Genomic DNA, 71,517 nt, shown 5'->3' with positions numbered 1-71,517 from the left:
TGAAGTAGCTTTGGTGAAGAACTCTGAAAATAATTAATGGTTTGGCATATATGTGTTCTAGTGAAAAATCTAAATGTAAAGAAAAAAGTCTAAATGTAAAGGAGAAGATTAAGAAGTTATAGCTTTTACAAGCAGAATTCATTTTCTCTTATGCTGACCATCTACACTGGCCAACAAACACTTTATCTGGGAAGTGGAAGAGATAGGTAGGTCTAGAGACTACTAAAATAGCTAATTGAGAGAGATGGAACAGTCTTCCTTTCAAAACACCTCTCCCCATTGACCATGAAGAACATCTAATTAGTTGGCTAGGTGAAGTTTTAGATAATTAAAACTAGTAAAATAAGTCCCACTCCAAATATGCAATTCAGAAGTAAAGAGTCTTCAGGGAAGGCGATAGAAGTGTTAATTAATACTTCTAACCTAGGGAAAAAAAAGAGAAATCAATGCAAATCTTCCCTAGAAGCTTACCACTTGGGTTGTTTTGTACAGACCATAAGATCTTGTCCTTGCTCCTGAATAAGAGGTTCTGAGTTCAGGACTTCTCTTCTCTAGAGGCCAAGGCTACTTCTGCAAAGGGTCTGTGTCCTGGTCACCCTCCCTGCCTTTTATTGGTGTCCCTCCATGTCCTGAGGCAAAGCTGATACATCTCCTTGAACAGGAACAGAGAGCCCTTTTGTACAGAAAGGCCTTGCTAATTAGTAAAATCATAGCAAGGATGTTACGCACCCATAGAACAGTCAGTCAGCTGTCTGATGTACCGGAATCAAGTTTTTATCCTATAATTGCCCTTTGCACTATGTATTTTCTAAACAATGAAAATGGAAGTCCAGTAAAGTGTGGACTTTAATCCAGATATTTCTCTGCTAAATCCTGTGGGATCAGGACTTGGTCTTGTTCCTTGAGGTTTTGCGTAGAGCTTCCATGCTCATGTTATTTTTCTTTCTGTTATACACACAAGTTTTTTTCATCTCAAGCCTAGGCTTTCTCCAAAATTTTCAACTGCCTTATAAATCCCCAAGTACAGTTCCTCATCAGTTTTTCCATATATAATTCTTTTCACACATTTTAACACATAAATGACAGACTTCTTCCAGAGAATAAAAAATACATATGTATGCCCTTGTTGACTCTACAATAGTCTAAAATTAGTAGAATCTAGATCTAATACTGTTGGGCTTTTTGAGTTGTCTTCCTGTTGGTTTTGTTTGTTTGTTTGTTTGTTCTTGTTTTTTGTTTAAAACAATAATTATCAGATGCAAATATTTCTTTTGTCTCATCTCACATTTGCCATGATCTGTATTTTGGTTTCATGGAATAGCCAGCATGTACTTATGATAGATTTTGGAAGAGATCAGAACTAGACAAGATATTTTAAAATGCTGCTGCTTTACAGAGAGGAGAAACCAGCTGGACAACATCAGGGGACCTTGTGTCATTCCCACTCCTCAGAGTAAGATGATTCATTTTCTTGTTGTTGGTGACTACATTGAATAGAGTTGTCAGGGATGGAGTGCAACTTTAACTACTTTACCTAAAGACCTCACCTGATACTAGCTCTATATTCATGAACTGCAATCTTGACTTACAGTATCATCTAGAATATATATCACTAAGGATGTGGTGTGAAAACAGGGTGTTTCGATTCTAGGAAGTGTGTCATGTTCAAATATCTGACCCTACTGTCTGCGTACTTGGGAGAAAATCTGTGGTGATGTTTAATCTTCTGGCAATTATCATTTAACAGCAGATGGATGGAATTAAAAATCGAGTCATACCTTCTGCATTTTCTATGTTGCAATTAAAATCTTGGTCCTTAGCCACCAGACACATCTCTCTGCTTCCTTCCAGTATGTGGTGACCATTGCTTTCTCTCATGAGAAACAGTTGATGTCTGATGGTAATGTGGCAGGCGTCTCCTTCATAATTCATCATATGCAGGTACTTGCAGCCTCTTCCTGTGATACGGTAGGATGCTCAGCGTGGCTATTTTCATCTGCTTTGACTATTCAGTCATTCCTTTATTTTAAACGTTCTATTGGAACTCCATACCCTAGGATCAGTCTATGCACTGATTTCAGTTTCTACACTTCTTGAAGTCTTCTTCCCTAATACCCCTTCCATGTGTCTTATTTTGCATCATTTTCTTCATTGTTGGTACTCTCTACTGTCCTGAATGAAACTGAACTTTCTCAGTTTTACTCCTGTTACTCTCATGTCTCTGCAGCATAAGCACAGTGGTCAGGGAAACTGCTACGTGAGTTCTGAATACAGTAACACTGATTAATTGTATTGTTTATGTTGTGCATAGAGATAGTCCAGCTGTGGGTTGGCTTGCCTACTGTGCCTCTGCCAGTTTGGAGAGAGGTCACAAAATAAGTTTGTTTAGATTTTTCTAATAATACCGCAGTATGAGAGGCTAGTTTCTAGCCATCTGCAACTTCTGACACGTCTTTTGCTTGTATTTGCTGATGACCAACTTATTTTATGATCTTTTTTCACTGATCACTGGAGTCAGTGGAAAGATTCATACTGGCATCTGTTTTCAGAGAGCCCGTTTCGGAATCTCTATTGCTATTCTAAAACTTCTGGCTTAAGAAAAAAACAAAAAGATTTGTTATCCCTGTATGATTTTAGATGATAAGAATGTTAATGCATTTAAGAAGTTTGCTGAGGTTAGACATACTTTTATCTAAGCCAAGTTTCTGGAACTGATACCTGCCCAGAGATACATGGACAGATGTGCAAAAAATATCACATCTGGTAATTTTTATTGCAAACAAACACAACTTTTATGTTGTGTCAGCCTGGTGAAGCCACTGAAGCTGTTTTAGCAGTCAGGTAGTAGGAATTCAGTCGTAAAATGCTAATGTAAGATTCTAATAAATCAAGTATGTTTGCATACTTTCATACTTGGAGAATATGTATAGTCAATGCCAGAGAGAAATGGCCTTTTGAATATTGGCTAGTGATTTCAAATACCCTGAGCTCATTAGAATTTTGTCTGGGATTGACTGACCAAAAAACACAGCAGAGAATGAGCAAAATAAACACATCAGGATTAATTAACTGACATTTTCATAGGAGACTTTGGAATGGTAAATATTATAAACCATGAGCCTTGCTTAATGAAGGAATCCGTTCTGAAGTGAGATTCCCTGATACTGGCACACAGGACTGGCATCCCTTATACTCTTTACCCACTGGTTTTCAGTGCATTACAAGAAATCACTGCCTTGACAAACAGCTGCAGGTTTTCCTCCAAAGAGAATGCTGCACAATGTGGAGTAGTGCTCCTTTCCACAGCTGTTAGACTTTGTGCTCTGCAGATCTGGTCCCATGGTGAGAGGTGAGAGATCTTGTAGAAACTAGCTTGTAACCACTGACTACACACCCTGGAGTCAAATTCTTAAGACCCTCTGCTTCTGCCCTTGAGCTATCTCCCAGGAAAAGCCAGCACCATAGTCATGCCCCTAGGAGATCACTACGTGTAAGAGTGCTTTCTAAGTTCAGTGCTAGTTGCAGAGCTGGGCTGGCCAGCAGTGTCTGCATTTACCCAGGCTGATCAAAGGTCAGAGATAAAATTGCAGGTTTTGGATTTCCAGTGTGCTGATAGAGAACCAGACGTCCTGAAACCAGGATGGTGGCCACGTTTGTACTATTGCAAGTGGTGCCCATGCTGAACACATTGCTACTCCATGTGAGGAAATAGTAAGACAGAAGTTGTAGAGAAATGCAGCACAATATTCTTGGTTATTACTTCCCTTAACAGTCTTATTACTTCCCTTAACAGCCTTTCCTGCCACTCTGAATGTGAAGGAAGATGGTAGTCAAGTCTTGAACAATACAGAGTTCTCCAAGGCAGTTCATCTGTATCTTAAAAGTTTGTTTTATTTCTCCCAAGATCATGTCTAGATTTTTCCGTGTCATGTTTTCCTTGGCAATAAACTTCTGTAAAGTAAATGGTACTCATGGCTTATAAACTGGGCTCAGAATTTTTATTTGAAGTTCTTGTGATATGATAATGCCGCAATATCTAAATTCACAATGGTTTGCTGAGCTTGAAAGAAGTCACAGATGCATACAAAACTTTGGCTATGAACGGTACACAGTGAAGTGCACGTAAAAATTAAATGAAGGACTTCATGGTGATAGGAGGTTAAGACAGCACAACTATTGGCAGAGGTACTACAGATGTGTGAATGCTGTGACTTTTCAATGATCCAGACATGGAATATGGTCATGACAGCTGTTTGATGTTGATTTCTTCATTACATGAAGCTGCTGTTTGCTTTCGCTTAGTTCTAAAAAGTGTTTGTGACAACAGCTTATGCGAAGTATCCAGAGCTCCAGATGAGCACTGACCCCAGAAGCAGGTACAGCACCTGTGGAGAGGGCATGCTTTAATAGAGGCAAGTGCAGGTCCAGAATATAATTCAGCTATGGGAACTCTTGCTGGCATACCATAGATCTTCTGTGACCAAAGTGCACTCAACTGATGAATTTGGGGAGTTTTTCAAACTTGGAGATGTTGGAGCCAAGTATTTTAAAATGGCACTGAGCATTCAGGCACTTCTTCAGAATAATATTTCCTCAAATGGCAAAGGTTAGGTAATGCAATGCCGTGGGCATTAAGTGCAATTTAAAAAAAAAAAAAAAAATGGTTTCCAAAATTCATAGCTTGCTGCTCTTTATCATTTCACCAACAGGGAAATGCATCATGAACAGGGACCTATTCCAGAGATAATACGGATGCTAACAAGTCACCAAATAATGTCATTCCAAATTTTAAAAGAAATGACTCTTTGTATCCTGTAAATGAATTCCGAGGATCTGTTTGTCTTCAAAGCATGGTGTTCTGTGAGACTGTGGCAAGAGATCTGCAGATGATTGTGGAGCTAATGTCTTTGCAGAATTTCCAATTAGAATTCTGTGCTAAAGAGACATGATTGCCTACAGAAAATCTGAAGGGTGACATGGATCTGAAGGATCAAAGCTCTGGAAATCACTAAGTGAAGAATGCGAGTTCTTTACCTCTGATGTTAAGGAGGAGTGAAGGCAAAATATAAATGAATATCATTGTCTGTGGGCAGCTTAATGATACAGCATAAAATGGAAATGATGTCATTAATTTCTAAGTATGGAACAACATTCATTCTGAGAATAATTGTGTTGATTATTATTAGACATTTAAAAAAGAATGCTTCTCTGTCCATATATGCCTGTCTTTGGCTGATAAGAAGTGCCTGTTAAAGTTGTACCCACCAGAAGCAGTGTTAGACTTCAGTATCTTACTGTGGAGTAATACTTCCAGCACTTTCAGAAGGTCCGGAGAAGGGCCACAAAGATGATCAGAGGGCTGGAGCACCTCCCCTACAAGGACAGACTGAGAGAGCTGGGGGTCTTCAGCCTGAAGAAAAGAAGGCTGCAAGGAGATCTTACAGCGGCCTCCCAGTACCTGAAGGGGGCCTACAGGAAAGCTGGGGAGGGACTTCTTGTAAGGACAGATAGTGACAGGATGAGGGGAAATGGCTTTAAACTGGAAGAGAGTAGATTTAGACTAGATATTGGGAAGAAATTCTTTATTTGAGGGTGGTGAGAGACTTGGTTGCCCAGTGAAGTTGCGGATGCCCCCTCCCTGGAAGCATTCGAGACCAGGTTGAATGGGGTTTTGAGCAACCTAGTCTAGAGGGAGGTGTCCCTGCCTACAGCAGGGGGTTGGAACTGGATGATCCTAAATGTCCCTCCCAACACAAACCAGCCTATGATTCTATGACTTACAGATGCAAGCTATAGCTTGAATTCCATGCATGCCACATACAACACAACATAAGATTAGTTTATTTCAAAGGAAAGCTATCACCACATATATTCTGCAGCTAGCATTATTGCCATCTTGTTCTGCACTGGAATTAATCATCAGCTGTAGTTATTTTAGTTACATTTCAACATTATTCGTGTTCTGCAATAGGAATTCCCTTTAAATATCTGTAACAGCATTAAATATCAGAGATAAACATTGGAAGAGCAGCAGTTCTTATTACAGGCTTCATGATTGCTAGTTATTTCTTCTTGCTAGCATTTTGATCTGTGTTCCATGTAAGACAAACTGTATTGGCACTATTTGTTTCTGGACAAGCCAGAAAAAGGTTGATATGTCTTAGCTATATTATGAAAAACGCATTTGTTTTCTTTCATGTGAACAGTATGATTACATTCTCCTGACATTCTTCTTCTTTTTTTTTTTTTTTTTTTTTGTCATAACGAACAATAATGGACATAATGATAGAACAACCCAGTTTAAAAGTGATAGAACAACCCAGTCCAAATGTATGAAGCACCAAAATGGAAAATCAGGGTGAGATTATTTTTTCTATGCGAGATATTATTTTTTTCTATATATGTCTAGCTTCAGTAGTTTTGTCTGGTACTCAATAATGATTCATAATGCAGTGATCTGAAATAAACCTCAGAATACAATTAGAAGTGATGTTCTGGTTATTATTGTAGTCCTATGAAGCCTCAGAGCCTGAGCATATCCAATACTTAGTTCTCAGTATAGAAAAAATCTCAATGTTGGCATTTGAAAAGGCCATGGCAATTAAATGAGATACAAAGTATTGTACTGGCTGGTGTATACTTCTCCAGAAAGTTCATAAGCTTAGTGTTTCAAGACAGTTTACTGATGAAGCAATTTTCAATGAAAAGGATAATAATGTTACCCTATCTCCTTGTTTATTTATATTGGTAATATTCCAGATCCCAGTCCTTGTCCAGAATGTCTTCTAGGAGGCATTTGTGCTTCCCTGCAGACTATGTAACTTCAATCTCTTTGTGACTGAAGGATTTGTACTTGTTACAGAAAAGATAAAAGATCCCCTCAATTACCCAGTTTCCATCCTGCCTCTCACTTTCCAACCAGCCTGTAAAATTCATCAGGATGATACTAAGCATCAGGCAACATCGAGCTGCTCATTGCTTTGCAGGCTGAAAGGTAACAGAAGCATAGAATCACCAAGATTGGAAAAGTCCTCCAGATCATCCAGTACAACCGTCTACCTACCACCAATATTCCCCCACTAAACTATGTGCCTCAATACAACATCTAAATGTTTCTCGAGCACCTTCAGGAATGGTGATCCACCACCTTCCTGGGCAGCCCATTCTAGTGCCTGACCACTCTCTCAGAGAAGTGTTTCCTAACATCCAACCTGAATCTCCCCTCCTGCAACTTCAGGCCATTCCCTCTAGTCTTATTGCTAGTTACATGGGAGAAGAAGCTGACTCCCACCTCACCACAACCTACCTTCAGGTTGTTGTGGAGGGTGATAAGGTCTCTCCCAAGCCTCTTCTTCTCCAGACTAAACAATCCCAGTTCCCTCAGCTGCTTCCTGTAAGACTTGTGCTACAGACTCCTCATCAGTTTTGTTGCCCTTCTCTGGACATGCTCCAGAGCCTCAATGTCTTTCTTGTAGTGAGGGAGCCAAAACTGAATACGGTACTTGAGGTGAGGCCTCACCAGGGCTGAATACAAACTGAGAAAGTACGGCATGGCACATCATTATCTAGTATGGTGGAATATTCTGCTGAGTGCAGGTGACTAAAAACTACACCTCTCTCTTTCCTCAAGCTACTGATGGTCTGACCCTTTTTTACCCCTCCAAATTTGTCTTTGAATTAAGAAGAGGGTATTTTATTGTTGTTTAGGTTGAAAGCAAGCTGTTCAGAGACCACCAGTAGGTAAATAGATAGGAAATCAAGGAATACAGAAGTATAATTCCCTCTTCAAGCTGAGGTTAGAATGGTGAGATGCGTAGAGTAGGAAAAGTATATAACAGCTCTTTGTGAATGCTGAAGTCCTTGTTCCGGTTAGGTCTAAGTGTAAAACTTAGTGATACTGTGTTATAAGTCAGTGATGCTACCTAGGAGTCCTACCTGAAATGGGAGGTGTACTGCTGTACCAGAGGTGTACAAATAGCAAAACTCATGCAGGGAAAGGTGGAGATTCCTCACACATCTTATCCTTGGCTCCTTGCCATTACTGGAGATTCCAAGGAGACTATTGCCTTGATACTGAGTGTATTTGCCTATTCTCAATGGATACATTGTAGTTAGAGGTCATATACCCATTCCTCATCACTACCTTCTTCCCTCAAAATATTTTCTCTAGGTTTGTTTTTTGAGATTTTAGGACACAGTTTTCTCCAACTTTTTGCCATCTATTTCCCTATATACCATCATGGCTATAAAGACAGAACCTCTCTGTACCTGTCTTCAAAGCTAAGATATCTTATTTCTTTTTGCCTTGACAATGTATTTGAGACCAATAGAATATCTCTTTATTGCTGGACCATCACAGTTAGAGAAGATTAATATTGGTAATGGCTGTGTCAAGGACCGATAGAGTCATGGAGTCATAGAATATCCCAAAATGGAAGGGACCCACAAGAATCATCAAGTCCAACTCTGAGCTCCACACTCAAAATTCGAACTCTATGTCTGAGAGCACTGCCCAGATGCTCTCTGAATTCCGACACTGGGGGCCGTGCCTAAAGCCCTGGGCAGCCCGTTCCATGTCCACTGCCCTCTGGTGCAGACTCTTTCCCTAACCTCCAGCTGCCCCTACCCTGACACAGCTCTATGCCATTCCCTTGGGCCCCATCACTGTCACCAGAAATCAGAGCTCAGCACTGCTTCTCTGCTCCCCTCATGAGCAGCTGCATCTGCCATGAGGCCTCCCCTCAGCTCCTCTGCTTTGGGCTGAATAAACAAAGGCACCTCACCTGCTCCTCATATGTCTTGCCCTTCAGACCTTTCACCGTTTTTGCAGCCCTTCTTTGGACACTCTGTAATAGTTTTATGTTCTTCTAATATTATGGCATCAAAAACTGCACAAAATTTTTGAGGTGAGGCTACACCAAGGTAGAATAGACTGGTTGGAATTCCACGACTTCAAGTCTCTGGAAATTTCTAAGCCTCCTGTATATGTGACAGATGTTTTAAAGCCTCTGGAAAAATAGAGTACAAATAAGAACAGAAGCAGAAAATGTAAGCCAGGGGAAACAGAATCAAGTCACTCTTGGAAGGAAAAACTAGGGAAAAAAAGGTAAAAGCACATGGAGATAGGTATGTTCAAGTTTTTAGGTTTAACCTCCCTCAGCTCTGCAGGCATCTGCAGTAGGCTTTGAGAGTTCATGCTCACAGCTACAAGCAAACATTTTAATTCCTCTTGCCAAAGAGCAGTCAAATCAAATAGTTTGCCTTAGCCTGCACTTCAAGAAGTCAAATGTTGCTGGGTCTCTGCAGGCTGCCCTATTATGTAAAAAAATAAAAATAATAAAAAAATTGCAGTACATTTGCTTTATCAAAATGTTTCAGCTCTGCTGTCTTTTTATCCCACTTTTGATGGCAGTTCACGAAAGATTTTGCTTTCCTGCTTGCCAGTCAGAGAATCACTTTGACATGACTGTTCTGTGGCAGCTCCTACAAAGAGGCACACCTCCCCTGCTTTGTTCAGTGACACCTTATTTTAGCCCTCTCTCCTCAGGAGTCATGCATCATAAACTTTCCAAGAGATGATACTGTGACAAAATCGTCACGCTGCCCTGTTACACATAAGGGCATGGACTCAGAAGCCTGCAGGAAGCCTGAGGAGATAATCTAATTCACTGTATCATACCTAAACCATCTGTAGGAGGACATTTATCTTCAAGGCACACAGTGATATCTTTTCACAACCACCTACTGAAATTCTTTCCAGTCCATTGTCTTTTGTATTAGAATTTTTATTTCATTATAACTTAGTAGTCTAATTTCTGCAGCTGCTTTTTGCATATGTTAATATTTTCCGCAGATTTTCTATCAACATTCTTTTCTCTACTCACTTCTTTCACTTCTCTCTTATAGACTGTGTTCTCATTCCCTCTGTCTTTTGGAGTTTCTCTCTTCTATATCAGCTGAAGTTAATGTTGAGTAAACTGGAAGGATTGCTTCAGATACCTCATGGTGCCTTCCAGTATCCCATTTAAATTTCTCATAAATAATCAATAATGCTCTACTGTGACCCATCGTAACTGCTACATCTCTTGGAGGAGTGTTAAGAAAGCTTATATTAGTACAGCTGATTATTCTTTCCTGTCTGCTACGTCTTGCAGTTTTGCCTTCTGTTGACTAGATGTTAGGAAACATTTACTTACCATGAGGTTGGTCAACCACCAGAAAGAGCTTCCTAGAGAGGTGGTTGATGATCCACTTCTGTCACTATTCAAGAGCTGTTTGGACAAAGCCCTCAGTAATGTGTCCACCTTTGGTTAGCCCTGAAGTGGTCAGACAGGTGGACTTGATGATCTCTGAATGTTTCTATTCTAGTCTAATCTATTCTGCATACTTTAGGAAGCACCTTCAATTTATCAGGATTTCTTGGAATACTAATAATTTCTTCCACTGTATTTTCTGTCTCTCCTGCTTCATGCCATGCACAAATAAAGTATCATCTCTACTCCATTATCTTTGTCATCAGCAAAAATATGAATGGCTCTAGTTGATATTAACTCCCACTTAGCATTTACTAGTAGCTACTTCCTGACAGTAGTTGCTTACTGACCTTTCAGAAGTTCCATCTAGACCACTCTTTCTCACTTTGTTCGCAAGAATATCATTGTTATAATCCATGAATCCAGTCAAGACATTTAGTCTTGTCTAGAAGACTGTTCATCTCTGCTCAGCAAAGACAGAGGACAATGTCAAGTTGGATGAGTTGACTTCAAACTCATTTATCTTGACTGGATCTATACTGACTTCATGGGAAGCCAGACATGTGATTTAATCACAGATCAGAACTGTTTCTGTCTGTGAGACAAATCCCAGCTGTTAAGTTCTGTATAACACTCAGGATGATATGCTGTACTTGATATATTCTAGCCATGCTTTGGTACACAGAGTGCAGCAAAAAAGCAGTGAGAGCAATAGTTCCAGTGCAAATGTAATGGTGCAACACTGGAGTTTGTTACTGTTGATTTCAGAAGCCCTTAACAGTAATGAGCGGTTGTCATGTGGAAAGGATAGTGAATCTTTCTAACCTTGACCTATGAGATCATCCTAAATTACTAATGCTGTTTACATTTATAATGATTGTGCTTTATCCTCAGGGGAAAAAGAAGAAGATCAGGGAGCAAAATTAAGTAATAAGAACAGAATGAAAAGCATGCGTTAGGAAAAGGATAAAATTTGTTTCCCTTACAACATGATTTCCTTTTAAAACTTCTTATCACATACATGAAAAGTAGGTTTGAATTCTGGTAGGAGAAATTACAAAACTGCAATTATTTGTGATGCAGATATAGTTTCAACTGATAGTTTTGTCTGGAAAACATCTCATGGCAAGGTTCGCCATTTTACAGCTGCTCACAACCATCAAGTTTTATTTATTTATCTGTTTGTTACTATTTTTGTTCTTGCACAAGTAGAGCAAAAGCCCAGGAATTCATGAGAAAGCAGCTGAAATAAGTAAGCATTAAAATAAGAAAGAAGAGCATCTCTGTATGTTGCAGAGTAGTTAAGCCTATTTGGTTTGGATTTAGACTTGGCCTTGTTAATTGTGTGTGTGCCATGTGCTTTGGGTTTTTATTGTATGGTTTTGTTATGCCCTCATATATGACTTAATTGCAGTCATTGATTCAAGGTTTTTTTTTGTTACCTTTCTTAGTTCTTTCCATTTTCCAGCCTGCCAGATCTCACAGAAGAGATGGGGAGAAGTGGGAACCAGCAAAGTTCGCAGTAGAGACAAACTTGCCATATTTTCCTTGCTGAGCACAAAGCTTGTACAGAAGACTTCTTCTTCATGCTTTCCAGTGCATTCTACACATACAATGGCCTTCTTCCCAATCACACAGCCCCAGTGCCACCATCCCAGTCCTGCAAACCGAATCAGCCTCCAGCAGCCATGCAGGACGTGAGCTCCACCTAAAGGCTCAGGCTCTTCAGGACGTGTGAGCCTTTGCTGTGCTCCATCTCCAGGGGAAAATGCACGTTATTCAGCAAAACACAGAAGCAGAATCAGTCATGGCCTTTACTTCCATTGCAGCTGAGCGTGCTGCTGATCTAGCATCATTTTGTATTTATCACTTTTTATTTTATTGCATTCTCGATAGCTATGCAGCACAAGGTCATGCAGCAGTTTTGCCTGGCAGCTACGGTACAACTAATGCGTAAAAATATATTTATGAATATATAAATGTAGATTTGTTTTTGTCTCTGTCCATTTCTCTTTTATATCCAGTTGAAAGATTATAAATCATTTCCTACAAAGCTGTGATTATCAGAGTCATGGTTACAGACTATAGCTTTTACCTCCTTGAGTCAACACTCTTAACCTTCCTGTCTCTCTGTGCACATATATACGCATATATCTCTGCATCTATCAATGCAGCTTAAGAGGAAAAGAAAACAAAGCAAAAACACTAGGCAGCAACAAACAAGCAAACACCGTGGGATAAATTCAGAAGCATGGAATGGATTCTCCCAGTGTAGGAACTCTCCTGCACTTTAAAAGGAGCTAAATATGGGAGGCAGTGATAGCCTTAGTCCCTGGAGGAGTAAAATTTGAACATACAGAGTTCATATAACATTAGAATCAATTTTAAGTCTGTGCAGTCTTGCTGGAGCAGGTCATAAGTTTCACCTGCCAGCTTCCTGTTCCCAGTTACTAACCGAGTGTATGGACAAGCTCCATACATGACACCATAGAGATGTGACTGATATGAGCTAGATCCCAGACTCACATTTGCTTCCACGGGTTAGAGGTGCATGAAAGGTGAGGAGAAGAAAGGCAGGGGAAAGGAATGAAAAAATTAAATGAGCAAAACTCTGAATTTTCCTAGGTTCAGGGCTGCTGATCTGTGGGACATTTGATGTTAAGGGCTGCCAATATCCTGAGCAGGTGCACAATGGAAATGAATCCTTCTCCCTTTCCTTCTCTTGGCCTTACTGTCATTTCAGCAAGGTGTAAAATTTGATGTCTTTTTTCCCTCAAGCACCTGCTGCTGTATTTTATCCTGTTGCAGTTACGGTCTGTAGAAAAGTACTACTTTAAAATACTATTCCAGAGATGAGGAACAACACAATATCTAAACAGCTTAAGAAAAATTTGTGAAAATGCCTATAGTTCTATTTGTCCATATCCTAAAGAGATCAAAGCAGAATCTGAGAAGATCTGCAGTTTCAAAAAGAAGAGACTCATGAAAAGTATAGATGAAAAAAGGGAATGCCAACAAGCAACTCCATATGGGGTGACCCCAATCCCTTCAATACAAGCAGCAACAGAATTTTCTGCCTGGAATACTTATTTGGCTGCAGTAAGTGACCACACAGAGCTGCATTTGACAGTCAGCTGTGGAACTTACATGGACTTCAGTGCCTGCTGTGATGTCTCACAAGAGGAGAACAATGAATGACTCAGGCCACCTGCTTGCTGAACTGGCTCACCTGTGCAATCTGAGGTGAAAAATAGCTGCTTTCCAAGAGCAGTGGTAGGGTCTAGGAAAGGTCTTTGCTCCTGTCAGCTTCTCAAGGAGTGGTAGAAGGCTGTGAGGTTGAAGAGACATGCCTGTGAAATATGAAATACATCTGCATATATATGTGAATGTAATAAAAAAATCAAAAGTTCTTAATTTTAATAGAACCAGATTCCTCCTTTGTAAAGGTATGGGGCTGACCACCCTTAAGATTTTCACTTCTGCAGAAACTTTTTTTTTTTTTTTCATTTTCAAGGACAAAAGCAGGCCATCAGCCATTTCAATACTCACATAAATTAGTGGAGACTTTGATTTCAGACATCCCTCAGTGTTCCTCCGCTGTTACAGAGGTGGGAAGTGATGCTTTCAAAGAAGAGGACTTTCCACTTCTCCTGAATCTGAGTCATTCTAGAGGCAGAACAGGGGTCAGCAAGAAAGAGTCCCTAGTGTTTACAGTACAGAGCTGGGGGAGATGAATCCTAGCACACCAGATGTTGCTGCTCTCCAGGTCAATCCTGGTTTTTATACAGAGATTGTCTACAGTGCACAGCATTAGTACAAACCTCCATTAGTGTTTGAATCTGGAAAGCCTTAAAAGAATAGAAAATTATGAGGTTTTGAGATCCACATAAAGCTTGGAATAGCAATTATGAAGTTGTGAAAGCCGCTCTATCTCAGGATTAGCTCTTTAGTTCTTCCTGGAAAAACAGATCTAGATTAACATACGTAGATTACTTAGCTGGTTTCAATATTTTGTTTTCACAATATGTGCTGTCAACACCTGAAGGAAGGATTAAATCTCTCTCACAAAAATGACAGATGTCCTTTTGCATTTCCACACACTTTTTTGATTTCTAGACTGTTCCCAAATGGTCTACTACATATATTATTATTATTTAAAAAAAAAAAAGGCAAAGTGAAATACTTTGAAATATGCATTATTGGTACAGTCCAAAGAAGATTGCTTTTTCTTATTAGTGAACTCGGAACTTTTGTATCTTGTTGTACAAAAATAATCTTCATATCATTGAACTACAAAGGACCATTTTCAGTAGGTTAGTATGTTTACTAACATAGTTTGCAGACTCTATCCTATTTCTTTTGAACCATAAATAATGATTTTGACCCTGACTTGATAGACTCATCATTTGGATTTTCAACCAGCTTATTTGTAGATACATAAGACAGCGAGTTGGCTGGGCGCCTACTTTCCCGTACCTGTTAGATATAATGCACTCTATCTTAGAAGGCTGTCAGTGACTTATACCCTGGATTACTTCCTTCTCTTTTCCTTTCCCTTTTCCTTTTCTTTTCCTTGCCTTGCCTTCCCGTGCTTTGCCTCCCCTTCCCTTTCCTTTTTCACTTCTCTCTCTCTTATTTTTTTTTCCTACAGCCTAATGGCATTTGGATTTTTCAGAAATATTTATGGGTCAAGTTAGAGGAAAAATTCCTTCCTAAGCAGACCTCAGTTTCCTGAAGGATTTAATCCCATTTCAGATAAGTTTAGTTTAAAATCTTTCACTTTCTTTAAGCATGTAGGACTAGACACTGAAAAACAGCTCACTCACAGGAGGAAGACCAAGGGAATTGCTTTTCTTGCATCAGATCCTAAGTCCCGGAGCATTGCTGTGTTTGTACGAGTCCCGATCACAGTCTACACATTTTTACCTGATAAGGGCCACAAGAAGGTGGTCAGGCTTGAGATCTCTTCTCTAGCAGAAGTGCTCCAAGCTCAGAGGGCAAAGTGAAGTGTAAATAGAATTATTGGGTACATCACAAGAAAACAGTTATTAAGTTTTATGATTTATATAAAGTCTTATATATATGTAGATAATGTTTTTGAATCTATGCAGCTTTAAGTACTAAAGCAGACCTACTGAAACTGGGGGCAGAATACTTACAATATGCAAGGTTGTGGGCTCGTTTACTCTGTCAAATCACAAATTATTTCTGATAGATACAACACACAGAATCACAGAATCACAGAATCACAGAATGGCCAGGGTCGGAAGGGATCTCAACACAGTTGCTTTATAAGACTTTTCCTGCAAGGAAAGGACACTAGCAAAGGTCCAGCATTTCTCTTGTGGTCTCCATGAGTACCATCAATCCAGTTGAAATGTAACACCACCACTGCTGGGTTGGGTGGCTTTCAAGAGCCATCCAAGTTGGGCTCAAAAACTTCATCAAGAGAACAGAGGGCATAGGAATCAGAAGTCTACATCATATCTCGAGTAAACTGCAGGAACCACACAACTGAACCAGCATTTGTGTGAGGCAAAATAGTACCTGAGGGTGAGGCACAGCTGAGGGAGAAGATTACCATTTGAGTCTCAGGGAGGGAATGCTTTAGCAAAGCATGCTGCCCCATAGAATTATCTGGACAACTTCCTGCTCAAAATCAACACAATTTAAGATGCACAGACACTGTAGTCAGACTTGTAAAACAGAGCTTAAGTATCTAGTGTGGGGCTGATACGTTTCCAAGCACCGTTTAGACTCTTTCTCACCATGAGGCAAATCCTGTAGTTTGTACCTGAAGACTCCTTTTCTTTTTTTTCAAATATCCCTTTTGATTTTTGCCATGAGCAACCATGTGTGCCTTGTTCAACACTTCTTTGCCTTTTTTAAGTATAAAAAGTATCAAAATATGGTTTTATAGTGGACTTCTGGTATTTAGTTTTGAAGATTATCCCCACCTTTTCTTAAGCGTTAATATGAAGATTGCCCGACAAAGCCAAGAGAAGAACTTGAAGTTTGATTCATTGTTTAATAACCATTTCTAGCTATTTATGGACATATTTGCCTTATGACTTCTGGTTTCTGTTATATTCCTTCTGTGAATCTATTTGATTCAATAGTTAAATTAGGTTATGTGAAATCCACTTCACCTTTGTGTCTGGCAACAGGCTGTGATCACAAGGCAATGATTTCATTAGAGGAATCAAGCAAAAGTGGAAGGAATGTAGGGTGTGAGAGGGGGGAAAAAAAACATTTGTTGAAACACAAATAATTTCTGGGAAACCTATTTGAGCAATTATAACTTTTGCACTGTGACAGTGAAGGGATGTGAAAATAAATACCAGCTGGGTTCTTCTTTCACTATAAATATTTCCTTTTTTTCCCTAAATTCTCATTCCTTAGATAGTTGTGTAGCACTGCTTGTGTGCTTAGATCACGCAAGATTTTGGTGCAGTTATTTGTGAGCAAAGGCATTGCTGAAGTTTCAGATAATTACTGAAAATTCCTCCACATAATTAATAGTAGAGATTGGTGCTTTTTTGGATGCTGGAAATTGAAAGAGAGTAGAAAATGCACATAATTTTTCATATAAAGTAATCTGGTAATAATGCTTGGCTCATTCTCCCACCTCTCACCCTTTGATGTTCAAACTATGTATCACATGTGAGAATGACAGACAGCGTTGAAACAATCATTGGTGTCTGATGAGCTCACTAGGGCTCATCATGCATGTATTTGAAATTTTAATCTGAGCCCCTTGGCTTCTAACTTCTTGATACACCTGTTTGTTTGCCTGCAGCTCTATGATGTTGAAAACTGCCCACCTCCAAGCCATCTCTAGAAGACAGAGTTCTTTCCATGCACTACAAAGCTCTCTGCAACAAGTGTCTGCAGAAGTACTTGACCCTACTTCTGACTGACCACCACCCTCCTCCAGGATCTGGCTCACAAGGCTGGTATCTGTTCCCCATGTTCCCTCGTATGCCATGTATACCCACCATAAGAAGGGAGTGGAAGAGGAATTTGGTTTTGCCCTACCAGCCCCAGTAATCCCTGAGCAGAACACAGGGCAGCTGCTCTCCCTGGTAGCCTTTGGGAATCTCTTTCTTCATCATTTACTGCAAACAGACAGGATGGTGCTGGACAGATGGAGCAAATCCTGGGCTTGGACAAGACTTCCTGTCCTTGCCAGAGGGCCTCCAACAGACATTGCTGTGCAGGGAAACAACTCCAAGAAGGAACTGAGCATGCCAGTGCTGCCGAGGAGTAGAAACTGCTCCGAAATTGAATCCTTACACAGCAAGGATGCTCCTGACATCTCCATGATTTCTATCCAAAGAATGGCTCATCCAGATGTAGGTGGACATATGGCCCAGCCATGAGCTGTGGCATTCCCCAGTGGTTGCCATCTGGGTGATGAGTCCACCAGGACCCCAGCTGGCAGATCTTTAAATAAATTGAAACTTGAAACACAACCTCTGTGGTCCACTGGGGTTCAAACTCTGCCTTAAATCTTATATGGGCACATCCATGTGACTTTCCCAACTATCTTTAAAAGGAATAAATGATACTCGGTGGTCTGTAGATGAAAATAAGTCCTAGATTTGGTCATTATTTCAGTAGCTCTGGGTCTGTACATCAACAGATTAAGAAAAGACTCCATTTAGTACGCATCATTTTATTTCTTGTTTAGTTTTTAGTGTTTGAATAATGTTTTTTGTGACAGATGTAATGTGTCACATTTACATGCTTTTAGAGGGGAATAATGCCTTATGACCTTACACTTCTCAAGAGTCCCTCAACCACTCAACTGTGAAGCTGTATACTGCAAATAATCACTTCAGCTGGCGCTGGGTAATCCCAGAGGTACATTTTGTATTAGATTCACTTTTCAGTGATTTATTTGTAATTTCTGCTAAACCACAGTTAAAGCTATCTAGCACTTGGCTGATAGATCAGCAATGGGTAGCCCTTAACAATGACACAGTTTGTATGAAGGCTGATGTAGCCTGAAGTCTGAGAATACAGACAAGTGAAGATGTTGTATGTGAGAACCAATGCCCATCATCTGTCTGGAAGCTGGCTTCCAGTGCACAGTGCTGCTGCCCCTCCAGCCTTCTATGTTGAGCTGTTACTGCTCGGGGCCCAAGGTAAATCACAAGCTGAGCCTGAAAAAGGAGAAACTGGCAAAAATATCCTTTCAGCAAAAAAGAAAGGCTGCTTAAAAACAAGTCCACGTGCTTTTGCCGTTGCCACAGATTGGTACCAGAACCATTCAGGCCCCAGGAGATATTCCTCATTATCTCTCAGCTCCATCCGTCCCAGTTAGCTGTGTCCTGGGATTGTCGGCCTCATCTTCAGTCACTTCTTGGGAGCCCTCTCCAGCAGCAGCATCCCAGTCCTGCAGCACTGCAGCAGGCGCGTCCCTAGGAGTTGCACTCCTCGCAGTGGCAGGAGAGGATGTAGCGGTATGTGGCAGTGAGCCTCATGCCACCTGAGCAGCGCAGCCGCATGGCCTTCAGCTTAGAGGTCTGGGGCCGGCAGCAGTGGCAAGTGGAGCGGAAAGGCTGCTTTAGGACAGTGCTGAAGGACACCATTGGCTCTGAGCGCGATGTCTGGCTGCAACGTCCTTCACAGCGAGCCAGCAGCACCATCTGTGAAGGAAGAGAGATGGGTAAGGAATGTCCTTCCAGTCTGGCTGACCTGTCATCACCGACCACATCTCTCCATCCATGGCACCCCCACCCATCCCTCTGCAGTACACTTTGTCCAAGAGAACTGAGCAGGTAATGAGGGCAGAGAAAAATGGAGTCCTTCCTATTGTCCCAGATACCATTACTAGCAGCAAACAAAGGGCCTGGTTCTTTGACAGCTGACCTTGGGCTCAAAAGATTTGCAGCCAGCCCTGTTTTCCAGGCACAGTGACTGCAAGTATGGCTTGCTGGCCTTGGGTTTATGGCAGCCAAGCCCTTAAATCCTCAGCCAGCCTAGCGCTTTGGTTGGGTATTTTCCAGTGTTTTGAGTTTATGTGCTAGTGATCAGCAGAACTGGTCATCAGGATCAGTAAACTTCTCAATTGCTTAGAAATATAAACATATAAATTAGAAATATAAAGAAGCTCAGTTTATTGCTTCTAGAGAATTATGCTTCTGGCACTGTCTTCTGCACAGATCGCTTTGAGCATGTATTTGCAATTGTATGCATAAATGTATTATTGCATCAGTTGTATGTGTGTAAAATGCATTGCATAACACAAGGCAGTGAAAACATAGACAAGCATGAACTGCTTGCAAAGCATGGGGGTTCCTTAGTAAGATCTTCTGAAAGCCAACTAGGCTCCATGATTCTTCTCCTGGATGCACCAGCTGAGCTATTACCAGAGTAGGTCAACTTGCACAATTAGAGGTGCTAAAGAATGAAATCCCATGGGAAGTCCACTGCTTCTGTTCCCAAAAATCCCTTGTTGATAAGTGGAGATGGCTGCAGTCTCCAAAGCGCCACATAAAACATGGAAAGGACCTTCTAAAAATGAGATGATCATCTGGTTAGAAGCAGCTATTACCACCTTGTAGAGCTAAGTTTAGTACAATTTTAAGCAAATTGTTATTAACCAGTACAGATTTTAAACTAACTTTTTGTATCAGACAAGCAAGGGCAAATGTGATGGAGATGATAATGTATGCACCAAAAAAGTTGTAAGTTTATCCTATAACCAAAGAAGAAAATTATCATATTTTGACCATACTGTACACATCTCACGACTTTTCCAATCAATCCAGAAGGACAACTATAGATGTGATGGCAAATATTTTGCAACATTAAACACTTCTAGTATTCTTTCACTTCACACTCTCAACTGGACACAAATCATACAAGTAGGTATATCAAATGTTTAATTATCAGAAGCACTCTTCTTTAGATAGAGTCATGTGGAAAGGCGAAAGGAAGAGAGAATATTCATGGTATCGAGTACTGCCAGCATTAATGGTGTCCTTGGAAAGAGCACCGGTTGTCAGTAATGAATGTACTTTGCACAGTACTTAAAAATGTCTCTTCCAAGAGTACTTGCATGATAAAGTATTACTTCAAAATGCGTTAACATGTTAACAACTACACTTCCAGTCAACAGAAGGAAGGTGCCTTCATGAGCTGATGATCTGGGCTTGCAATGAAGCATCTTCCACCTTGGTTTTCTTGTTGGCTCTTTGATACATTTGCCATCTTTCATAATTCCAAGCATGAATTTACTGTTTGCTTTCCTTTGACCATAGAATCATTGAATCAGTTGAGTTAGAAGAGACCTTTAAAGGTCATCTAGTCCAACTCCCCAGTGTTGCCTATTCAAAACCAATTCACTCATTTGCTAGCAATAATACGACGGGAAGGAAGTTTCTGTTGAGCCACACACCAGCTTTAGATGTATTGGCAACTTTAAGCTCCTTACTATCAGCATGTTTAGTGTAAATAAGAGGGAAAAGGAAAGTTATCTGGGCTAGTGCCCAGAAGAAAATCCACTTTTGCCCCCTGGAAGACAAAACTCCCTTCCCACAGCAACAGGCAAGCAGCTGGAGAAGGGCAACATGCCTTTCCCACAAAGGAAATACAGAAGACAGGACATGTAAAACAATTAGTTCCCTTCCATTTTTCTTGACAGCTCTCAGTAGCTGTCCACTTTGACCAGTTCATCAGATTGTGAGCTCTGTCACAGACTTCCCAAGCATTTGGCTGATATGGAGGCTGAGGAGGAATCCGACTGCAGCCTGCAGTCACATAGAAGAGAGTTATAAAGACAATGCAGAATAACTGCATTATTCCTCAGGAGTGGCAATAAGGGATATAAAATGGCCACCAGCTGCTTTCTGGGAGCTTCAGAGGACTTCCAGAGTCCCCTCCATCCAACACTTCTATAATTCTGTGATTTTAGCCCATATGTGATGTTGCTACATGATGGAGGTTACTTCAAATGGTTGATGCTTCTGGAGCTGGAATGATTAGTCACTTCTGGCACATTTCTCCTCAGGATTTTTCATGCCACACAGCTGTGCTCCTGTATCAGCAGGTACTTCCAGAAACACCAGAAAAAAAAATAACAGCCCTCAAGGACTATAGAAGAGTTGCAGAAGTTTAATTATAGGGTAGAATCTCTGTCTCAAGCTTCCTAGTGCAAAGACAATCAATATTTCTTCATTATGCAACTGCATTTCTATTTGCTTAGCAACCTTTGTCTTTAAAAACATGTTTCATTCTGTGGAGATGATAATTTTAATCTAAAACTTTGCTGGCTACCTAGCTCTTCAGAAGAGTATGGTTAGTATTAAGACTGCGTAAAATAGAATTATATACCTCTAAGATAATCTGAGATCATCTAGTCCAACTATCCACCTACCACGAATATTGCCCAGTATACCATATCCCTCAGTGGCACACCCACATGTTTCTTGAACACTTTAAGGCACAGTGATTCCATCACCTTTATGGGCAGCCTGTGGCAGCAAAGTTTCACAGAGTTGGTCTTATATTTTATTTTTGGATTATAGTGTACATTTTTTGAAATGGCACTACACCAAGCATATCAAGTCAAGCTTGCAGGAGAAATCAATTCAGATTTTCCATTTTGATGGCTTTCTAAACTTCTAAACTAACCTGAAACCCTCAGCATAATATAACCCCCTCCTCATAAATCCCAAAGAGCACCAGCAGATTTTGGCAGGTGTGCAAATGAGTTAGAAATAGCATCTACTTTAAAAGCTTTGCTTTGCCATTTAATCAATAGCACCAGCTGTTTATTACATCGCATACTATAGTGCAATAGAGATTATCGCCTAAATTATTAGTAATGATATGATGGCATGGCACAGTAATACAGTAAGTGTATATATAGTAAAAATGTGTGGGTATTTTATAACCTGATATCCATGCCTCCTGGCTCCCCTGCTCCCCCGCGCATAGTAGCCTGTTCATGTCACCTTGTGATGCTATTCACGGAAGTATAGAGCAATGCTAGGCAAGAGCAGTGGGGGTCCTGCGTGCTTGTTTGAGCAGCTAGTAGAGTATGGTTTTTTTCCACTTCAAGTCAGTAATCTCATATCCATCTGACAGCTACAGAACAACCACATTCTGGAAATTTAGAAGTTTTTAACTGGTTTGTTACTTTTGGTATTAGTAGCCCCATTTTCTACACTCTTCAACAATGTGTTGAGGCCTAAGCGGATGTGCTGAATGCATGAGCAAAGACTTGCATACAGCTTTCATGGCCTGGCTGCAAGCAGAAATGGCAATCTTCAAGAGCTACCTCCTGAGCAAATGCATTCCAATGTTTGCTAAACTTTTGTACACCTGATACTTGTCTCTCTGGCCCAGATTCTTTACCGCTAAGCTATCAGCATGCCTCTGGTACATCTGGAGGAAGCACTTGTGACAGCTGATACCATAATTTATGAGGATCTGATTGAGATTGCAAGGCATTGGGGAAATGGCCTCAAGTTGCACCAGGGGAGGTTTAGGTTGGATATCAGGAAGAACTTCTTTACAGAAGGGGTTGTTAAGCACTGCAAGAGGCTCCCCAAGGAGGTAATTGAGTCACCACTCCTGGATGTGTTTAAAAAACATTTGGATGTGGTGCTCAGGGGCATGATTTAGTGGTGGGCTGTTAGGGTAGTATGGTTAGGTTGTGGTTGGACTTGATGATCTTGAAGGTCTTTTCCAATCTGAGCAATTCTATGATTCAGTCCAACACATCAAAGGCTAGTGACAGAGGTCAGACAAACTCCAATACAGTCAGAAAAGTCAGTACCTCATGAGCTGGCACACTTATTTCTTTCAATTCAAAGGAAAACAAGCTTTACAGGAGCACATCACCTTCTTTCATCCCTCCTTTGTTTTGTCTATACACTCTGTTACTATAATGTTACTTTTCCAAAAGCTTTGGAAACCTATTTTCTACATCTGCTTGACATCACAAGCAAGAGGAATTTTAATGGTTAAATTAGACCTGGGTAACTTTTCCAAATGTAACAAAACTACTTTTTATGTGGGTATAACTGGCAGCCTCTCCACAGAAAAATATGGTAAATGTAATCCTTGTTTAACCAAGATGGACAGCAAAAGTAATACATCTTGCAATTTCTGAAGTCATTTTTAACTTCTGTAATTCTGTGCTTTTCTTCTTTTGAATTACCACTAAGAGGGAAAATGCACAGAGTGAAAAAAGATGGCTTGGTGAAACCAATGCATCACTCCAAAAAAGGGCAAAATCTCTGACAGAAATTCAGTCCTAGCTCCAAAATGGAAACACAGTGGAAACAAGAAGTACTGCAATTCTCATAGCTACTCCAGCAGAACCTTCCTTTTTTTTTGACTTGTTTACGTTTTATCACAGTATATACGGGAGCAGACATCACATCTAATTTTCATTAGCAAGTCTAATATTGATCTGTGTTTATATGCTAGATCCAGAACAGAAGCCATCTGTTTATCAGAATGATTCAGATCCCTGAGACCTTAACAAAGAAAGAGCTGAACTTGACAAACGGAGAGGTAACAATATTTTCAAACATGATTTCCTTTAAAGGCCTCATTTAAAAAAAAGTCACGGACATTTCTGCAGTTAGTTACAGCTGTTTATGTCAACAGCTTTTTATATCAAAGCTCTGTTTTAAAAGAATATGCTTTTCATCAGATTGCTTTCCTTGTTCTCCTTTCCATCATTCCCAGTTTATATGCTTGATTATTTTTCTCAGCCCATAGAAACAATAAGAAAACAAGTTGGTGGTGGGATTCTTTCCTTATTTCCTTCCCTCCTTCCTTCCCTTCCTTCCTTCTTGCCTCTCATTCTTTCTTCAGAAAGCCAATGTTCTGTGTGATGCCTGTAGCAGCAAGGTCTCCACAAGAGGAGACTGGAATATGGGAGCCTTTGGCCCTGGTCTGGAGAAGCCTCATCCCTCTTGCTCCAGGGCTGAATGGCCAGAAGTGAGGCTACGATCCATTGTGCTCATCCTCTTGTTGGAAGCAGTGTGCTGGGGCAGTTATAATTTCGGTAATGCTGGATACTTTCCATATGGGAGGAAAATCTAGTATGGGCTAAAATCAGAAAAAAAAAAACCCTCTTCTGAATCACAAGTAATATATGCTTTTGTTGTTTGAATTCAAGAGCAGTAGGATAAAAACCTCTGATCTCATGCTGCTGTGGATCAGAAGTAAATATTTACATAGCATGAAAGGCAGCACTGGTATGAAACCAATGTTAAGGAGACTCAAGCTTGGCTGTCCCACTTGCCCATTTTGGAAGCTGTCAGCTTCTTCAGCAAGCAGAGGGAGAGCAAGACATGCAGATTATTCATATAACCATAGAATCATAGATTGGGTTGGAGGGACCATAAAGTCCACCTTGCCACAATCCCCTGCTATGAGCAGGGCTGCCACCCACCAGACCAGGCTGCAAAGGACCCATTCATCCTGACCTTGAGCAACTCCAGGATGGTGCCCAGCCTCTGCAACAGCCTCTCTCCGCAGCCCTTGAGCATTAAGCTGGGTTGATTTTCTTCTCTCTGTGCTTTATTTTACACTTTCTGTCCTGCTGCTGCTAGTGGTATTACCTTATCCCCATGCTGAACCTGAGAAGCAAATAATTCATTCTATGTACAAAGACATCCAGGTGGTGAAAGAGTCAGCCAACATGGCTCCTCTTGACTCACAAATGCTCCCAGGTTCACTGTGGATGGGCTTTGCTCCTATACCGCAGCCAGCCTTTCTTCCCTAAAACCCCCACTAACTGCTCTGTCACACATCCCAGCTGGTACAAGTGCTGGCATGGACTGCCGTCCCTCTTCATTAACTCAAGGAACTGGGTGTGTGAGGTAGATCTCTTTCTGAGGAACAGTAGAATGGCCAATGTGAAGACCGCATATATACTGTCTTAGTTTGTTTGAAGCAAATGATGACAAGATAAATGGGACCAGCAGGGATTTTTGCATTGTTTCTCCCAATTCTTTTTCTCTGTGCAATGAAATAAATGACTGTAGGCTACATATGTGGACTCCCAGACTTCTTTGACATTACATTTTTCAGGCTTGAAATCTCAAAGGAAGGCTCCAAATAAAAGTTCATTTATTGGAGGGGCTAACTGGGATAGAATCACAGAATGGTTTGCATTGGAAGGGAGCTCAAAGCCCACCTATCCCAACCCCTGCCATGGGCAGGGCTGCACCCCACCAGCTCAGGCTGCCCAGAGCCCCATCCAACCCAGCTTTGAGTGCTTCCAGGGATGGGGCATCACACCTTCTCCACAGTAAACTACTCTTCTGAACTCACTCATCTCCTTGGTGTTGGCAGCTGAGTCCTGAGAGTGCTACTTTGAATCACCTCATTTACTGCATGTTAATCTGACCATCACCATGTATTTCTCCTTCTGAAGAAGAAAGAATCAAAGACTTCCTCTCCAGCTGATGCGTACACTCAGATGCCTCTACCTCTGTGTATATCTGTGATTGGATTGCAGGAATTTATACAGAGGAACTCACACAAAATGACTTATTTTAACACTTCTCCTGCAGGGGAGCAGAGCCCTTACCTTTGAGCTGCACTTGTACAAGGGATGGCTGATGGAGTCCACATAGTGATGCCTCATGCAGCGGCTGGGATCGGTGTCAATCATAAAGGAACTATCTGGTTTGCTGTCCGTGTCTCCCATCATTGCCAGGAGAGAGAGCATGGAAATTGAAGCTGCGAGTACATGACTTCCCATTGTTGAGGAACTTTGCTGTGATAACAGCAGAGGGAGGTAGAGGATTAAAAAAACACCAAATACTGTGAGCCAGTTCCTCTCCAGGAAAGTGAAAAGTCTGGTTTAAGTCTCTTAGTTGTCATTCTTCCTCTGGAGTTAGAGTTTGCTGAGATTGTAATCCATCAGAGAATCTCCCGCATAGCTGGAATAAAAACACCATAAATCACGATCCTGACCAAAAACAGCTCTGAAGAAAAACAGACATAAATAATAATAAGGCTCATAGGATTTTTGCTTGCCAAAATACACTCTCTGAGGGAGCATCATTCCCGCAATAGGTATGGCACGCGACATTAGGAAGGAGATGTGTTACTTTAAGCATTTCTGCATCATTTTTTTTATCATGGAGAACCTTTTAACATTTCATATTACAAGTGTTACAGCACCCATCTTGTTCACTCAGCAGTGTCCCTATTGGGCTCCCCTCAAAACTGGTGATGGATAACACATCAGAACGGGAAGGACTGCATATTCAGTTGATGTGTCAAAAAGCATGCTTAGAGGCAGGGTCAGGCTGCCTTCTGCCTTACCAAAGGGAATTTCCCAGGCAGTAAATGGAGAGGAGGGAGACAGGTGAGGCTTCTGTAGGGATAAGGGACACAACTGGATCATGACTGGGCACAAGCAGTGCAGTCTCTGTTAATTAAAGAGTAGGATCTTAAAAACACATAGTATTCCATAATATCCAAGTGCATTCCAGCTGTCAAGTGGGGAAAAGATAGATCTGCAGGTGGAGTCACACAGATTGCCATTCAGTCATCTGGGTTTGTAGCATGTTGGAGACCAGGAGAGATCCCTCAAAACCTGGCTTGAAACAACACTGAAAAGCCCTTCAGGGGAACATCTCCCTGGACTGCCCATGGCTGTAGTCTTAAACGGGTGATTTAACTTTGCTTTTACTACACGGAGCTACAGCGTGGAAGAACTGTGAATTATACTGCTGGAGTAAAGAGCAGTTTTCAGTACAACTTAAAGCTCAAGGCATTTCAGAAAACTATGACAAAAAAGTTCACTGCTCATTTAGAAATGCTCCCCGAAGCTTCTTGCATATTTAAAGAAATGCCATGTGCCCTTTAATGCCTTGCACAAGACTCATTCAAAACAGCTTTGTGCTTTGCTCACAATACTCTAAGATGACAGATACTCATCTCTTGAACATCCTGAAATGGCAAGACCTCCCCACCAGAGTGTTCAATTATTTGTATACTGCGAGCTCGCTCCAGTCCTTTTGCAAGAGGAACACATAGAAGCAGTAAACACTTCCAGAGCTTGTCCAAGCTGGGAGTCAGGACTTGTCAGGCAAGATCTCATGCTGGGAAGAAATGTACGTAATTAGGGATGATCTGTGTGTTAGACATTTATGAAAGCCTTTTTTGGGTTCGAACTATTGTTCATGTGCCTAAATAGAAAAGGAAAATTTATGTGACTGTATTTAACTAACAATATAATTTTTTTCCCAGCATCTGATGTATGACCCGCTTAGGTCATACTTCTTAGCCATAGAAGTCATAGAAGTCTTTTCTGTAAGCAAATGTCTTACAGTAGATGTGGCTCTGAAAAAAATACTATGTCTTTTCAGTACAAGGAGCTTAAGCAACGCTAAACAAGAATCTCAGATACATTTGTGCACACTCTCCGTCATCTCAACAAATATTCCTCCAAACATTTCAGCAAGACAAGAGGGAAATCTCTCTGTCATGGGAGCTGGGACAGAGCCCTCCACAGAAGCAAGACTGTGGTTCACAGAGATGTTGTCCAAGCATTAGCTAACAGGAGGAGTGATGCACTCTTTTTTGTGTTTAACCTTTTACCTACTTTCCCATTCTTTCTAAAGAGGCTGACCAAAACACTGCTTGGCAAGGTCTCTCTCCAGCATAGTTAACCAGTATTACACACCCAGCAATTCCTTCTCTGTCCAAGAAAATTTACTTGATATTGGATGGTCTCATCTCATTTACTGCTATATCCAGGGATCCCCATTTCCCACTCTCTCTGTCCCACTGTTTTTCCTCTATCTTTTTACGGTTTTGATCAGTATGATTTAATACAGTGAAAGAAATCTGGTCCTGGCTCGGTTTTCAAAGGCTTATCTCTCTAGTTTACTTCAGGAAATAATTGAATGACACAGAGTCTGCCTCACAAAAACACTGTGAGAAAGTTGAGAAGAAGGAGGGGAAAATGTGAGAAAAGGAAAGCGTCTGTACCTTCTTTAGGATAAGCACAGCACAAAATCTGCACAAAAAGTCTTAGCAGACTCACAGCCTTTTAAAATTTCCCTGACACTTTCCTGGCAAAGAAATGAAGTGTAACTTGGTAATAAAACTCCAATAGAACACAAGCAGAGTGTTATATTTGTTAGTAAAAAGAGACCATCTTTCTGTCTTTTGTGACCCATCTTTCGTGAAAAACTGTGATTTGTTGCTGATGGACATACTGGCAAAATGAGCGTGTTGGAATTGATGATGGGACTGCAGACAACACTGGGATATTTGCACCTCCAATATCTACTGTCATGCCTATGTGAGGTATACACATACATTTCTCAAGTACATAAACCATATACTATTGAGCTATGTAGAAAAATATATATATCCCACTGGAATATTTGGACATACAGAAGTTAGTGTGGATTTGGACCAGAGGTAAAACATTTTTTAGATTGGTTCTAAAAGGTCTAAATATTTTCACTCAGATACATCACCATGGCATGACATTCCCACTTCCAGCTAAAACTGTGCAATGGAATATCATTTCAAATTAGCACTCAGATTTTATTTTATTTAAAACAAAACAAAACAAAACATTCTTTTTTGAAACACTGTCTGAAATTATAAAATACTACACATTACGCGGCATCAGGAATTACATCTGTCTGTCCATCTGTCTCAAAGCAGAAGTACACCTTTAATCATTGTTATAGATGCACTTAAAGATGATATTTTGTGTTCTACATCATTTGGAACATACCACTTTTTTGGTCAAAGTCAACATATTCAGATCAATTTTTTTAAAAAAAATTTTATTTGAGCTGCCTTTCTCCTACTTTCTTCTTACCTGAAAAACTGTGGTGAGCAGTCAATCTGCCAAGCTAAGAAAGAGGAAGGTGAAATGCTTCTGTTCTACAGCATCCCATAAAGAAGAAGATGCAGTGGTGACTACATATTCCTAGGATGAAAATTGGCTACGAAAAATATTTGGCCAAAGAATGAATGAAAATAACTGCTTTCCATTCTTTCAGAATTCACTGACTTGAGCATTATGTGTTGCTAATAATAGGCTTACAAGTGCACTTTCCCTAAAACTGCTTTTTCGGAACTCATAGGGACATACCATGCTAAATTACAGCTGTCATTCAAAACTGCTACAACTGTTATCTAAAAAGTGAAGGGAAAAATGGAAGCCATCCCAAAGCCAGATGATGCAAACATTCAATCTAAGACTGCACCACACATGAATATTGGGGCAGAGTTAAGGTTATTTTAACAAATTTGTGTTATCATTACCTGTTCTTTGAATGCTTGAAATAAAGATTTTTTTAATCACAGTCTCAATATAATTTAAATAGCAGAGGAAGTTAAGATTTTTGGTTTGCTCTAGAATCAAAATAAAAATTCCATCATCTGGAATTATTTAGTCAGTTGCTTTGAGAGAACATAAACAGAAATTCTCCTTTGCTATGTATCTTGGAAAAAATCAAGAAATGAGGAATTCTCCAAAGATCTATTGGATCTGCTCAGCTTTTACCCTGGAATATAGGAAGGGAGCAATGGAAAACCTCATTTCTGGTGTACTTCCATTTAGCTGTTCCCTGCTTATGAGCCTGTGAATTAGGCATGCACGTATATTCAGCTTGGCCTTCATTTGCAGAGTATTTTTTGTTCTTGGTACTCCTGCTTTATGATGATGATGCAGTTCAATTCAGTCAATGTCTTTCATGTTCCAGAGGCTGCCAAAATCCAGTTGGAGCAGCAGTGTGTATATATAACTAAGCCCGGCCTTGCGTGTTGTGCATATTTAGTAAACACAATTACTTGGAACCTGCCATGTGGTTCCCTCATTCTCAATTAGTTATGTAAACTGAAAAGTTATAAACCACTCAGTTTCTCCAAAATCCAGCCCTAAAAAACTGTTACTAAATGTGTGTGTTTGTGTTTAGATTACTGCTGCTGTTCTGAGAAAAAAGCTGCAGAGATCTTTATGAGGGCAAAGTGGATTTTCTGATAACTTTGTCATACCTGGAAAAAATTAGATCAGAAGAATTGATATTTGGGGCATTTGCACTCTGCTAAGATCTGAACTGGAATTGTGCTGTGTGGTTGTCAGCAGGGCAAGGGAAGTGGTTGTACATCTCTGCCCTCATGAGGTCCCACCTGGAGTACTGAGCGCAGGCCTGAGGTCCCCAGTACAAGAAGGAGTGGATCTGTTGGAGTGGGTCCAGAGGGTACGAAGATGCTTGGAGGGCTGGAGCACCTCTCCTGTGAAGAAAGGTTGGGCTTGTTCAGCCTAAAGAAGAGAAGGCTCCAGGAAGACTTCACTGTGGCCTTCCAGTACTTACTTACATGGGCCTAGAGGAGAACTGGGGAGGGAGTATCTGTCAGGGTATGTAGTGCTAGGAAAAGGCATGATGGCGTTAATTGAAAAGAAGGTGCATTCAGATTAGACATCAGGCAGAAATCCTTTACCCAGAGAGTGATGAGGTCTTGGCACAGGCTGTCCAGAGAAGCTGTGAGTGCCCCATCCCTGGAGGCATTCTGAGTCAGGTTCCATGAGGCTTTGGGCAGCCTGATCTAGTGAGGGTTGTCCCTCGCTGTGGCAGAAGAGTTGGAGCTGGATGGTCTTTAAGGTCCCTTCCAACCCGAACCATTCTATGATTCTACTGTTAGGATTTGTTCTGCAGAGTTAAGCTCTCCACTGCCATGAAAAGGGCCATGAAAATAGATAGAGATGGGAGGCGGGGATGAGCAACCAGTGTGCAGCAGCCACATTACATGATCTGCTCCCAGGCCTCCTCCAGGCTCCACAGCATTTTGATGGCTTCCAGGCAATGTCACCTTCCACACTTTGCCCAGGAACTGCTCGAGTAACATCATTGTGGGACAAAATCACAGAGGTCATCATTTGAGCAATTTAATAGACCAGTTTATCTCATAGTAGAGACAACCTAACATGCTCTGCCTGATCCTGCTTGCTGTCAGCTCAGAGATTTTATAAGATCCTGTGTATGCTTTAGTTTTGTTAATAAATATGCTTTTCTTCTCATTGTGTTATTTTACTGCAGCCATTTTTTGCCAATGAGGTAGTTGGCCTGCCATATGTGCACTCAAAATACTTTTGTATTTTGTGACCATTGCATTGTTAGAGAAATATTTCCATGCAACACTCAGACAGATTTCTTCCCTCCATTTTGCCACAGAGGTGGCAAAGGGGTTATGCAGTGACCATTAGGACATAGGACTGGGAGCCCTTGAACAAGCCACAGGGATGTGTGTGCCCACAACATAAAAGCAGTGCAGCTCAGTGAAATTCAAGAAGAAAAGACCTGGAGATTCCTGGCTACCAGCATGAGAACGGTAGGAAGAAACAAAAAGGAAAATAGAATAAATCACAGAATCATAGAGCAACTTAGGAGGGGAACTCGAAGTCCATTCAGTTGCAACACCCCTGCTATGGGCAGGGTTGCCACCCACGAGGTCAGGCTGCCCAGGGCCCCATTCAACCTGGCCTTGAACATCTCCAGGGATGGGTCATACATAACAGGCTCTTAAGAAGGGGCTTGAGCCTCTTTATCTGGATGTCCACAAAAAGGAAGCACATATTCTGGTCTTACTGAGGGCTGCTTTGCTCTATGGCCTGCCAGCCAGCAGTTGCAGAGCACTGTCCCACAAAACCCAAGAAGAAAAAATGGACACTAGCTCTGGACAGCTAGAAATGTTAGACACACTAGTGGAAAAACACCTACATTTCATTTTCTGCTCTGAGGTTTTGCTAAATTTTTAGTATTTCTGAAGAAAAATACCTGTGCTGGTAAGCAGACTGAAAAAGAAAATGAAATAGGAAAACCATGGTAATTCATAAGAAAAAATGGTCACTAACTGCAGCATATGCAAAGGAAGAACTCATGGCTGCTGATGGCCCTGGAGCAGGGAGCTCTGGTGGCTGCTCTGCAGGGCCCCACAAGTGGGGGCACAGTGGGGGGACCAGGAGAACGAGATGGAACAATTCTGGCTGAACAGCACTCGAGCAAGCCAAGTTTCACTCCCCTTTTGAAGTCTCCAAGTGTGTTTTCAGTCCTCCAGGTAGCTGAGAGGGGGGAGTGCTACCAGTGCTGCTGGGCAGTTGAAATAACAACGTCTAGGGGGTGCTGCGGGCTGGCGCCCAGCCAGCAGACAGGCAGGGACAAAAATGGAGAAAGGTTTTTAATACACTTGCAAAGAATAGCTACTAGTAGACAAAAGAGGGCTTGTATTTTTATTCTTTCTTTTTGCTGTCTGTAGGAAACTTTAAATAGATCGATTAGAGGCATGCATAGGATCTGTCTCTAATGAGCCCCAGAGCAGTCAGAACTGTTTAATGGCAAGGTGATGCCAGCTTTGGACTCTTTATTCAATCTTGTGTCTTACAGAGCAGTCCTGATCATCAATTGGAGATGGAAACAGGGAGGAATCCAGCTTTGCACTTGCTCATCCTAACAGTACTGAATGGCGTTGCCCCTCAGGTTCAGAGCCAAGCTATATTCAGAAAGCCCCCATCTCTCCCAGCAGGAAACCAGCAGGTTGGAGCTGCTGGGCACATGCAAATATTCCCAGCTGAGCATTAGCTATAGGATCTGCTTCAGTAATTAGCTCTGTGTTAGTCTTATGACCCAACATAAGTTAAAATGACTCTTGGCCAAATTACAAGTTGCTGAGAGGTCTAGGGCATTTGGGCATGTGTTCTCTTACCTGTTGGAGCGTGCTACAAAACAGCGGATGTTTCTGGTTTCCTGGCTTTTATTATACTGCTTGTCTGATGATTAGAGATTACTTTAATGCATTTACTGAAGAGCCGTAGTTATCACTAGATGCAGGAATGAGTTTCTCATTCTTTAACATTAAGCAAAGACATCCCTGCCACCAGGATGAACAGTGTGCTATGCAGCTGGAGATAGCCCATGACTGAAAGAAATATTCTCTGTAGCAAAATCCTCTCTTCTTTTATAGACAGGCGAAATTCAGACTAACATCCATGCACCTCAATTAATTACAGAACCTAAGCATTTGGCTCATGGTAGCAATTTTATGTCATCTAACAGCATTCCCCTAGGTCCCACTCTCTTTGAGCTGTGCTGCTATGACAGTAATGCGATTGTCACTGCCATGGTATGCTTAACCTTTGCCAAACCAGAGTGGAGGCATTAACTCAGATCTTCAACTCACATGTCTTAAAGGGCAATGTAACCTGTGCTGCCTCCTCTGCTGAACCGACGTCTGCAGCCCCGTAACAATCAGCATGAAAATGTGACAAGCGTGAGCCATAACAGTGATTGATGCAGGTAGAAGAATAACAAAGAGAAGCTGAAGAACAGCAATGCAGTGAAATTCCTGGGTGCGCTGTCTCCATGGCATCAGCAGCCAAATGTTGGGATGCCAGAAGAAAGGCTGGAATTGCCCATGGTAGGAGGGATCTCTGTGAAATTCGCACAGTGAAATTCCAACAAAGGGGACAAGAACTGTTGGTGTCTGAAAGTGGTAGTGCCACTGCTACCCGGGTAATCGTCTGAATTAGATTATGTGAAAAAAGAAGGAATATATAGACCGCCAGCTGCTCAAAGGCTTACCACAACCTTGCTTTTATTGTTCAGCTAAGTTAGAGGTGGGGCATCAGAAGGATTCCATGCATACCACTGCTGAGAAATTTTAATATGTTCCACACTGACACATATAAAAAGGAAATAACAGCTGATCATATCCAACAGAGACAGCAGCATCTCTTCGTATGCCTGCAAAGAAGTGTGGGCAAAGTGGGGTGCTCTTGGTCAGAGGCAGACAGCTGAGCTAACCCAGCAGCAATCCAGCATTTCTATTGCCAACAGGCTTGCATGAGGGCTGTTCAGCAAGAAACAGGGAAAGAGCAGGAAAAAGGTGAAGTGGGCACGGCTACTCACCCCTATCCCAAGATACCAGGGTGTGGGGAAGGGCAAGGAGTGGAGTTGCTGCATGCTGAACACTGATGAAAAGAAACACGTGGTTACACAACCCACAATGATCCAATGGAACAAGATATCACAAGGGCAAAAGTTGAGCAGGGCTCAGCAAAAGGACTCAATATATATGGGAGGGTTGCAGTCTGAAGGGTTTTATTTTTAAAGAGTTTTGGGAAGGGCTGTAAGCTCTCAGGACTCTAAGAGCTCAGTTGATGGGGCTAGGGAAAAATCCTCCATGGCAGCAAGTTCCCCTGTTGCTGTGTGCCCCAGGGTCTCTGTGCTCTGCTTTGATGCAGCCGCTTCCAGCAATGCTCAAGAGGTGATTACTCAAATAACAGGGCACTGTACCGCAGGCTCATGTAGCGAAACTTTTTCAAACCTCAGAGAGGCAAGTGCCTCCTGGTACTCAGCAGGACATTGGAGGCAGAGGAACTTGTTCTATCTGTAATAGTAGTTGGTAGTTGTAATTACAATAGTATCGTTTGGGAGAAATGGGATCTTTTTAAAATTCTACTTTCCGTTAAACAAATGATCTTCCAGACTTGTTGCAAAAACGTGTGTCTCAGTGACTTCACCCAAGCTTTGCAACATAGGTCTTCAGCTCCCTCCAAAGTTCAAGAACAATCTTGGTCACTTCCTAGTGCATCTGGCAGCAGACGCATCGGAAAGGGAAATGGGGAATGAATTCAATTCCACAAGGGCTCCTTGTCAAAAAAGTCACTGTGGGAATCAACATCAGCCTGCAAGAAGGTGGTTCACCTCCCGACCACCCTGGCAAAAGATACTACAGCACTGGCAACTCAAACAAGCAAGAGCATATATGGGCTGCCTAAGCCTCTATGGCACGTTATGGGTTGTTCTGTTGGGGTCAATAGCTGTTGCTGAGAACAGCCACAGTTTGGTGGCTGCCTGGGGTATTGCTACAGCTAACTCTACACAAGGCTGTCTGTAACAAGACTGTAATTAGAATAAGCAGAGGTAAGCCTCTAATTATATCCCTTAACTAAATTAAATTTCTTCCTATTTTGTAAGTTGGAAACATCTTCTATTCCTTCCCCATTTGCTTGTTACTGGAAAATCTTACAGTATATTTTTATAAAACCAGTATTACAAATCAGATTGCATTGCTCCAGCATGAATAACATCAAGGTACAAGTCACATTGGTAACCTCTGATTCAAGCTGGTAAGTAATTACTCACTAAATAGTTCTATTTAAGTCAAGGGAATTATTCATGTGCATAACTGCTCACAGATATGAATAAGGTCTCACAGTCTGGGCAAAACTGAGCATCATTAGCAATTCAACAGGAAAAAAAAAAAAAAAAAAGATCCTAAAACATAGATTTTCTTTGGAGGAAGGACAAATAACCACAGCACTGTGATTATTGTATCCACATTCACTAACCTGCACCAGACATACGGGTTGTTCTAGTAGGAAATAATTTTACAGCGAGAAACTGATTTGGAATGAGTGTGTATCCACTGCTGGTTTTAAATAAGCATTTCATAAAATCATAGAATACTCCAAGTTGGAAAGTACCCGTAAGGATCTTAAGTATGGAGTCCTCACCTCCCAGTGACTATGACAGTGACTAGGACGGAGTCACTAAACCCTAGAAACTATAATGTTTAGCAATGAAAGATTGTTCTTTCATCTCTAAAGAGCTGCAGAAACTTTAGCAAATCACTTGTCGTGCCATCAGTCAGAGGTAGAAACAAATAGGATGTATTATGGGGATACTGTGGGAGAAATTTAAATCAGCTTTAAGGGTAGGATAAGAAATCTGCTTGACAGTCACAGAGGAGTCAGTGCACACACACTGCCTTGCAAAATCATATCTGTCACAAGAAAAATATCACCTCAAACACACATTCAGTTTGAGTCACTCTACTGACGCTGGAACATTTAGCTAATGCAGCACAAACAACTGAGTCTGCTCCTCACATTGCTTGTCTTTGTTACTCAGGTTTTGTTGTTTTGTTTTTGCTACTGAACCCATCAATCTGAACTTTTAAAGGTTGAATTCTCTTACCTGAGTCTCAGCAGAGAGATGGGGCTTTCCTCCTCAGCGGGGTTCTCTCAGGGCACTATCCACTCCAGAGGACTGTACTTACACTGCTCTACTGCTTTATCTCTTGGCTCATAACAGCAAAACTCTTCCTTTCTCCCTGAGAGGCAGAAAACAGCCATGCTCGTCCCCTGACACCGCTGCACAGCGACTCGATGCCCCGGCATGCCGGGATTTCGAGGTGCCGAGAGCCTCCCCCTCCCGCAGCGGGCGGCCGGGGGTCCCGAGCAGCATCCTCCCACCCCAGCGACCGCCCGCCCGGCCACACGCACGGCGCGTCGTGCCGAGGGTGGGCTACCTACTAAATATACCCTGCGGGGCTACGGCAAAGGCAAACGCCACGGCTTCTCTCATAGGCTTCAGCCAATCAAGGATAGGTATGAAACCTAACCGAATCCGTAGCCAGTGCTGTCCAGTCTGTAGTAAAGCTTCCCAGAAGTTTGGATAAATAACAACGTGCAAATTAAGGGTGCTCCCATGGAGCGTGACACACAAAGCTAGAAATAAATATTGCCTGTTGTTTTGAATTATTCAGAGTGCTCCAGCAGATGACTGGCAAGAGAAGGTTGTGCATAAGTAGCAGTAAAAGTGAACAGCTCGGTTTTAAAGTAGCAGGCTTGCCTGCATCCATAACTCCCTACTACAATGGGACAAAGCCAGTGATGGCAATAGCAACAATTGGGGCAGCACCCAGCTCGTTCATTCACTCCAAGCCATACAGTGACAGCCAGTGCAGAGGTGCAAACAGGAACCCGGCACACTCACAAAAGTAGAAGTTTAAGCAAGTTGCTCAGACTGTGCTACCTCTCTGCTTGCTTACATCTTTCAGGCAGAAGACAGATCTAAAGACAGGATTAGGAGACAGGTACTAGAGCTGTGCCCAGTTTACGGTATCACATTTTAATTAAAAGCCAGCACACAGAGAACATGTGTTTGTCAGATTAAGTGCTAAGTTTAAGCCCATGAAACACTGGAGGAAATTTATTTGTGCGCTTACCTTCAGCAAATGCTCCTTCCTTCCTTCCCTTCACTCCTCAGAGAGCTAAAAAGAGGTCCTGTTGCTTCCAAATGCTTTTGTTCTGCTGTCCCTCTGTCACATGGTTTGCCTTTTATATTTGCAACACACAAAAGTTAGGGCTGTTTAAGAGAGAGGGAGAGAGAGGGAGAGAGAATGTCAAATGGAAAAGTGCCATTGCAGTCATATATCAATCAGGGCAGCGGCAGCAGCAGCTCACTGGCAAATGGGAATTCCGCAGAAATGCAAAGCTCTTGTTATCTGAGAAATCACAAAACGCCACCAGCCAAGCTCCCCTCTGCAGGGACTTCTTGTTATTGGCAAGCCAGGGAATAGAAGGAAACGTAGGCTTTTGTTGTTGTTGTTACTGTTTCAGATCTGGAGATATGTATGCAAGGGCACATGTAAGACAGCGGAATACAAGTCCTGAATAAAATTCCATTCTAAATAAATGCACTGTGTACAAGACAAAGTAAACCACAGTGCAGTGAGGTAATTAGAGCTAAGAAAATAATCTGAAAATAATAATTAAAAATTTTTGTATGTATTTGCACTTGGAAAATATCCATAGGGAAACTGCTTTTTCACTGAGTTACTCATTAATCTCCTTTTTATCCTGAGAATTATTTTTTAGATTTTATGTGAACTGTGATTGATCTCAGATATCCTAAATTCAAGCTGTGCTGCTTTACTGCAATTGGTCGCCTAAATCATCTGACATTCTCGGGCTTCCCAATTGTGTAAGCAGACAAGCATTTTCTGTATCAGTATTTGTGTGCAAATCTGCAATTCAGGTGCTTCAAATGATCAGCCCCAAATTCTGAAATTTCTCTCAATAGATCTTCATATGCTCTCAAAGGCTGAGATATTTAAGATGTCTAGCTAACATTCCTTCTTTTCTATCCTCCGTAGATTGTCAACGTTTGAAAATGGTTTCCTTCAAACCTTTTACACAAATATTGTCTTTTATGCAAAAATGAATGCTCTGGAAGGCTGAAGGCAGACTCCATCCAGTGGAGAAACCTACTTACAACGTGAGCATCCCAAACATGTTTGTCTTTGCATGGCTCTGGATGCACTAAACCTCTTTTTGACTCCCACAGTGGAGCATGTTTTCCTTCCCTTTTGGAGTGCCCCCTAGTCGTCCCGAGGCACTAGGGAGCACAAGGAAGAGCAGACCTTATCTGGTTAATTAAAAAATAGGCGACATAGCTGGCCATTCACAAGCTGGATCTGTTCAGAGGCACTGGCCAGCAGATGGACGGGGTCCTGTGTCGATTGTGTTTGAACTCTAAAGGAAAGTTGGTATTTGATGGATGATGTTATTAACTAAATGTCTTATGTAGTATTAGATCAAAGAACAGATGGAAATTATGCCTTAAAAATAGAATAATCTAAAAGGGGAATGGCTTGTAGATGAGTAAGCATCATGGAAACAATAAAGAAGACATTCTTTGGCTTGCCTTGCTGCAGAGCCAGGTTTGACTAACAGGATAAAAAATTGATCCACTTAGGACTCACATCCTTAGGACATGAGTTTTCCTGAACATTTTCCCCTTGTATTCAGTACTTGTTTTGCCTTTTTAGTCAACCCTGGGCTTCTCTCACTTACCATGTCTGTACGGGCTCTCTGCCTCTTTTGTTGTGGATACCCAGTGTGGACGATGACTGAGCTCAGCATCATCTTCACTCACTTGGAGCAGCAGGCTGAAATGCCGCCCACAATCTGGCACTGTGCTTACCTTAATAAGACTATCCAGAACAATGCTTTTTAATTTAGCCTACACTTGCTTGTTAAACTAAAGGCACTGTCCCTTTGGTCATTCAGCTGCCATGTCCACTTGTCTCTGTTTATCTATGAGAAGGAAAGTGGCTCAGATATCTGGTTGCTCACATAAAGGACCTGGCATGTCCAAGACAAAAGACAAAAGACACACCAAGCAGCTTCTGGATGAAATCTGCCAAGAGATGGTAGATAACTCACATTCCTTACTGAAGATTACACTTCTTGAGTTCTAAAAGGTACAGCATAGGTTTGTTTAGTTTGTGTCATCTATGGAAGAGAATGTTCTCATTAGTTACTATTGGGTGCAAAGCACGCATTAAATACTTAGTAATTAGCAATTACATGTCAAACAGTGATACTTCTGAGAGGTAGTGTTTATCTGGCTTCTGACACTACAACAATTTCCAAATGCAGGAAAATCTGCAGATATTGGACTTAATGTGACAACAACAACAACAAAAATTGCATTCACTTTTTCATCGTCAGCTTCAAGACCACATTTGTCAGTAAGTGAAAGTTAATCAGCAGTTAATTAACCTCATAGGCTGGTGACTTACAAACTGACACTCCCATTTGTGGTCTGAATGAACTGAAGTATGACTGAAAGCGCAAAAGTAAAAGTATAAAAAATAACCCCCCCTCCTCCTTCCAAAAGAACCATAGAATCATAGAGTCGTAGAATCTTAGAGTTATCAAATCATAGAATGGCTTATGTTTGAAGGGACGTTAAAGATTATCTAGTCCCAACTCTGCTGTGAGTAGGGCTGCCATCTACCAGATCAATCTGCCCAGGGTCTCTTCCAGTTCCTTCATGGCTCCATAGATTTATGCATATTCTGTCTGATGAGGTCTCAAACTTATTCTGCTCTTACAGTGGGAAGAGACTTCACTCTCCTGCCTAGAGGTTCAGGGATACGAGCTGTATGGGAAAACTGAGTGCTGCTGAAGACTGAGGGAAAGTATGACCTGAGTACCTCAGCCTTCTCCATGTCTGTTGAAGCTAGTTCTTCTTTCTCACTTACCAGATGGAGTACACTCTCCTTTGCCTGTCCCTTCAGCCTGATGTATCTAAATAAACCCTTCTTATAATTTTCCACATCCCTCACCAAGTTTGATTCCATATCACCTTGGCTTTCTTGGTTCCATCTCTGCATGTCCAGATAGCCACCTTATATTCTTCCCAGGCCACCGATCCCTGCTTCCTCTGCCTATTATTTTTCCTTCTTATCCCTCAGTTTGAATAGCAGGTCCTTGTTCAGCCATGTCCATTTCCTGTCTATGGCCCACAACTTTTTCATAATTGTTCGTAAATATTCATCTTCTCTCAACCACTGTAATTTAATCCTTCCCATAAAAAGTCATTTAAAATAGAATAAGCACAGAACACAGATCAGAGATATGTTTTCAGAGATGATTAGGCATATGAAATGACCAGATATTTGATAAGATATTCTGCTCTCAACTCAATTTTAACCAGAGATCCCTTCAAGGGTAGCTTATCTCACCTCACAGCTATCATCTGAAAACTGAGTGTAAAGCTCTTCCAATGGCAAATGGAGTTTCCATTCCAAATTACTTTCATTTCAGGATAGTTTAAGGTAGTCATCAGCAACAGTCTTTCTCCCTGTGAGCGACAAACAGCAATTTGCTGACAGTCAGACTAAATTCCTATTTTTTAGATAGGTAGAATTAAATCAGATAAAGGACTTAGGCTATAGTTCTGAAGATAAAGAGATTCACCTCTGTGTAGAGTTCTACCAACATCCCTCACAGATTCCCCATGAAACACATTGCAAACCTGAACTCTTAGTATACTTGCTTCCATATTCCACAAAACTTATGTCCATCCGCAGAAAAGAATCATGCTACCATTACCTGCAATTCAGTAGAACTGAATTCTTTGCCCCACTGACATCGTCAAGCATCATATTGACTCCTCAAAAGAGTAGAATTTCACCTCTACAGAGTGCATTTGTTGTGAATGAAAAGTATTCAGAATTCTGCAGCAAAAGAAACCTTATGTTTCAATTTGAGAGATTTTCCAGTGCAGCCAGTTCATAACATTCCATGTGTGATTGTTGCATTCTCAGACAGTGGATAACAGACATTCATATCATCAAATGTACTGTCAGAAAAGGACCTTTAGAGAAACTAATTTCTACCGTTTTAATAATCCAAACAAGTATTAGATAATTAATAATTCTGGTACATAAAGTTATGTACCCATGTACAACAACCCAGGATCAAGTAGCACAGATGTCTGTTCAGGTAATTTTTGTTTTTCATGTATTAAGTTATCCTATCATGTATTCCCTCAGATTCATTTTGCAAGGTTATTTAAATACCTAACTGCGTATTTTCTTCTACAACTTAAATGCTCCTCTTGTTTTGTGTATACATGAATGTGTGGTAAGAGTATCTGAAAGCGTTTATTCCGGGACTTACACGTATTCTGTTATTATAGCAAGGCTTCCTCTATTTAGGGAGCTATAAAGAATAATGTGATAATTAGGCCTGAACTATTTGCTTATTCATTTTATTGCAGATAAAATATATGTCAGACATATTGCCTGTGAAATATACTTAGGTTTTTTTAAGCGAGTATGAAAATGATTCTGCGCTACGACTCGAAATTGGTGTCCCCAAAGCTGATGTCCCCTGGTGCCTTCAGCAAGCCATGCAGGGCTCTCTTGCAGCATGCTGCCTACAAATCCACGATAAACAGGTAATATTGGAGAAGTGAAGAAGTCTGGATTACTACACATTTTTATTTCTACATCCCTGATATTTGCCCATTCAAGTTTTGCCATTACATTATCTTCAACTTCCTGGCCCTCAGATTTCTTGAGGACATGTTATGTCTGACTTTGCCTCAGCTGTATCCTTTGTTTCCTTCCACAAAAATCTCAACTTCTTTTTAAAGCTACTGCCTGACTACTGAGGAAGGGACAGTATGCCCTAACTGGCTAGCAAGTACCCACTCACCAGCCAGAGTGCTACAGCTCCTCACCTACTCAAATTTCTGAACCATTCAATTTTCTTCTTCAGGGCATTAATAGGAGGCAGCAGTACTACTGTCTAGGGGAAAGAACCTGTGCCTATTTACACATCCAAGAATTTGTCAAGAAACATTGTTTTCTCCAAAATCTCTGCTTTGCTGCAAAATTGGTTGAAATTGGCCAGCTGATTGTAAAGCCAATGGGAGAAACAAAGGTAAGGGTGGACAGACCAGAAAGACAATCTTCTGACAAAACAATGAATAAGAGAGTAAATATGCCTTTAATCTACCTTCAGATTGCTAGAAGATAGGATTGCCTGAGTTTAGAGTCTTCTGCTAGAAGAAACTGTGGCTACCATAATCCCTGTCCCCATTTCCTTTGAAGTGACTGGATGTACCACTGTGGATGCCCCAGGCAAAGCAGAAACAGCACAAGTCTGACTTCTCCACAGGACTGCAGATATATCATCCTGCCTCCCCAGATCATTTCAGCCAACAGCCTGGAGGGCTGGTGCTTGAGGTTTATTCCTAAATTCTTGTTTGGGAGTCAAATCTGAGGGCACTGCAATGACAAAATGCTGACTAATATTTCCACTGCACTCTGATCACCACTGCCACTTCTTTGTATCTGATGGAGAAAAACTGTTGTATTTCTGTGAATCTGGTGGTTTGGATCAACTGTTCCATAGACATCTGTGAGATTCACTGCCCTGAAGTTAAGAGATCTCAGACGCAGCAGATCACTCTAGGCTTCTCTTATTGTCAGTGATAACAGTAATAGGTGCTGCCCAAAGAATGGTTCACTTGCTGATGCTAGGATGAGATGGAACCACATTTGACACTGTCTGTTTCTCTCCATTAATAGCAAAGTGATCCAAGAGTGTTAGCCAAGATGCCAAGAGTTCTGATTTACTAATCCAGCTGTTGGATGGCTTGGTTCTGGCAAATGAATTTCACATTTAAGGCTGCTTGAAATTATCCTGTAAGCATATACTCTCTCTATATAACCTGCCAGATATCCACAGTTGTACATATGTCAATGCTAAGCACTTTGGTTTTTTTTCCTGAGGCTGCAGGAAAGTTTTGTGTCAAACAGTGTGGGATAATGACACTTGATGTGCAGTGTGCATTTCTTCCATCTGTTGGAGAAAGAATCTCCCTTTAAAGATTTGCTGTCTGTCAGATGCTTATCTGAGTGTCAAAGAACAGTTACGATGTGTCCTATGGGATCTCCAAATCACATCAAAAAGTAGACTTTATTCACCTCAGTCTTTTTCCAGAAGGATTTTCAATCAGGCCCCTCAGGTTTCCCATGCAGAGTTTTGGACCTTGGAATATAGCCTACAGGTGGTCCCTCTTCTCCAAGCACTTTCTTCCATGCTTCAACAGCATTTATACCCACCCATGTGGATGATACATGATGCACCATGGGTGTCAAATTTGGTCTCTACTCTATCATCTGTGAACACAAACTGTAAGCAACTCCGCTGTTTTTCCTGTCTGCCACATTCCTCAAGAGATCAGAGATCCGTAGAAAGTCCTGAACAGCTTCCAGTGGCATAATGGGCAGTTTTGCCTGAGTACATATTGAAGGCTAATGTATCTAAACGCAGTTTTAAGAACCATCTCTAAGCAAAGGTCAGACTTTAAGGACTCCTTGCAGCTTGCATATCACTGTGGGTCACACTGTAGTTTAATTTCAGAGAAATCTGCAAGAATCACAAAGAGAAAACAACCTCAGATGGCATGAGTATCTCCACTTGGTTGACAAGGGCATACATTTCTATGATGACCAAAATCACTCCTGTAAATTCATCTATAGTAGCAAAAAAATGGTCTGGGAAGATATAGGCAGATTCTAATATGTTACAACCTCCTACCAGTACCCCCATTAAGTGATTTTCTTGGAGTATAAATGCAATAGGCGAAGTGGAAGCGACATTTTTTGCATGCTATTTATTATGAGAAATTAAAGCCAATTAATTTGTTCACCACTAGGCTTTGTGTTGTGACAGCCTGTACAAAGCTTCACATTTAAAAAAGAAACAGTTAGTGAGTATTAGTCTCAGCTGAACAATTTGGGTTAAAATGTCAGGGCAGCTTGCCGTATGTGAAGTTTCTGAGAAGAAATGCTATTTAGAGCAGGAAATTGGTGATTCATAATTGACATTAACTCTAGTTACCTTCCAATGTGCATGCTGTATTTCATGTGAAATTATTATAACCAAAGAAAGCCCCTTCCCTTGAGCAAGTTCAAGTTAATGTTTAGGAAACCATTTAAGTTATTATTAGGATGAAAGTCATTACAGTGGAATGGCTGGATGCTCAGACTGTGCCCTCGGTTGCAGAGCCTGTGCATTTAAATAACTCTTTTCAGGTTGCTCATCAGACACAATCATTTTGGCCTATTCGCTGACATTTTGTCTTTGTGGATGTCCAAACTCCCACCAATTTGAACTCAACCAGAGACCAGACCTTTTTTGCTCTCCCTGTAGGCTGCTTCCTAACTGTGCCCAGGTTTATGCCCTGTAATTTCCAAACACACGAGTCCCTCTGAACTCAGAGGGACTCCTGCAGTTGGTGGGAACAGAGCCCAAGGACATGTCCATGCCCATCTGTATGCAGACCCTGGCTTTCACATAGTACATGCAGACAGATGTCAGAATTGCAGAAAGCAGCTTTTTGCAATTCAGATCATAGAAGGAGACAGCCTAGAGGCCAGATCCTCACCTAATGGGAGCCAGCAGTTCTCTGTGGCTTTTGGTGCAGGCTGCGACCCTGCACTAGGTGCTAACTTGTCACCACTGTCGCCTGGTCCTTGGATGCTGGATGCTCTGCCCCTGCTATCCTCAGCAGAATAGCTCATGAAGCTTCTTTAGAGCATTTTGTAGTTTATTCAGTACAAATGAACATGTGAACTTAATTACTCCACCATATATTTAATAAGAAATTAAATAGATCTCTTTATGGGTTTTGACATGAGTGAGGTTTTGGCAAGTTGTGCATTTTTTAATGATTTTTAGTGTTGTGTTGTTTTTTTTCTCCCTAAATTAAAAACTAGAACATCTTTCCTTCTGATATAGATTATGCCTCAATCTGTAAGCATAAATCAGAGGCAGACTTCAGGCACAGGAAGACAATAAACACATTTATAAATTCAAGCACCTTTGGACTTGGGAAAAGCACAGTAATCCACTGTTAACTTTAAAAAAGAGCAGTCTGAGCTTCTCTCTGGAGTATGCAGGCCCAGTTCTCGGGGAGACCAAGAATGATGGACCATCCCTGGTTAAGATGTCCTGGCTCTGGTTGCCAGGTCTGAGCTACCTGTTTTTTAATAGGATACACAAAGGGAAGTTTGCCCTCATGTGGCAGAGCCGAAGTTATAGCTTCAGGAGCAGACCCTGCCCTGGCAATTACTGCCTGGGACAGAGCCTGCAGGAAGCAAAATTAACTCTGGGGAAAGGAATTGGAATTTGCCAGGCAAAGGAAGCCAACCACACAGACTAAAGATGACCAGAGGTTGGGCTTTGAGACACCTTTGGAAGGGCAAACCAAGACTGCACTGGGAGATGCTAGAAGAGCACAAATGATATGAATGTCTTTTCAAGCTGTGACAAGGCCTGACATTAGGGAAATGATGCAGAAATTGCAATTAATTGCATCATCTGTGAAAGAACAGACATGAGACTACAGCACTACAGCATAGGCGAAGAGGATGATTGATGGCACCATGAGAGGGAAGGGGCTTATTCACAGCGGCAATGAAAAATATTGTGGCACAAGATAAATGGACAAATGGCAATAATCAATTTCCAACTGGACAGAGCTGCACAAGGTGGTAAGGTGTCTGACAGGGTTACGAGCACCAAAAGAAAATATACAAGAAGCGTAATGTAAAAAGGGGCTCAGAAGGACTGTTTCCCACTAAAAGAAATAAAGGCATGCACAAATGAAATACAGTTCAGAATACTATCAAGGAGTTTTAAAATATCACATCTTTGATGTCACCCAAAGTATGAATGAGCTGAAACAGAAGCTCAGCCTCCCAGGACTGCAGCAAAGCTAACAGAGGCCATTTCCATGCAACAGAGATTGCATTCTTGGCTGGAGGAACAGCACTATGAGAGCTGCCAATGGAGCCGAGTAAGGCTGCACTCATCACCAGGGCTATCTATTCCAGCAGACAACGAAAGGACGCAGCACCAGCAAGCTAACAAGGCTCATGGGCAGCTCTAGCCAGCACTGATAGGGTATACATTTTAATAAAGATACAAAGGAGAAAGAAACTTGAAAAGAATCCTTGACCCTGACTACTGACAGTAAGCTCAAAAGTAAATTTCACACAGACTCCACCAAGCAGAGGACAGGTGAACCTCCTGCCCAGAGAAGAGTGTATTGTGCTCCAGGCACGGATCTGGGTGCTGTTGCATAGGTCTCAGGGATGACTGCTGCAAGCACTGTCCAGGATGCAGCACTACAGAAGCGGATCAGGAAGAAGTGTCCTGGTTGTTCCACTAACTAACGAGTGTAGGAGGGATATTTTCAGTCCTACAAGAAATCTTTGATGATTAAAAACACAAGCAAAGCAGGAATTATCTAGGCATGCTATTAAGTAGAAGAGTCTGAAACAGCAAAATCAGATGTGGGTCCCACCTGTCCATGCTATGCAGCTGTTGCCCACCCCTTGGCTCTCTTCTGACCCCTCCTAGATTGCTTCCCCAAAGAGAAAACTCACAGAAAAGGGATTGATACTTCACAATGCTGCTATAAGCCTGTGGCCCTGGGATTGGGACTTAGATTCACACAGATGGGGATTGAGAAACTGAAAAAATCTAGAGAATAGACAGACAGCTTTAGGGTTTACTAGATTTTATTTGTGATGTAAGAACTGACAAGGGCACAGCCTCAAGGGCACAAGTCAGACTCTGAGGTATGGGTTTGGAAATGTTGCCGGTGGCCTTTGTAAGCCCCTACACAGCCTGTAGCACTGCAGCAAGCTGGGGCTGTGGGTTTGCTGCTTTCTAATAGCACCAGAGCAGACAACTCAGACTAGGCAAGTGTCTTCACCCAAAAACGAAAGTTTCCCCTGACACCCCTCAATCACCATCAATTAGCATATTGCCTATATACCATTAACTTCTGTATGTTTGCTTCTTGTCTTGATTATTGTGTTTAACCCAGCAGGAAAGAAGCAGCAAGCTAGTTTTCAAGGCTCTTGTAATACTTAGCTGCAGTTACAGTTGTAAATTTCAGACTTTGTTGCTGGGCTGTGCTAATCTCTTACAACTCAGCCACCGCATAAATGAATGAGCAAATGAATGACTGAATGACGTAGACCTTTGTTAAGTTCTTTGGCCATGAGGGTTGAGTGCTGCACTCCATACACACAGTAAAAACTTGTAAAAACACCTCCTCAACTATATTCCCTTGGCTGAATTGAGACACTGTGCAGCATCAACCTTATGTAAGGCCACATTTCTGTCTTCTTCCAGCAATGACTATAGTAGATGCTTTGAAATCAAAGAGCCTCATCCTGCTAGCACACCACTACAATTTCAAAGGGCCACTCTGGAAAGCAAGATGGCAAGGCTGTAACTCTAGCTTGCAAAAAGTGAGGTCCAGTTTCACAGTGAATCCTGCTTTCACTAATTCCATCAGCAAAACTTTTCTAGATTTTCAACTGCTGTAAATGTATCCTTCTGGCTACAGAGCCATGGTATCTAATTTGTTATTTTCAATACAATACACATATATTTAATACAATATATATCCAGTGTATGGGGTGGAGCAGTTGTATTGTTTCAAAGCTTAAGCACAGTACTGTAGGATTATAATTTCCTGTGGTAAATTCGGGAAGGAATCATAACTGTGCTTTAGGCTGTCTAAAAACCTCTAGAGTTTGTGGATATTATGCTGATTATTTATTGTCGACACAGAAAAAAAATAGTTGGTCTGCAGGAATTGTTGGCATTTTGTTCTTTTATTGTCCTGGCTCAAATCAGAAGGCCTTCAAAATTAGATATTGAAAAGACATATTTAGTCATAGCCAGCAAGACATTGTTTTAGTGATGCTTAACTGTGCACAGCAGAAGATGAAATAGATGCAGCAAAGACAGAGCATGCTGATGCGTGCAGTGAAGGCACTGCAGCCTCTGTTATCTCCGTACTCATTGTGTGTGCCTTAACTACCCATCCCTGGATTCATCATCTGCAGTCAAGCAATTTCACCGTTCTGGTGCACGCATGACATGAATTAATGCTGCAGGGCCACACTGGAATTAGATCAAGCCCATTCCTGGAGAGACAGGATGCTGGCTGAGTGGACCTCTGCCTGGAGTGGTGCTACCCTTCTTAGGGTTTTATGATTGATATACTATGATATGATCATAGAATCATACAATCATTAATGTTGGAAAAGACCTCTAAGATCATCTAGTTCGACCATCCAATATTGACCACTGCCCATGTCCCTCAGTGCCATACCCACACAGTCCTTGAACACTTCCAGGGATGGTGACTCTACCACATCCCGGGGCAGTCTGTGCCACTGCCTCACCGCTCTTTCAGAGAAGACGTTTTTCCTGATATCCAACCTGAACTTCCCCTGATGCAACTTAAAGCCAGTACCACTTATCCTATCTCACCCTCTATTTAGCACAACAGAGTATGGCACAACTTCAATGAACTGAATCAAATTATGAAGTCCAAATGGTTCTGCTTCTTCAAACAAAACTGTTAAATATTATTAAAATCAAACCAAACCACTGATAAAGAAAAGCAATAGTATGTGTTGCTGATTTTGTTTGTCTGGGTATTTTTGTTTTTTTGTTCTTTTTTTTTTTTTTTTTTTTGACATTGTAACATTTTCACAGAATATAAAATTTGCATTTATTCTGTACTTTCCTGGAGAAAACAAAACTGATAGAAAACAGAAATGATCTCTTCTGGAGTTTATAGTATGAAAATTACGATTCAGATTCTATGTAGTTGTAAATCAAATTCATTTGTTTTAATGTCCTAATCTCTCTCAGGAGGCCAGCACTATCTATCACAGAATCACAGAATTACAGAATCACAGAATCTCTGGATCACAGAATCAGGGAATGGGCCGGGTTGGAAGGGATCTCAAGGATCATGAATCTCCAACCCCCCTGCCACAGGCAGGGCCACCAACCTCCCCATTTAATACTAGACCAGGCTGCCCATCCAACCTGGCCTTGAACACCTCCAGGGACGGGGCATCCACAACCTCTCTGGGCAGCCTGTGCCAGCACCTGGCCACCCTCATAGTGAAGAATTTCCCCGTGACATCCAACCTAAATCTTCCTTCCCTCAACTTAAAACCATTTCCTCTTGTCCTCTGTTACCTACCTTTTGAAAGAGTTGGTTCCCCTCCTGTTTATAGTACTTCTATGTACTGAAAGGCTGCAATGAGGTCACCCTACAGCCTTCTCTTCTCCAGGCTGAACAAGCCCAGCTCCCTCAGCCTGTCTTCGTAGGGGAGGTGCTCCAGCCCCCTGATCATCTTTGCGGCTCTCCTCTGGACCCTCTCCAGCAGCTGTCTTTCTTGTACTGGGGGCTTCAGACCTGGACACAGTACTCTAGATGGGGCCTCACAAGGGCAGAGTAGAAAGAGAAAATCACCTCCCGTCCCTGCTGGTCACCCCTCTTTTGATGGAGCCCAGGATACCATTTGCTTTCTGAGCTGCAAGAGCACACTCCTGGCTCTTGTTAAGTTTTTCATCCATCAGGACCCCCAGGTCCTTCTCCACAGGGCTGCTCTCAAGGACCGCTCCTTCCAGTCTGCATGGATGCCTGGGATTCCTCGGGCCCAAGTGCAAAACTCTGCACTTCGCTGTGTTGAACCTCATTCGGTTCACCCGGGCCCACCTTTCAAGCCTGCTGAGGTCCCTCTGAATGGCATCCCTTCCTTCCACTGTGTCAGCTGCACCACTCAGCTTGATGTCATCAGCAAACTTGCTGAGGATGCACTCAATTCCATCATCGATTTAATTGGTAAAGATCCACACGCTCATTCCTGATGTAATCAAGCATGTCATCCAGGAGGATTTGGTCCATGATCTTCCCAGGCACAGAGGTGAGAGTCACCGACCTTTAGTTCCCAGGATCCTCCTTGCTCCCTTCCTCCAGTCATCCAGGATCTCACATGACAGCCATGACTTTCCAAATATGATGGAGAGCGGAGTATTGTCCACTATACGAGGAACTGAAGAATATCTTTGTTCAGCACAGCAGTTTCAGACTGTTCATAACACGCATTGACATCTCTATACAAGCAAATTACTTTTTGTAACTTTGCCAATTCTGATCTTCCAGCTGAAGGCAGACACCCTGCATAAATACTAAAATCATTTATCACCTGTTATGAAGGAGAGAATTCATTGGCATCCTCCTGTGCAGGGAGACATATTCTGATTCCAAAGTGTTCCATCCTTGGCATGGTAAGACAAAATATCACCTGCTTTGAAGTTTGGGAGGCTATATAATTTTGATTTATATAAATTACCATTGTGTCTGACATAGTAGCATCATAGGAGAGACCAAGAAAAAGCAGCTTTTTCACTGTTCTGCAGCAAGAACAACTATATCTCATTTATGACAAACAGCTAGTAAGGTAGCTTTTCTTCAAAATAAACTGCTCCTCCCAGGAGCTGTGCAGTGACTTAGGGGTATTCCCTTGCCTTCTGTGCTATGTCCCTCAAATTTTTGGGTTTATATTCAGGCTTAGGGGCCCTCCCAGGTGGTCACAGCCCAAGAAAGGAAGTAAGGTAAGAGTCTATGCTTCCTCCTAATGTACTCATGGGATGCCTACACTAACAAGCCACCTTCCCAGCACTGAACGCTAGGGACCAGAAGGCCTTCAAGAGTAGTATAAGCTCTGACAGTTCTGGAACACTGGGTCATTCATATAGGTCTGCAAAGATGGGTGTAAGGCTGGAAGCTTTGGGGAATCACTGCATGACTTTTATTTTTAAATCTTGGTTCATGGGTGTTGCCAGATTGCTTTTTTTCCTGAAACGAGTAACAGTCTTCAGTTTAAACAGTGATAGTACAACTTTATTTTCCCTCCTCTGCAGCGTAACTGCAGAGGTTGTATACACATAGCAATGCAACAGTTCTCATTTAGAGTCAAATACAGTGCCAGTAACTGTTAACAAGGGTTACTCAACCCTCCAAATTCTACTCTTGTTTCTTGTTTGCTTTCCAGATGAAGGCTGTTTTAATCCTTTGCTTAATGGGGAAAACCAACCTACAAACTGCTACATTCCCATTTTTGTCATCCAGCAAGAGTGAAACATAACCTTCATACAAGGCTTTCAAAGGAATGCCAAGTTTCCTTGGTTTTCAGAGAAAACCAGTGTAATTTTTCATGTTAAGAGTTTGCCTAGGCATAAAAAGTGATAAAAGATCATCTTCCATTTGTCTGTTTTGTTCTTATAAATCCAGTTATCCAAACACTCTTCTGCGAACTTACTCTCAAGAAGTAATTCCAACCTGCCCATTCCTTTCCTTTGCTTATTTTTAACTTTCTATTAAAGTTTGAAATCTGTTGCTAGAACTTCTTGAAATAGGAACAAAAATAATTCAGCTTGCTACTGGGTTGGAGAGAGAAGTGTTTGGTGCGAAAAGAGTTGGGAGGGAGATAGGAAGAGCAAACAAGGAAAAAAAAAAACCTTGACTTGTATTTACTGAAACTCTAACTTTCAAGTGTCTAACCAACAACAGTTATTGCCAGCCTGGCCCAACATTTCTAGATTTTCTTTTGACATTTGAAGATTAAGGAAATCATGTTTATGCGCGATAGTACCAGCAGACACTCGACTCTGGTCTCTCCCCATCTCTTCAGGACTTGTTGCCAAGTGATACTATGGAAACAGAATTGCAGAATGCTATTTGGAGGTAGGGAATATGCACCTGTACCAGAGACCACAGTTACTAATCGATCATCCGACTAGAGAGAATACTGAAATCGTTTCCAGTCCTGCTTCCCTTCTATACTAAGTCGCTGATACATGTTTGCATGCATTTGCAAACCTTTGTGATAAACATCTGCATTTAATCTCTAGATTTGTATTTTATTTGCCACTTAAAATTTTGGTGAAAACTCAAGTAAGGATTCCACTAAGTGTCTGCTGTTTATTTTATAAAGTAAACATGAAACAACTGACCATAAAGTTCATAGTGCTTTTTTTAGGTTTAATTTGAAAAACACCAGAAGTCTGCTTAAAGGTACTTTAATTTCTAAAGCTTTCAGATATATATCCAAGACTGACTTGCAAAAGTAAGGTACTGACATTGCCTTTATTTATTATTTACCTTTTGACCCTGCTTCTTGTGGTTACATATTTGTTTCAGCAAACTGACTTGGTGGTAGGCCTTATCAACCTCAAGGGTTTTTTTTACTAGAAATTCCCAACCTAAATGGCAAATGGGAACAGACAAGCTTCAAACGAGGGAGAAATGAAAGGGAAGGAGAAAAATAAAGAAAAGAAGGGAGCAAGGGAGAAAGGGAGGAAAGGGAAAAGGGAGGGTGGGAGAAAGGGAAGAAGGAAAGAAGAAAGACAGGAAGAAAATAAATAAGGGAAGGGAAGGGAAGGAAGGGAAGGGAAGGGAAGGGAAGGGAAGGGAAGGGAAGGGAAGGGAAGGGAAGGGAAGGGAAGGGAAGGGAAGGGAAGGGAAGGGAAGGGAAGGGAAGGGAAGGGAAGGGAAGGGAAGGGAAGGGAAGGGAAGGGAAGGGAAGGGAAGGGAAGGGAAGGGAAGGGAGGAAGAATGAAGAAAAAGCAACACAAGGAAAGAAAGAGAGATCAAATGTAAGTAAGCAAGAAAGAGGAAGGAAAATGAAAAAAAAAAAAAAGGAAAGAAAACGAGAAAAGGGATAAAAAGGAAGAAAGGGGAGAAACAGAATGAAAGAAAAGGAAGACAATGAAGTGCAAGCTTTTTATAACCTTGACTTAACATCCAATCTGAGCCAAACCTGTTTTTTGGAATATGTTTCCTTGGGGGCTTATTATGAGACTACAGAGAAGCCATGATCTGACACAGCATAAACTGTTCAGCAGCCTGATGAAAACTCAAATAGCTCACAGTGACAGGAGAATCAAACTATAACTGCCTAGAACGTGAGATTATAAAATGCGAGATTATAAAATATTATGATCCAAATTGAAATTCAGGATATTTATTGAAGTTGTCAGCAAAGGAACGAGGACTAATGGAAAATTCCACTCAGTTACTAGCACCAGCTTTTGGACAAGGAAAGAAGTAACAAGTTTAGAAGAACAACAGCAAAGAAAAGTCTTCTGATATCAGTCCAGATTGTATTCAAAAACCGGAAAAAAGCAATGGGAAGAAAGCAGAGCAAAGATAACTCTGCAGGGGTTTGGAGGTGGGGGGTGAACAAAGGCAACTGTAGCCTGTAATACTGATGCCTCAAAGACCAAGGAGTCCTATATAGAGGGGTCTTCAAAAACTACTCTCTTGCAATATCATGCCTTTGCAAAATCTGTGGTATTTAGAGATTTGCTATCACAAACTCAGATTAGGTAATTTTGCATTTATCAAGTTAAATACCAAAGGGAGAACTAGACAGCCTGCTAGGCAAACCACTAGTGTTAATGAAGATAACTAATAGAACTGAGCAATCCCTATTCAGGAGAGCAGTTAAACAAACATTTAGACTGAGCATATGACGTCAGCATTTAGTTAAATGATTTAATAAATTGAAACCAGATTAATGAAATTCAACTGCTATTCATCCTGCTGCTCAGAAGAATCTGGTATGTCATAGATATGAAAGCAAATAAGATAAAAGGAAAGATGAAATAAGAAAAGAGGTGCTACTCACCTGTGCTATGCATTTTGTCTTTTTTATAGAGCCATTTGTAACCATTCCTAAGCATGGTTTGCATTAAGGCTGGATCACAAACGACACCTTCCACCCAGCTGTTTACATCTGGCTCACAGGTGTTGGAGTGGTGTTTGCCAAGAGCAGATGGATGCCTTGGAAGGACCTCTCAGAACCAAGATGCAGAGCCAAAGAGTAGGAAAGGGAGAAGGCTTTTAGTGTTCCCACTTCCCACTATGCCTCCTGTAACAAAATGCTGGTCAAGTTGAACAGAAATACTGGATGGAACGTTATCGTTGTTTTCCTCTAAGGTACTGAAAGTTGTGTTAGTGAATACACCCAGAAGGATTATGAGGCAAGTCCATTAGGAAAAAAAATAAGAGCATGGATATTGCTGCTGGTAATTCAGGTAAAGCCGTCAGCAACAGGAATTGCAAGCATAGCCTGTAGCTGCACTGGGATTAGTCAGCTGTCCTAACTGTGTGTCCTGCCACAAGGGCCAGAGTGGAGACGCATGAGGCTGAAGAGCTGTTTAACTCTCCCTGGGGCTTGGCAGTGTGATTCATGCATACAGCAAGGAGCCCTCTACATGACAAGTCCAGGTAGCCTGAATGCTTCCTTCTTTAACTGCTCTCCTTTATAGAACTTATTTTTTTAAGTGTATGTTTCTGTTTTCCATGTTGCTCCAATGAATCCAGCATACACTAAAAAACCTTCTGCACCATGAAGAGCTCAGTGCTTTGGCTCTCTGCAGGCTGACCAACTAGTCCTGCTTCCAAAAGCCCATTTGCTTAGAGGCCATATGCTCCATGTGACATAAAATTTGCCTACCCACAACTTTCTGAAGGGCAGGTTCTTTTGAGTACCTGATAACGCATTGTGTGAGTACCTTAGACCAGTGAAAAATATGAGCTGCAAGGTGTACAGAATTACAAAATCATTAAGGTTGGAAAAGACCAGCAAGATCATCTAGTCTAACCACCAGCCCATCCCCACCACGCCCACTGCCCATGTCTCTCAGTGCCACATCCACATAGCTCTGGAACACCGCCAGGGACTGCACATCACCTTCCCGGACAGCCTATGCCACTGCCTCACCACTCTTCCTAAAAAATGCTTCCTAATATCCAACTCAACCTTTTCTGACACCACTTGAGGCCACTATCTCGTCATATCACTGCTACCTGGGAGAAGAGGCCTACAATATGTTGCCTGCATTCTCCCACCCACAGCTGCAAGGGAGAGGAAAGCTGTGGGGCAGAAGGATGCAGGACAGGAGGAGTAGGCAGTAGCTCACCCCCTCTGCTGCCAGCCTACTTCTCTTAGAGACAAGCACACTGGGGTTTTGGCAGAGGAGTTTCATCAGAGAGGAGCGATAGAGCAGACACAGTTATAACAAAGAGATCTTTGTGAATATGACTGGCCTGTGTTACAAGAGAAGGTCTCCTTTTCAGACTTGCTGCCTGGAACACTGATGGGGTCAAACAGCTTCCCAAGTCAGGAAAACATGCCTGAAAATCTCAAGATATTCCCCAAACTCCCTGTCTGTGCAGCTCCTCAGCTCTGCAGCAAGCTTCTTCCTCCATGGGAGAGATTGGGTACAAAGAGGGTGAGATGCAGGATATCTAACAGAGATAGCACACATGTATGGCCTATGGCCCAGAGTCTGGCTCTTGCAGGAGGCCAGCCAGCCTCCTGGTGGACACCACTGTAGTCTGAGAAGTCCTGCACCTTGCCAAGCTTGCACTGACACGGCAATTCAAGGCTATTGCTCTCCAAAGCTAACCAAATTAAAGATAACCCAAACTTCATTTGATCTACTGCTTCCAACTTGCCTGAGGAATTATCATCAGAAGACAGAGAAATTATTCTCGCCTGTTTCTTACACAGTAAGCCCAGGGTTGTATATAGCATTCCAAATTAGCATCATTCATTCTACCACTGTCAAGTACTGACTGCAGCATCTTCAGTGAGAGCACTGAGGCCAGTCTTAAAATACAGCATAAAATGCAGATTCCCAAAACAAACATACCACCAAGCTCACCCACTCATTCCCCGACCACAATCTTTTTTTTTTTTTTTTTTTTCATCAAATTCAGGCTATAGGCACCTAATTTACTCTAAAATACACCATCTTGTAATGATCAAATTCACAAAAAGATTCTTCTCTTTAAATAGCTATGTCACCAAGCCTATTGATGTCACCTAGCTCCACCTAACTTGCACATCGAAGGGCAAAAGCTTGGTACAGATATAGGCTGAACTAATACATAATCAACGATTTTTCTGGAATTCATATACATATTCATTACATTTCTGACAACCCATAAGCATATGGTCCCTCCATCTTGTGCGTGCATCGTGAGCAGTGGGGGTCTCCTCCTCACAAAAGCTCGTCTTCCTCACTGTAAAGTCTTGACCCTGTGAGAGGGGTAGCCCCTGATCCAGTTCTAACTTGCCTTGTGGACATCTTATCACTTACTTACCAAATGTCCTCGAGCTGTTCTCAAAACGTTTATGTTTGCCCTCCACCCCCACATTGTTCTAATCCCAGTTTGTTGCAATCCTCATTCTTCTAGCAGCCTCTGCGCATTTGCTTCTTAAACTATATTTTATTCTTTGTTTTTTGAACCATCTTTTACTCTTCACTATACTTCAACCAACATTTGGAAATCACATGTTCACTGTCTGGAATGGAAATCTGCACTTTGTTATCAATTCCCATTGCAAACTCAGTAATCAGCACTGCCATCAAGCTATTTATGAAATATTATTATGCCCCTAGAAGCTTCATGAACAGAATCATCACAGCAGTGACACACTAAGTCTCTCATGAACAAACATGCCTGCAGATCAGCCCTTGCATCTCCACCGAGCTAGCAATCACTCAAAATATTGCATTGCTACGCTTTGCAACAGACCCTCAGATACTGCTAGTCTCTTGGAAGAGGGCACTCATGAAATCATGAAACACACTTCATTAGTATAAAATTGGGTTTTGCTTATCAGAGAAACAATTCTTCCCTTACACTTAATGAGCAACCAGAAGCTCATTAGTGGGGGGAAAAAAAAACATAAAAAATCAACTGACTCTAACCCTCAGTTTTCACATACTGAGCCCTAATAGCATCAACATGGAAAATCAACAAGCAACCACAATGAGCATTCAAAAACCACATGTTTTGAAATAAACTTTGTCCAGCATCTAACTCCTTAACTTTTGAATAACTCCCAGCCTCAATAATCAGAACCAAAACAACCTGGGCCCCTGAAAAACAATTAATACAAAATCCATAGCATTCAGCTACCATGTGAATAACATTTTTCATTAAATGTTCCCCCTGGCCTCTCAGAAGGGCAACACGAAAGGATGCTTCTGAGATAATTCCAAAAGCAGCCATGAAAATGAAGAAAAAATATTATAGAATTAAAAAAAGACACTATTTCTCATGCATATTTCAATCTTCATTTAGTGCAGCTGAATTGTGGTGTCTCACAAATCTTGCACATACTGTGAGTCCTTCAGAACATGGCAGAGCATTTGGGACTGCTGTGGGAAGAATATGCCACACACATGCTGCATTGGGCCATGAGGAGAAGGGTTAAGGTACTTCTTGTGACCAGCAGGATATCTTCCACTTCTCACTGTATTCAGTGAGTGAACAGCAGTTCCTCTCCCCACCATGCCTGTCCCCATTTTGATGTTTCCCTTGCATTGCTCTGTTTTGCACTGTCAATGCACCAGTCCCAGCCCTGAGTCTGTGTCAGGAAGATGATAGTCCTGAATAGTTGAGGGTATACCCCCTTTAGAGATTGTCTTGGCTGCAGTAGTAGCTTTCCTGAAATGCACGTGCAGTGTGGTGCTCTAGTTACTTTCAGGAATGTGCTTCTACTAGGGATTAAGTAAAGTAAATGTTATGTTATTATATCTGTTTTCATGTTTGCATATGCATACCTGCCTTTAGCCGTGTGCTCCAGCCTGCCAACTGCTCCTAGTTGTTAGAGAGTGCCTTAGTTTTACAGGGTCACTCTTCAGTTTTCAAGTGCTTTTCTTTAGAGAATGCCTGTGTCTGCCTGTTCACATTCCTACCCTAAACACACAAATACCATATTTAGAGTTACAGTTCCCTAGAACTTCAGAAAGAATCTTTGCACCATAAAGAAGCAATGCAAAAAAAAAAAGAAGAAAAAAAAAAAAAAAGGTCATATCTGAAGAATAATTTGTATGGTAATACATGTATTATGAAGCCCTGCAAGATGCCTTTGGGTACCCTAGTGAGCTAATGGTGCCCAATATTTTTTTCTCTGGGACTTGGGTGATCTATCCTCTGACTTCCTATTCATAATTTGATGAGTTGACTTTTTCAGACATAATAGCACCACCTAGCCTCACTTTTCCAAGTCATTTCTACTTATTTCCAAGCTACTGCCTCACAAACTAGGCCAAGTTTTCCATTAATTCCCATGACTTCTGCAGAATGTTGCTGCTCTGGAGAAAAGCCCATGGTCTTCAGTGAATTCAACTATGTTGACATCTAATGGATCATGTTCTTCATCTTGGTTTCCTTGCCAGCCCATGCAAGGGAAGGATGGTGAGCTTGTTGCTCCAAAATGAGAGGTATTCTTCAGTCTTGTCAACAAAAAATACTGAACAGGTATTACTGCACTATAATGATGTAAATCACAAGGAATACTACAATATTGAACACAGTAGATTTTTCCTTACGGTTAACAGCAAAAATAATCTATAATCTTGAAAGTGAGAGTTTTATCCCATAGATTAAAGTAGTATAGGCTCTATTCATCTTCTGCTGGGCAAAAGCAAATACATAGATATCCTCAGTGTTGTTAAGTCCTTCCACATGCACAACTGGGTCCCTGACACTCTTGGTGTACATCAATGGAGAATTTGACCTAGAAATTGCACATTTGAGTAAAAAGCACAGGCAGCTCTTAAAAATAGCTGGATAGGTTACTTATCTTGGACACTTCTGAGAATAACTAAGAGCAGCTCTTCTGCAGCCTTTGAATGTTTCAGGATGGCTAAGCCATTCAGGCAAGTAGACAAATTTGCACGATCACAGCATGGAGCTCTGAGAAAGCTCATGAATGCTTTTTGCCCAGGAGGTGTTTGACAGTTCATGGGGCAGAACATCTTAGGCAATGCTGAATGAAATCATCTGCCATTGTTTCCTGTGGAAAAGGGAGCAGAGGGGACACAGAGCTCCTCAGTTTCTAGATTGGAGCAGCAACTAATGCTCAGACAACTTACTCATGCAAAAATCACTAGACTGTCACCTTTTGAATATTTATAAACTCTGTGTGCCAGGATCATGGTGAGAGCTAAGTGTGCAGCCCTGCAAATATGTGGCTTAACGAGTGTGCAAAAGCATTTGTCAGCCCCATTACCGAGCTAGTGATTTTGACAGCAGTCCAAGCAATGGTGCTTCGAGGTAAATTATTAAAAAAGTGGTCCTGAACTGTTCAGTTGTATGTGCAGCTGGACACTTTCAAAGTGAATTGCAGGTGCAAACAAGAAAGTTTGAATTTCTCTTTGCCTATGTTTCATGAAATTCAGGTACAGGACAGCCTCAGCAGCCACAGAAGGTGTGCAGCCTGTAGTGCGATAGGTTTTTCTTCTCTCTCTCACACCCCCAACCAGACCATCTTAATTTCTAGGTGCTGTATGTCAGCATGGGTTGATCAGCATGGAAGAAGGGATGCAATCCTTTCTCATGAAAATATTTGCTTAGTGAGCTGTAAGTAGATTTCTACCTGTTATGACTGAGAGAAAAAAAAAAAAATAAATCATCCAGTGGATCTTGTGCTGTCACTGCAAAAGTAGCAAGGCACAGTGAGAGCCATGAGAAACATTCTCTGAGCGACAGCAGCAGCCCCAGCTGGGCTGGGCATTGCCAGGCCAGGCACACACTGCTCTGCAGCTGATCAGCTCTGAAAAGAAAGGATCCCAGTTTCTGTAACAGGAGTGGTGGGCAAGATGCCAGCTCCCAGTTTCTGAATGCTGGAAATGGTTGAGGCTGCTCCTGGGGAAAAGGCTGAGCCCAGCAGCATGGGTCCATGGCCAGCCAGGATGAAGCTTAACTCTCTACTCGCTACTAAGGAGCGGTAGTGAACGGAGCTAAATCCAACTGGCAGCCGGTCATGAGTGGTGTTCCCCAGGGTCGGTGCTGGAGCCTGTAATCTTCAATATCTTTATTGACGACCTGGATGAGGGCATTGAGTGCACCCTCAGTAAGTTTGTGGATGACAGCAAGTTGGCTGGAAGTGTCGATCTGCCTGGGAATAGCAAGGCCCTGCAGAGGGATCTGGGCAGGCTGGATCACTGAGCTGTAGACAATGGGATGAGGTTCAACAAGGCCAAATGCCGGGTCCTGCACTTTGGCCACAACAACTCCAGGCAGCTCTACAGGCTTGGGGCAGAGTGACTGGAAGACTGTCTAGAGGAAATGGACCTGGGGGTATTGATTGATGCTTGGCTGAACATGAGCCAGCACTGTGCCCAGGTGGCCAAGAAGGCCAATGGCATCCTGGCTTGTATCAGAAACGGTGTTGCCAGTAGGAACAGGGAAGTGATTGTACCCCTGTACTCAGCTCTGGTGAGGCCACACCTCGAGTACTGTGTCCAGTTTTGGGCCCCTCACTGCAAGAAAGACATTGAGGTCCTGGAGCGGGTTCAAAGAAAGTCAACAAAGCTGGTAAGGGGTCTGGAGCACAGGCCTTATGAAGAGAGGCTGAAGGAGCTTCAGTCTGGAGAAGAGGAGGCTCAGGGGAGACCTTATTGCTCTCTATAACTTCCTGAAGGGAGGTTGTAGTGAGCTGGGGGTCGGCCTCTTCTCTCGTGTAACCAGTGATAGGACTAGAGGGAATGGCTTCAAGCTGCACCAGGGGAGATTTAGGCTGGACGTTAGGAAATACCACTTTTCTGAAAGAGTGTTCAGGCACTGGAATGGGCTGCCCAGGGAGGTGGTGGAGTCACTGACCCTGGAGATGTTCAAGGAACATTTGGATTTTGTGTTGAGGGACATGGTTTAGTGAGAACTATTGGTAATAGATGGATGGTTGGACTGGATGATCTTGTAGATCATTTCCAACCTTGATGTTTCTGTGATTCTGTGATTCTCCAGGGATCTGTAGAGATAGCAGATGTGTCCAAGCAGAAAGCAAAGCTCACATAAGGGGCAAATCCTGGAGTGCAGGAGCTGACAGATCTCACTTATATCAGTTTTTGTCAACAAAAGCCTTTACACAGCAACTTCATAGCAGACAGCCACCAGTTTAATAATTCGCAGTGGCCTCCAATCAAAGACACAACTGCACTGTTCCACGGCATTTAGACAAAGGCACCTACCAAATTTCACACAGAAGCACTGCAGTTTCTATCATTCTTACACAACACTGTGGCCAATACCATCCAACATTCCTTCTGCTGAAAGCAATGCATCATGTTGAAAAAATATTCAAGAGCCAGTCTGTGTAGTGCTTTGCCACTTTGCCAGTTTGCTTTGCCACTGCAGCCAAATACAAGTGGTACTAAACTTTAGATGTTAATTTATAAGTCTTTGTTCTCCCCTTGCTCATTTGTTTCTGGGGACTGTATGGGTTTGCTTTGATCTATGTATCCCTTTAGTCCATTCACAGACCACCCGTCTTCTGCCTTACAAGCCACCACAATGTGTACGTGCACCATGGACTGACACACCCTCTCCTTTTCCTTCCAGAGCCTTTCTATTACAAAATGCTAAGAGTTAAACTACATTGTACATTAAGAAGTAGTACTGGAAAGAAACTACCTAGCAGGACACCTCTAACAGATTCAGTGATGAGAATACAAAGGATATAGTGAAAAACAGAGGGGCAGAAAATGTTGCCTATTTCAGAGAAAATGCAAAATAAACTTTTTCTCAAACCATATATGCTCTATTGCAACTGTACACAGGCAGAAGGAGATAGATGAAGTCTCAGAGGATTGTACAGTGGTTTATTTAGAGTGCAGAAAAAAATGCAGAAGCAACAAAGTAACTTTCTCACAGGTCAGTTGATTGGGTCCCAGTAAGAATCGTAGAATCATAAGGAGAACCAGATTCACAGTCATGGCAATTATTAAGAGGTAGCATGGATAAGAGCCAACACCTGATCCCTTCACATACCCTACAATTCATCTATCCCCTCAAGCTTGCCCAGGTTCCTGACCTTCATCTCTGCTGGTCCCTGATAAACTCACACTATCTTCCCACATTCCAAAATTGTGCTCAGGGATACTCCATCCATTATGGATGATACATTCCTTCCTGCACTGTGCCAAACAGCCTTGGTGTTTGCTGCACAGGAAAGCTCAATACACAACCCATACCCTTCTGTGACTACCCATTAAATCCACTTTTCCATAAAATTATAAAGTTGTATGGCTCTAAAATAGGCAGAGTGATCTGGTTTGAAGCTGTGAAGCTTAATGAATCAGTCAAGAGCAGCAAGTAGCCTGCTCTTCTCTATGAATATGAAAAAGTCATTTCCAAGGGCCTGAGATGCTTGTGTTGCACTTTTCTTTGAGAAATAAATGACTCTGGTTTGAATGTTGCCAACACAGAAAAATTGAGAATTAAAAAGCACTATATTGTTTCATCCCCTTTTTAAGTCATCGGTAGAAAAAAATTTCAAATTGCTATAGCAACTGGCTTAAACAATACTCTGGAACTTGTGGGTATTTATCCTGTGACCTAAAACTCTGCTATTCTGCAAGGCAAAGGCATTAAGTCAGGACTTTATTCCTTTAACATGTGGTGTCCAGGAAAGATATTTGCTCTTGTGTTTTGTACTATGCACTACAGTTAAGTGCACCAGCAGTAGGATTCATAAAGAAAGGCATTAGTTACCTGCATGTAAACCCCAAAGCCTATGTATGAATTTAAAATTTATGGAAATAAAATTATAGACATAAAACTAAAGTTGCATAGATCCAGATGAGTATTAACGAGTGTGAAGGCCTGAAAGAGTAATGTGTTATTTTACTATTATTGTAACATATGTTTATCTTTAAAGAAGGTGGCTGTAAAAGGTATCACACAGAGGTTTAAGTCTGGTGGGTAGTGCAAGTAGCGCTGGATTAGGTGGCTGGGGACCAGGCAAAGATCAAGGAAATTATGTTATTCCCAAATTCAGAGAACTCACCAAGGGAACAGAGGAGAATTTGACCAGAAGACATTTTAGGAGAGGTGAACAGGAGGATGCTGATGTACGTATCTTTTAAATTCAGAGCATCTAGCTCTCTGTGATGCATCCCACAAATTAGGCAAGAGATTGCAATTCTGAAAGCATTATTCCCTTCTGGATCAATAACCAGAGATCCTTCTATTAAGTGACAAATTCAGCTCCCAGTATGAGACAGTAGATTTTGGCTTATTTGTAGCAGCCTCTCCTCCTCTGACACCATGATTATTGTGTACTGCAAAACAACAAACTGCTTTTTGGGAACGTGTGTTTCAGTGAAAACTGACCTATAAGGATGGGTTGATCTAAGACATGGGTGTCTAAGCTTTTGGCTTGCCTGGGCCGCATTGAGCAAAGAGAGATTGTCTTGGGCTGCATGAAAAAAAGGTTTTTATGAAAGTCTGGTTAAAGAGGCATGATCACATTTTTCTTTGAGTTGAATATCTGATTGCAATGTAGTACATTCCATTAGAAAATTTGCAGGTATATGTCAAACTGAAAATGGAGTCACAAGTACACCCAAAATAAAGGTAATTTTTCATCAGTCTTGAAACCAGTTTTCAAATTCCTTTATCAAAACAGAAAGCATGGCTGCATATTTTTCACTGTTCAAAGGGCTGTATTTAGCCAGTGTATCCAAATCCAAAAAATTATTTGTCATCACTTGAGTTAGCACAGCACTGTGCACTCCTCAGGTCCACGTTTCTGTCCAGATGGGATTCATAGTGCACTGCTGTTCAGTTGGTACTGTGGGGCTGGGCTGAACCTCACAGCCTCCATGATGGAGAGGGACAGAGGGAGGTTGCAGTGTGAGTTGGGCCGGGCTGCATGTGTCCTGTGGGCTGTGGGTTGGACATGCCTACTCTAAGGGAATGGCCATACACTCACTGCATGCTGCTGGTGTTCCTGGTAGTGCCAGGGACAGGGCTCACAGTGAGCCAGATGTAGAAGGGTTTTGAGATGTGGGATTCACTGAGAGGGCACACAGTAAATATATGATATATCTTAGCTTCAATAAAATTTTCAGTAGTGAATTTGGAGAGATCTGAACAGCACTTTCACAGGCAAAACTGGAATTCAAAATAGTCCTGACTAAATAAAAATATGATTTGAAATCAAGAGGATGAGACTCAGTGAGAGCAGGAAAGCTCTGATGTGCATCAGATGGAGCTGGCAAGACCAAGAGCACTGCTGTGCAAAGAGATGTGGGGCTCAGAGCAAACCGGGGAGCAAGCATGAATCAACAATGTGATACTGTTGTACAAAAGGCAAATGTCATTCCAGGACATAGAAGCCTGCACTGTAAACAATTGCTCTGCTCTCCTCAGCATCCATGAAGCTGAAACAGCTGCCCTGCACCAGGGCTTGGCACTGGACCTTGCTGGGGAAGAGGGTCGAGAGGAACTGCAAGGAGCTGGAAAACAGAGGAAAAAGCTGAAGGAATAATTTGTTTAGGCTAGAAAAGAGTTCCGCTGTAACCACTCATTAGAACAATATTAAATGCTGAAATTCACAAGGTTGCTGGCTGCTCTGGGAAACTCTGAGAGAGTTGGAGCACTCAAGGAGGGGAGATGGTCCCAACACGCTTGGGAATTAGCAGGCTGCCAGGGGTGACCCAGATTCACTCAGAGCTTCAGAGCCAGGAACAGCCCTGATGGTCTCCCAGGCCATCTGCCCACTCTCAGTGTTTACAGCTTTGCAGTCACACCCTCTCCTTGACCGAAATTCAAATGCATCAGATCTACCATCTTTGAGCTCACATCACTGATGGAAGGAGCAAAGGAGACATTGCACCATGCTGTGTGTGTCAGTGAATGACGCTCACTGGCAGCATGTACTGTGAAAGTGGGCTTTGGACATGAGGGGTGGGAAGGACAGGATCCAGCTGCCTGTCTGTCCTCCTTCCAGCACCGTGTGGGACTGGGAGGACATATTCCACCACAAGGAAAAAAAAGACAGTAGAAAATCCCTTCTGGCTCTGGGTCTGCAGTTGTGTTAGATCCATAAAAAGAGATAATCCAGTCAATTGAGAAGGTTTGGGACTAAAAGCAGGTTGATTCCCACTCTTCTTCAGACATTTCTTTATATAGACATAAACTGGTTTGGAGGGTGAGGATGGGGTTACCTCCCACACCCAGCCACCACTGGCTGGGATTGCCTCTGCCGAGTCCTGTTGGTTTCAGGGAGTAGGAGGGGGTGGTATCTCTAGCCATGGACAAAATGTGCCTATTTGTCTTCAGAAAACCAAAATCTCACTTTACTTAATAAAAAGTGCATCAGTATATATACATGTATATACATACAGTTTGGTGCTCTGGTGTTCAGACTGATATATCCAGTGATGTTCTTATTTGCACAGTGTACCATTGCTGCTTTCCTGCTGTCCTTCAAGTATCCCTCACCTAGACGCTTCTTTCCCTTGTTCTTCTTACAGAAGAGGGATTTTGATAAAGCACTTCAAGACTTCAACACTGAGAGTTACAGCCTCCAGAGGTCTCCAGCACACTCATTACAGTGCAATAGGTCCTGATTACAGGATTTCTTTCTGCACAATATTATCCATGAAATTAAAAAACAAACTGCACTACGCAATGTTAGGAATGGTCTCTCTCTGTCCAAGGTGAAGACAATGCACCAAAGTTTTGCCTAGGGCTATTTTATACTGTAGTATTTTCATAGAATCATAGAATCATCAAGGTTGGAAAAGACCCACAAGATCATCTAGTTGAACCTTCGGCCCATTGCCACCATGCCCAGACTCACCACATCCCTCAGTGCCACATCTGCACATTTCTTGAGTACTTCCAAGAGCAGTGAGTCCAGCACCTCCCTGGGCAGCCTGTTCCAATGCATCACCACCCTTTCTGAGAAGGTTCCATTCTGAACTTCCCCCAGCACAGCTTGAGGCCATTCCCTCTCATCCTATCACTTTACCTCAGAGAAGAGGCTGATCCTCACCTCATCACAGCCTCCTTTCAGATAGTTGTAGAGAATGATAAGGTCTTCCCTTAGTCCCTTGTTTCCAGACTAAACAATCCAAGTTCACTCAGCTGCTCGTCATAAGACTAGAGCTCCAGACTCTTTAGAGCTCTGTCCTTCTTTGAACCCGCTCCAGGACCTCAATGTCTTTCTTGCAGTGAGGGGCCCAAAACTGAACACCTATTCGAGGTGCGGCCTCACCAGTGCAGAGCACAGAAAGGCGATCGATCACCTCCCTGGTACTTCTGACTACACTGTTTCTGATACAAGCCAGGATGCCATTGGCCACCTGGGCACACTGCTGGCTCATGTTCAGCCAAGCATCAACTAACAGTCCCAGGTCCATTTCTCCTACACAGTCTTCCAGCCACTCTGCCCCAAGCCTGTAGTATTGCCTGGGTTGTTGTGGCCAAAGTGCAGGACCCGGCATTTGGTCTTCTTGAACTTCAAATCCCACTCAGCCCAGCAATCCAGCCTGTCCAGATCCCTCTGTAGAACCTTCCTTCCCCCTGGCATATCAACACTTCCTGCCAGCTTGGTGTCATCTGCAAACTTTCTGAGCGTGCACCTAAACTCCTCATCCAGATGGTCAATAACAATATTGAACAGAGCCAGACCTGGTACTGACCCACAAGGAACACCACTTGTGACTGGTTACCAGTTGAATTTGACTCCATTCATTGTCACTTTATGGGCCTGGCCCTCCAGTCAGTTTTTTACTCGGCAAAAAGTACACTTGTCCTAGTCATGGGCTACCAGCTTTTCCAGAATACTGTTGGAGACAGAGACGAGGCTTTACTGAAGTCTAGGTAGATTATGTCCACAGCCTTTCCTTCATCTACTAGATCACTTGGTTGTAGAAGGAGATGAGGTTGTTCAAGCCAAATCTCTGTCTGATCCTCTGATTATCCTGCACATGTCACATGATCTGGAAAAAAAAAAATGGAATACTTCATGAATTTACATGTTGTCTTTGTGCAGGGTCCATACAATCTTCTTTGTATCAGTTTGATTTTAGTATACATGCTGCCAAAGCATGAAAAACAGCTGCAAAGCAGCTATATATATATATATGTATGTAAACTACCTCTCTGCAGTGAATGCTCTCTGTTCTTGTTTTCTGCACTCTCTGACCACAGGTCACTGCCAGCAATTCTATCACTAATGCGTCAACTACATCAGATAGCTTGGCATTTTTGCAGGCAGCAACAACATGAAAATAAGTAACAGGAAATTAAACAAGCTCCTTTTTAATTTAATTTCAATTCATGTGTTGTCTAGTCTTTTCAACAAGTTAATGTTGAACATCCCTGTTTTCTTAGTAGCTGTAGCCCACAGTGTGATCACATCAGAGAGTAACACTGCCCTCTGAAACTGGTCCAGAGCAACACAGGTGTAACCCTTCTCCATCGCTCATACCAGAACATTCAGATCTTTCCACAAGACTCCTGTTGGCTTAGTAAATCTGCAGAATCAAACAGATGATCCTATGCAGGGTAGAAATGTCCTTCCCATCCATGGTCATGATTTAATGCTTGTGCTGTCTATGTGTCTAAAGTAGTGTAAGGCATCATATTTTACCACTATCATATCTCTCTGGAATTGTGTATCCCTTCAGATCCCCTTAGAGGGTCTGCCATGGAGAGAGGCAGAGGGAAGTGATTTCCTCAATGAACCAAAAGTTTTTCCTCTGCCCCCATCCTCGTGACTGCTTCCTTGCAGGGCAGCGCACGCTACCAGGGTTTCTGAGAATGGAAATGGAGCATGTGATAGTGCTTTTAATGTCTACTGCTTTTCCATGCTCTCCTCTGTGTTTGTCTCCTGGGGCTGTGCAAAACCTCCAGCCAAAAAACCGCTTTGAGTAACCCTCTAAAAATCCTCCTCCACAGAGTCCAGTGAGCTGTTCCTGTGGGACATTACTGAGAAACAAAAAGCACTGTGGGCTTCCTAGTCATACAAAAGACCTTGACAAAAAGAACAAACACACAAGTATCTCAGTTATTCTAATTAGCATAAATGCTGACTCTCACAAAGACCTTATCTCCATTGTTTGAGATTCAACCTCCAGCTTTGACAGCCCTGGCATCACCACAATCTTCATAGCCTGGGTTACGAAACACTGTGGTTGCTCCAGACTTAGTGAGTTTGCTTTGCTATTACATTACAACTATTGCACTTCACAGCATCTCATGCAGAGGAAACACACAAGGGCCCAGTCTTTAACTGGGACTCACCCTGTGAAGTGTATTTATATGTCAGAAAGAAATATGAAGCTGATGGGTATATTCATTACCCAGTATATGAAATTTCCTGGCTCTCAAATGCCACACTGTCAGAGACAGGAGACTTCTGCATCTTTATCAGTTATATACACTGCAAATTAAAAATAAAATAAAAAGGAAATGTTACTAGGGTCAAGTTAGATTTTAGCAGAGTTCCTCATAGAGCAAATAACTTGGAATATGTGCTCCAACTAAAATATTTTAATATAAAATAGCACGTATTATGCATTTTCATTAGCTTTCTGCCTGAATTGCATAATGTATTTCAGATTAGAATCCATTCAGAGATAGAAAAATTCCAGCAATTAAAAACACGAGCTGATTACAACATTCAAGAACTTGTTCACTTGTGCTTTACAAGCTTATTGATGCCATGAAGTTGTAGTAGGTTTCACAGTTCATGTAGCTTTGGGGGAGATTAAGTTGATATTTTGGAGGAAAACCTTTCTGTGCCTGGAATCTCCCAAGGAGACAGCACAGCCCAGTGTCTTCTTGCTAAATTCAATACAAGATTACCTTAAAAGGATGAAAAACTAGAACCCTGCCGCAAGACTGAGAGTTCTTGGTAATTTCATAACAGTTGCATGTCATTGTTGAATCACACCCGTGACACAAATTAGAAGCAGGTAGAACACTGTGGTTTCTGGCTTGACAGAAAGATGGAATTTATTTTCCCAGAAAATGCTGACAGATATTGACAAAAATAAGTATTGATATATTTTCGACATTGTCTAATTGGTCCAATTAGGAAAAAAAAAATTCCTTAAAACCTCTGACAAAGCGAAAAAACATTGAAATGTTGATATTTTTAAAATGAAATGCTATGGTTTTATGACTGAAAGCAAGGTTCCAGCATTCACTGAAGTATTTGAAACACTGGTTTCCAGGCACAATGAGCTATTTTGTTCAGCTACAAACGATTTTTTTCACTGTTCATCCAAAACACTGCATATTCTCTTTTTGGGGTAACCTGAAACAAACTGTGTTGCAGTTCTTTCAGCACTGCCAATGAACTGAAAATACAATCCTTATGAGCCAAGCTCTACTGACAGGTCCTACACCCGGTTTTAATCCTTCAGAGTCTTTTCCAGCAATTGCGGGTGTTCAGGCAGAGCATATGTGTGTATTTATGTGTAAAATAAACTCTGGCATGAAGATTTAGTGTGACGTGAAAAGCTTTTTAATTTATGACTGAAAAACTTCCTGGCTTTGTTTTGTTTCTTCAGTACCCGAAGATGAACTTAAAGAGTATGTTAGAGAAATGCTTTATTTTAACCTAGGATTCTTGTCTCTTTAGCAAATGACATATAAGAAGATCAAAGTTCAAAGCTGCCATTTCTGCTTCTATCTGAAACGTACCAAAAGAAGTTAACTCCAGAAGTATTACTGATGTCATGGATTTTTTATGTATCATTTCTTACACTCACCTTTGGTGAGTCAGATAATTTGAGTCTTTAGTGGTTACTTTTTTATAGCTGTAAGTAGTCATTGAGTTACGGGGGTATTCGTGGAAGCCAAAAGCAAAACTGTTGCCTTAATGGGAGGCACTTTAATACTGGGATATCTTTTTAACAATAGGGAAACTGTCTCCTCCCTTCCCACTTGTCCTTTGGTTAGTTTCTGAGTTTTGTAGAGTCACCTCTTCCCTAGCTGTCACAAAATAGCATTTTCAGGAAAATAAGACATAAGTAACATTTTTCCTCTTCAGCACTATCACTGTCCCATCACAGTTCTGCGCTGCCACCCCTCTTGGTTACCAACATCTGAGCTCTTGCTCCAAGGAGCAGAGAATGAGTAATCTGACATTAGGGTAGGGCACTGTAAAATATGGCCACACAAGGGAAAGTACACTGTATAAACCAAAGCAGGGATGACATTAAAAGAAGAGCCTCAGAGGATAGTTTCTGTGAGCAGGAGAGGTTAAAAAAGAAATTAGATACAGTTATACCTCACATAAGCCTTGACCTATCCAGGCCATGTTCTTTATGCAGGATATCTTGTGTGAAATAAGAGAAAGTATCTCTTGGAAAGTAAAAGATAAACAGTTTTAAAGCTCTGGTGCCTGGCAGCATCCAACAGGAGGCTGTTTGTGACATCCATCCCACCCAGGCAGCTCTGCTGGGAGCATGGATTCATTCACTCAGCTCTTTTACTAAATAATAAAAAGAAGTGCTGAAAAACATAGGGATATTTTCCTCAACAGTGATCCTAACAAGGAAATTATCTGGTATGTGTGTGAGATACTTCCTAACATACCACATGTAACATGAAATAGCCAATTCATGAAAAATAATAAATGGAAGTGTGATTTTTATGCACACACACACATACATACAAGTAGCTCCAAAAGTAATGCACATATTTTATGATGATGGCTGACTTCAGAGGCATATTTTGGTGGTGTAGTAGTAGAGGCTGAAATCTTTCCACCAACATTACATTACATTTTGTTTCCTTGTGACAGATGTTTGTCACTGAATTCCTCCATGCAGAAAAAATGGTACCCACTGACATTCGTTGATGCTGAATGTTGATGGAGACCAAGCAGTGAATGTAAGCACAGTGAGGCTGTGGGTGGTGCATTTCAGCAGTGGCAACAGCAACAATGGGTCACTTCTGCTGGTGCAGATTGTTGTGAACATGTTCATTGCTGGTGAAAATGCATAACTAACAGTGATGAGAGGTTGAAAAATAATGTTTTGTAGCTGAGAATTTGCTCATACTGTAGGCATTCATACATTTTCCTTTCTCTCCATCATGGCTTCAGTGGTTGTAAGGGAAACAAGAGTGTATTTTGTTTTAATCCAGTTCTTCCTCTGGTTTGACTCTGAGGTTTATAGAACTAAATCTTCTGCATCTGTCTTCCAGGTATTCCTGCCCTGGCGATGTCAACTGCTGCATGAGAGCACAACCTCTCCAGCAAAACATGCTTGTGGCTCTGAGTTTACTATATTTCAGGTCCAAGAATAGTTTTCAGCTACTACTGAAATTGATAGAACGTGTTGGGTGAAATACTCCCCTAATTTTTGTTTAAATTGGGTGAGTTTAATCCTGGTTGTACAGCATTCAGCTGTAAAGCT

General features: G+C 41.8%; 1 protein-coding gene and 1 non-coding gene across 4 annotated transcripts; both read right to left on the bottom strand.

The window, feature by feature from the left end:
• Nucleotides 1–17,915: 17,915 nt before the first annotated feature.
• Nucleotides 17,916–40,610, bottom strand: NDP (norrin cystine knot growth factor NDP). 3 transcript variants are annotated; one of them, XM_031556951.2, is made up of 5 exons: nucleotides 40,593–40,610; nucleotides 37,284–37,423; nucleotides 36,251–36,386; nucleotides 25,822–26,176; nucleotides 17,916–18,907 (listed from the first exon to the last, which is right to left on the bottom strand). In XM_031556951.2, the coding sequence occupies exons 4-5, from the start codon at nucleotides 25,993–25,995 to the stop codon at nucleotides 18,680–18,682; spliced, it is 402 nt and encodes a 133-aa protein (XP_031412811.1). In that variant the 5' UTR covers nucleotides 25,996–26,176; nucleotides 36,251–36,386; nucleotides 37,284–37,423; nucleotides 40,593–40,610; the 3' UTR covers nucleotides 17,916–18,679. The 3 variants fall into 3 exon arrangements, with proteins under 3 accessions (XP_031412811.1, XP_010722356.1, XP_019476635.1); XM_010724054.4 differs by lacking the exon at nucleotides 40,593–40,610 and adding an exon at nucleotides 37,522–37,539; XM_019621090.3 differs by lacking the exons at nucleotides 36,251–36,386; nucleotides 37,284–37,423; nucleotides 40,593–40,610 and adding an exon at nucleotides 26,565–26,697.
• Nucleotides 40,611–67,091: 26,481 nt separating this feature from the next.
• LOC116216226 (U6 spliceosomal RNA) lies at nucleotides 67,092–67,193 on the bottom strand. The gene has a single exon (XR_004158682.1). It is a non-coding gene; the product is annotated as a U6 spliceosomal RNA (small nuclear RNA).
• Nucleotides 67,194–71,517: the final 4,324 nt, after the last annotated feature.

The sequence above is a fragment of the Meleagris gallopavo genome, chromosome 1, assembly GCF_905368555.1.
Source record: "Meleagris gallopavo chromosome 1, MGAL_WU_HG_1.1, whole genome shotgun sequence".
In the NCBI taxonomy this organism is placed as follows: Eukaryota; Metazoa; Chordata; class Aves; order Galliformes; family Phasianidae; genus Meleagris; species Meleagris gallopavo.
This window is presented reverse-complemented; position numbering and strand designations above follow the sequence as displayed.

Bases quoted from the DNA above. Each gene is read 5' to 3' on its own strand.
- NDP (XM_031556951.2), bottom strand. From the start codon at position 25,995: ATGGGAAGTCATGTACTCGCAGCTTCAATTTCCATGCTCTCTCTCCTG. The intron at 18,908-25,821 runs GTAAGGGCTCTG...CTTCCTTCACAG, and splicing joins TGTACAAGTGCAGCTCAAAG to ATGGTGCTGCTGGCTCGCTG.